This window comes from Cupressus sempervirens, chromosome 6, assembly GCF_028749045.1.
Source record: "Cupressus sempervirens isolate cs-2001-9-10 chromosome 6, ASM2874904v1, whole genome shotgun sequence".
NCBI classification, from domain to species: domain Eukaryota; kingdom Viridiplantae; phylum Streptophyta; class Pinopsida; order Cupressales; family Cupressaceae; genus Cupressus; species Cupressus sempervirens.
The window spans coordinates 260,786,280-260,858,368 of record NC_143123.1 but is presented as its reverse complement, the minus strand read 5'-3'; positions in this window follow the sequence as shown (position 1 = coordinate 260,858,368).

Here is a 72,089-nt window from a genome sequence, read left to right as displayed (position 1 = left end):
AAACCTCAAGTGGTGCAAGCATCCAACATCCATAATATACAATCCAATGTAAATCCACTTGACCTACACACAATCTACCAATAGCAATTCCAACAACAAGAAGCCATGTTTTCTAAACAACAAGAGCAACTCAAACAACAATTAGAATACCAAAGAAATCTTGAACAAAAAATTGTTTATCAACAACACTTGTTGCAACAACAACATGTGCCACAACAACCTCAACAGATACCTCTACAACTATAGTCACATACATGGTTTCACATGCAACAAACAGACGTATCCCAACAAAAACCAAAGAAAATGGCACAACAACTACTACAACAAGTGATGTAGCAATAACACATGGTACAAAAATCACAATCGATATTGCAACAAGTACCATAGAAAATACCCCAACATGTATCACAACAAGGACCCTTTTGTCTTTGGGGTACTAACATACCTCCACCACCTAGTGACACATCATCTGACTCTTCAGACATAGAAATGTCAGAATCTAGTAGACATAATTCTCATCATAGAAAATGATCTACTCATAGACACAAAAGACTTGAAGGGAAGACTATCATGCAAAACCCTAATGAAGAGTCATTACAACCATTCAAAAACTTTCCAATCAAGTTGAGGCATTCAGAGTCTAGAAGAAATAGGATCTATATATAGAAAGGGATGTACATCATAAACCATTTGATAAAAGTCAGTAAATGCCTCCATTCCCAAAACAGGCTCTAATATTTGAAAAATACCAAGGAAAAGGCAACCCTGTTGATCACATCAGGGAATTATGTGCTTCTTGTAGCAAACTCAGTGATGAGCCAACCAACCTCATGAGATTGTTCCCTCATTCTCTAGGTAGGCCCACACTTGAACAGTACTTCAAACTTTGTGGTACTATCAAATCTTGGTTAGAGATGGCAAACAAATTCATCTCCCACTTTTCCTTGAACATTACAAATGAGATGACACTTTTTGATTTGTGCTTAACTAAATAGAAGATAGGAGAACCATTTATCACATTCTTACTATGCTAGAGAAGCTTAGTCATTCAATGCTCATTAAACATTCTTGAAGAGCAATAAGTTAACCTATGCATTGAAAACCTAACCCCCAACTTATTGTATGAACTCAAGATCATAAGTGCAAGCACCATTTCCAAACTGATGAAAAAAGGGGCTAGTATTGAAGATGCTCTTATCCATAAGGGAATCCTCAAAATGAACAAGGAAAACACAAACACCAACTCATCTAATGACAAGGAAAAAATTTTCTCCAAAAACAAGAATCTGACCAATGATGGCATTATTGATGCACATACAATTAGCACAACACAACCTCAACTAACTTTGAAAGGTGCAAAGCCTACAAATTTGCAAACTTCTAATCAAACATCACCTCCATAATAGAAAACTGATACTTCCACATAGGATGGACCTTGAAGACATCCTAGAAACAAAGATAGAAAATTCACACCCTTGGGGATACCTCTTGAGACTACACTCCAACAATGATTTAGTAATAACTTCCTATAGTTACCCTTGATCAAAGACAAGCCACTAACTAAATCTTCTTGGTGGGACAATAAAAAATTATATGATTACCACTGCGCTAAAGGACATAAGACCTCATCATGATTTTAATTAAAACATGCAATACATGTCCTTATTGATGATGGTTTGATCACAGTTGATCCGTCACTGCTAGCATCCAACTCTGATCACTCTATTTTCAAAGATCCATCTTGGACCTACTGCATGCATCTACCCAACATTAGAAGATCTTAGATCAGGCCCTTAAAGAGTTAGTAGTCCCAAATAACATCGATGTTGACCAATTCTAGTCCATGGTTGGGAACCTATCTACATCATAGAATTTCACCTTTTCCACTTGGGATATTCCTAACGATAGACCCAACCATAATGATCCCCTTCATCTTAAAGTATTTATCCATAATGTTAAGGTTAGACATGTCTTAATAGATGGAGGAGTAGGACTGAACATTTGTACTCTTAAGGTTATCAAGGTTTTGGGATACTATAAGGATGATGTGGATCCCTCTCAAAGAATCACAATAAAAGCCTATGATGATGGTGAATGTTTTTCCAAGGGCGTCATCATATTACCCATTAGAGTTGGTCTAGCTACTTTGAATACATTGTTCTAGGTCCTAGATATTGAAATGAATTGCAACATGATAATAGGACGCCCTTGGGTCCATGCTATGAAAGTAGTGCCCTCTACATATCACTAGTGCTTAAATTTTTCCTATAGCAATGCAGAGGTCACCATCCCTAGTGATCCAAATCCATTCCAATTATGTGCCAATCTCAGAGGAACTACTACATACCTAATCCTGACAAACCATGTAGTAAATCCACTTGAGTCATCCAAGTATATTAATACTTCCATGCTCACATCTGCATTTAAAGGAAAGCTCAAAATTGAAGACAAATGTTGTGGTGAGTACTCCATGTCACATGCCTTTGACATTGGGAAACTTCCTCTCTCTCCCAAGTCATATGGTAAACCATAGCTCATGCAAAACAAGCCTAATTTCACATTTCAAAAGAAACCTTATGTGACTTTCATTAGTGGAGGTGGCCTACATGAGGAACATTTCTATGAAAATACATCTACATGGATTGAAAAGGCCAAAGAAGAACAAGAACCTATGCCTATATCTTCTGACAAGTATGGACCTGGATTCACCATCATGTAGAAAAAGGGATATGATGGATGTAGTGGCATTGGATGTCAAAAGCAAGGCATTATTCAGCCCATCACTACATTAGGATGACCTCGTAGCTTGGGACTTGGATTCAAACCATTTATTTTGGGTCTCCCTAATACTGAGTCCTCCTCATCTAAGAATGTGAATGCTTTGAATGATGAAAAGGCATATGAGGATACCCTACTTGAAACTAATAGTCCTAATAGTCCTTATGTACTTGACCATATCTTTTCTGACCTTAATAGCCTACCCATGGAGGATAAACATATAACTTTTCCTATCACTCCAACCAACAATCCTCTAGCTTTTGAGCATAACCCTAATGATACAACTGAATCTAATGCCCATATCTCTACCTTCAACCAAAGCCCATTCAACACTAATGATGACATCCCCTCAAGTTATCCTGAACTATTGGATTGGGACCAACATGGACCACCAATTTTTGATTGATTTGACAATGATGATGCTCTTGTAATAGACTTTGAAATCTATGAAGGTACTATGATTGAAAATCTTATAGAAGTAATATCTCCTAAAGAGAACACATTAGCATATTTTGGGGAGTCAACTCCATCTTCCAATTACAAAGCTAAAAGAAAAGGAAAAAATAAAAAAGCATAGGTCTCTTGGTGAAAACCAAAAGGCACCATTAGACCGTGAAAAATCAAAAGCTAAGTAGATCCCATGGATACAAGATGAAAAAGATGATGCCATGAATATTAGTGTTCTAGTGTTCAATATACTACAAAGTCTTTTTGAGCTCTCTTGACCAACATTCATGTGGGATAACCAAAATACAACCTCTATCTAGCAAGCCTTTTAGCACATCATCATCAGTGACATCCCACTCAACATATCTGTTGACCCATCTATCCTCAGATGCCTTGATTTATAAGAGGTAGACATTGTCTTACATATGGTACACAATGGTATATCTTGAGGTCTTCCAATGGTTTGATCTTAGCTATAGACTCAAAACAACTCCTACATAGTTATGGTTAGTTGTGGGTCCAAAGAGTATTAGCTAGCAACACCAATAACATATTTCTTCTCAACATTTTTTAGTGACATTCATGATTCTGTCTTAAATTCCTAAAAAAATAGCAAAAAATGGAAAAAGGTCCTTTAAAAAAAATTTAAAAAGGAAAAAAGTCCTTAAAAAAAGAAAAGAAAAAAGTGAAAAAAAGTCATGAAAAATAGATGCCTTGATGAAAACTTGACAAACAAGCATCTTGGCATGAAAATTTGAATCAAGAGAAAAAAATTATCCACAAGTGAAAACCTGGCAAAAAGGAACTTTGGGCAAGTACCGCGGTGAAAACATGGCAAACAAGTTCCATGTGTAATCAGTTGTTGCTCCTCCATCTATCAAGATTCCATCTAGTTTTTCCCCCTTTTGTGATTCCTTGATCATATCCTTCATACTGCAAGCCATCCCTATTCCTTGATCATGGACCATGAACTAGTTAATGTCCATTGTTATCTTACCTAAAGCATCACCAATCTATACATACTTTGTCTTTGGGCTTTGTACATAGGTTGCATCTTGTCTAGGGGCATATTACCTACATGGTGCATGAGTTTGAACTTGAATTGGGGGCATAACCCTAAAAACTTTTTAACCATCAGACTTATCACGTAGTGGATTGGAGCTAACACTTTATATACTTTTACGATCCTAAAAAAATCCTAAAAATTCAAAAATGATCTTGAATAAATCATAAAAATTTAAATACAATCTTGAAAAATCCTAAAAATTCAAATACAATCCTAAAAATTTCATAAAATCATAAAATTTCCTAAACAAATTCACTAAAAATCATAACATGTCCTTAAAAAGTTCTCTAAAAATCATATAATGTCCTGAAAAAATTCACATAAGTCATAAAATGTTGTGAAACAATCACTAAATATCATAAAATTCCTAAAGTAAATCCTAAAAATTGTAAAATGTCCTGAAGAAACTAGTCACACAAAAGCATCAAATATCCTCAAAAACACTAAAAATAAAAAAATCCACTAAATTTTTTGTAATAAACCTTGTACATAATCACCCCTTTTGCATAAACACTTGTACTTTCATAGATTGAAACTCAAAGTGCTACACTTCAATCACAATCACACCATCTGAGCAATGTCAACCAACACTCAATCCAACATGTCACTATGACCCTATCAACTAAATTCACAAATAGAACTATCACATGATCAACCTTTTAAACATCATCTTAAGACCTAAAACACTAAAAGGAAAGTAATAATGGACAAGAATAGTTGTTGGCTCATGCTTTTTAGTGAGTGATTTACTTTTTCTTTGTTTCTCTTTGATCATTTTTCTATGCCATTAGATGATATAAACTAATCTATGAGAGTGGTCAGGATGGTTCATGGTCATCTTTTTATTTTTATTCTATTAAAATGTACCTTTAAGAGTCTGGGGCATGTATGTATGCCTCAGGAAGGACAAGGTCATTTTCTATCTGCATCATGCTTGTTTACACAAAAGGTTTGCATTTGCACTTTGGCACTTTATGCCATGATGTGTTGCTTTCTATTTCCCATATCAAAATAAAGTTCCATTTGACATATAGTGAACTTTTTAAAAGCAAAAGTCTTCACCTCATTTTAATTGGTCCTCATCTCATCTCCTCATTCTTCTATCATTCATCTCTTCATCCAACACCATTATCATGTAATCTAATACACCAAATCATCTTCATCTTGCATTCCCACATTCCTGCATCATCCTACACTATCTGTCAACCTTATGTGGCCTTCCACCTAGTCTAGCCTCAATATGACATTTTATTAACCAAGTTTAACCAAATATGACCATTTTGACTAATTTAACTCATTTTATGACATCTTTACATCATTTTGGGCATGCATGCAAAGTTTCAGGTCATTTTAAGTCCAATAGGGCTAATTTTGGCGCCTAAAGCCTTCTGGGGTGTAGTCTGCACTTTCAAAGTGCATTTGGGCTTCCCAAGTTCACCAAGGGGGCACTTGGTACTGTCATAGTGCATTTAGCATCACCAAGTGTTCCCTAGGTGCACTTGGTTGCATTTTTGATGCACTTGGGGCAGTTAGATGCCTAGAACTACTCCTGGAACCCCTATGTTACACTCTGGAGCCCATAAGATTTGTGTTTCAACTCTGATTTGCAATCTATTAGTTGTGTTGGATTTTTATCTTTTTTGTGAAAAAATTGAGCTATCATTTTCATTATTTAGTCACTATCTTGAGTGGTAACCCCCAAAAATAGTCTCGAGCTCCCTAACGACCCCCATTTTGTAGTCTAGAGCCCATAACTTTTGCATTTGAACTTTGATTTGTGATTTGTCAGTTGCTATGGGTTTGTCTTCTCATTTTTGACAAATTGACCTATCATTTTCTTATCTCAATCAATTTCTTGAGGGGGCACCCATATATATCATCCCTACTAGGGCATGTTGTTGTAGCTTTCTCATCAGTTATTCCTGGACACAACACTTTAAATCACATTGTAAAGAGGGGAAAAATGTAGATGCTCAAAAATTGTTTGCATTTATGGTTTCATTATAGTTTCACACTAATTCGTCCCATTTTCTCATTCTACTAACTCTGATCTTTTGGCCAACTTGATCATATCTCAATAGTGTCTGTCATCATTTGTATACTATTTCACATCAAATGTAGATCATATCAAATGAACTCAAAAACATATCAAATCAACCATGAATCACCCAGAACCAATCATAATCAACTTAGAATATGTCAAAAATCCCAAATCTATCAACATTTTTCTAATCCTAGGCATCTTTGTGGCTTTAAGTGCCTTAGAAACCTATTGATCTATCAAATCTTATCAATTTTACCTTAGTACTGTCATGGCTCTCAATGCTAGGTCAAACTATCATTCATGTCATCCAATCTTTGACATTCTCAATTCTCTCAGTGTGAAATCATGGTATTATCAACCATTTAATGACATTGACAGTGTTTTTCAATGTTATTATGATCAACCTTATCAACCAATCTCGATCCTATGGCATTTTACAATGTCAGTTAAATGTTATGTGTCCTTAGTTCATGTCATGTGTCCTTGGCATGTTATCAATTCTAATCAATTAATCAACTTGACCATGGCTTTGGTCTACCTATTATCATCACATTTCATCAAAGGATACTGTCACATTTATTTAATCAAATTGGGGAATCATCTACTAATTTTCTCTATAGGATTAAATAACACATAATTTAATCCTATATCATTTCACTAATTATTCTTCTTAACTAAACTTCTCAATTAATTAATTTTATTAATTAATTGATTCATCATTAAAAACCATGGAAATTCTCAATTTCCTAAGTCATATTTTCCACCATTATTTCCATTTTTTACTAATTTGTATTTGTGTGGAATAAGGGATTTTTAATTGAAATATTTTATATGATATTGACATCACTGTGACACATGGGCATGACACATCATGGATTCTCCATTTACACTTGGCTAAGATATGTCATAATCCATATATTCTTATTCTATTATGCATGTCCATATTTGGCTTCCATTATCATAGATTCTTGGCTTTAAGTGGGTTTGAGATGTCACATGACGCATCATATATCTTCTTCAAATTTTAGCCATGTTTGACTTCCAAGCATCATACAATCCTACATTTGGCATCTTGTGTCATATGTGTCATGGATTCTCAAAGGAATCTCTTTCCAAGTCACATATCCAAGGTGACAAATCCAAAGCTCCCATCTTGCATGTTGATTATAAAATGAGCATTCTTCCTCTCATTTTTGGTCCTTCAAGTCCATGAGTCCCTAGATTCTAAGTCTTTGTCTTTTTCTCTCTCAAGCTTAAATCATATCTTCTACCATTCTCATATCATTATCATTATCATAGAATTTTGTTTCCTAATTATATGCACTATAGGAAATTTGAGCTACATCACATGGAGAAGAAAGAAGTACATGGGAGATACAAGTGAAAGAGGGAGTTTTAACTTTGTGTTCTTTCTTTTCTTTTATTTGGGTTTCATGGTAGACTAGAGGGTATCAATGTATGTTTATTGAGTTTGTAATTTGTTGAAATAGGCTAATATCCAACATACTATGAGAAAATCACAAACTCAATAAACATACATTGATACCCTCTAGCCTACCATGAAAGCCAAATAAACAAAAGGAAGAACACAAAGTTAAAACTCCCTCTTTTACTTGTAGTTCCCATGTCCTTCTTTCCTCTCCATGTGATGTAGCTCCAATTGTCTATAATGCACACAATTAGGAAGCAAAAGCATGATAATGATAATGCTATGAGAATACTAGAAGATGTGATTTAAGCTTGAGAGAGAAAAAGACAAAAACTTAGAACCTAGGGACTCAAGGACTTGAAGTACTTAGGGACTAGAAATGAGAGGAATAATGTTCAATTTATAATCAACATGCAAGATGGGAGCCTTGGATTTGTCATCTTGGATACATGACTTGGCAAGAGATTCCTTTGAGAATCCATGACACATATGACACAAGATGCCAAATTTAGGATTGTATGATGCTTGGAAGTCAAACATGGCTAAAAATGGAAGAGAATCTATGACGCATCGTGTGACACCTCAAACCTACTTAAAGCCAAGAATCTATGACAATGGAAGCCAAATATGGACATGCGTAAGAGAATAAGAATATATGGATTATGACATATCTTAGCCAAGTGTAAATGGAGAGTCTATGAGGTGTCATGACCATGTGTCACAGTGATGTCAATATCATGTAGAATATTTGAATTAAAAATCCCTTATTCCACACAAATAGAAATTAGTAAAAAATGGAATTAATGGTAGAAAATACAACATAGGAAATTTAGAATTTCTATGGTTTGTGAATGATGAATCAATTAATTAATAAAATTAATTAATTATGAAGGTTAGTTAAGAAGAATAATTAGTGAAATGATATAGGATTAAATTATGTGTTATTTAATCCTATAGAGAAAATTAGTAGATGATTGGCCAATTTGATTAAATAGGTGCAACAGTATCCTTTGATGAAACATGACAATAACACTAACTAACTAGGATGATGATAGTTAGACCAAAGCCATGTTCAAATTGATTGATTGATTAGAATTGATAACATGCCAAGGATACATGACATGAACTAAGGACACATAACATTTAATTGACATTATAAAATGCTGCATGATTGAGATTGGTTAATAAGGTTGACCATAATAACATCGACAGACACTATCAATGTTATTAAATGGTTGATAATGCCATGATTTGACACTAAGAGACTCAAAAATATCAAAGATCATATTAAATGAATGATAGTTTGACCTAGCACTAAGAGCCATGACAATACTAAGGTTAAATTGATAAGATTTGATAGATCGGTAGGTTTCCAAGGCACTAAAATCCACAACAATACCTAGGATTGGACAAATGATGATATATTTTTATTTTTGACACATTCCAAGTTGATTGTGGTTGATTCTAGGTGAATTTTTGTAGATTTGAGGTGATTTTAGATTGATTTGATATGATTCTAAGTTTATTTGATATGATTCTGAGTTGATTTGATATGATTTCAAAATGATCAACAATTGATGTGAAAGAGGATACAAATGATGAAAAACATTGTTGAGATATGATCAAATTAGCCAAAATATTAGAGTTAATGGAATGAGAAAATGGGATGAATTATTATAAAAAATTGATGAAACCATAGATACCAACCATTTTTGAGTGTCTACATTTTGCCCCTCTTTCATACAATGTGATTTAGAGAGTTGTGTCAAAGAATCTTGATGAAAGTCATAAGAGCATGCCCCAATAGGGGTGATATATATGGGTACCCCCTTGAGAAAGTGAATGATATAAGAATATGATAGGTCAATTTGTTGAAAATGAGAAGAAAAATCCATAGCAATTGATAGATCACAAATTAGAGCTCAAATGTGAAAGTTATGGGCTCTAGAGTGAAGAATGGGGGCCAATCGAGAGCTTGAGAGTAGTTTCAAGGGTTGCCACTCAAGAAAATGACCATATAATGAAAATTATAGCTCAATTTTTTCCCAAAGATACAAATCCAACACAACTAATGGATTGTGAATCAGAGTTGAAAGGTAATAGTTATGGCCTCCAGAGTGCAACATAGGGGCTACGGGAGTAGTTCTGGGTATCTTACTACCCCAAGTATGCCCAAAATGCACCAAAGTGTACCCAATGTGCACTTGGTAAGACCAAGTGCACTATGATAGTACCATGTGTGCCCTAGGTGCACTTGATAAGTCCAAGTGAACTCTGAAAGTGCAGATTGTGCCCCAGAAGGCTCCAAGGGCCAAAATCAGCCTGACTAGACTCAAAATGACCTAAAACTTTGTGTGCATGCCCAAAATGATGGAAATATGTCAAAAAATGAGTGAAATCGATCAAAAATGGTCAAATTTGGTCAAAATTAGTCAAATAAAGGTCAGACTAACGTTGGATTAGGTGAAAGACACAGAAGGTTGACAAATAGTGTGTGATGATGTAGGAATGTAGGAAATCAGCATGAAGGTGATTTGGTGTATTAGAATACATGATCATGGTGTTGGATGAAGAGATGAATGATACAAGACTGAGGAGATGAGATGAGGACCAATTAGAATGAGGTGAAGACTTTTTCTTTCAAAAATTGCACTATATGTCAAATGGAGCTTTATTTTGATATGGAAAATAGAATGTAATGTATCATGGCATGAAGGGCCAGAGTGAAAATGAAAACCTTTTGCATAAACAAGAATGATGTAGATAGAAAATGACCTTGTCCTTCCTTAGTAATATATACATGCCCTAGACTCTCAAAGGTACATTATTTAATAGATAGAAAAAGAAAAAGATGACCATGAACCATCCTAGCCACTCTCATAGATCAATTTACATCATCGAGTGGCATAGGAACATAATCAAGGAAAAACCAAGCAAAAATAAATCACTCACTAAATAGTGTGAGCCAATAGCTATTCTTGTCCATTATTAGTTTCTTTATAGTGTTTTCAATCTTCAGATAGTGTTTGATAGGTTGATCATGTGATAGTTCTATTTTTGGATCTAGTTGATAGGTTCATAGTGACACATTGGATTTTTTTGGGTCACATTGCTCAAATAGGTGTGATTGTCATTAAAGTGTAGTGCTTTGAGTTTTAGTCTACAAAAGTACAAGTGTTTATGCAAAAGGGGTGATAATCCACTATGACTATTTACAAGGGTTATTACAAATTTGTGGTGAGTTTTGTGATTTTAGGGTTTTTTGAGGATATTTGATGTTTTTGTGTAATTGGTTTCTTCAGGACATTTTATGATTTTCAGTGAATTTTTTAGGCCATTTTATGATTTTTAGTGATTTGTTTAAGACATTTTACAATTTTTATGAATATGTTTAGGACATTTATTATTTTTTTAGGATCATAAAGGCATATACAAGTGTTAGCTCCAATTTGTTATGCAATAAGTCTAATGGATAAGAAGTGCTTAGGGTTATGCCCCTAGTTTAGGTTCAAACTCATGCACTATGTAGGTAATATGCCCCCAGGAAAGACATAGACTATGTACAAAGGCCAAAGATAGAGTATGTACAGACTAGTGATGCGTAGGTAAGATAACAATGGACATTAACCAATTAGTCGGCCATGATCAGGGATGAGGAACATCTTGCAATATGAAGGATGTGATAAGGGGATGATAGAAGGGATAAAAAACTAGATGGAATCCTGATAGATTGAGAATCAATAACTGATTGCACATGGCACCCGATGAGACCAAAATTTGCCTTTATTTTATGATAGTTTTAAGATACTTTGTTGATACTCTATTTTATCTTTGTCAAAAAATGTGTGGACCTATGTTTACTGAACCTATGATAAACCAATGGGTAGAAACTATGCCATCTTTTGCTAATATTATATATAGTATGCAGTATTTCATATAGTTATCAAAATGTGTGTTCTTATATTTGAATTTAATTTGATAAATGTTTATTTGCAAACATGTCTTTGTATTGAAACTAACTTTTTAATGAAGACTAAAAGATGATTGGAAGAATTCAAAAGTTAAGCACCAACAACATTCAAGGAGAAGAGAATGCTAAGGAGCAGCCATGGCGGAGGAAACTTGCAATGGTTCCAGAAGACATGGCAGTGAGTAAGGAGGAGCTATGAAGACTTATTACCTTCTCTGCATTTATTCTTTGGCGAGTAGATGTTCAAACTTTATTATTCCTGCTTTAAGCCTTTATTCCCTCTTCCCACCTTCAGTTGTTATCCTCCTATTTTCTCTCTTACAGATTTAAGGCTAGGTCATTTACTTTTTTGTTATGGAATAAGTGTTGATTTCCTATATATATAGGAATTGACTCAAGTGTGTGAAGTTTTTAACCAGTTAGAAGAAATAGTTTAAGAGAATAGACTACTAACTTTTATAGTTCTGTGTTATGTAATGAATTTCTAAAATCTAATGAAATAGTTTTTGGCTTCTATTTTGTGTTAGTATTTTACTGAAGCTGACCAAGGGGGTCCACTTGGAAGGTGGATTAGATTAGGACATAATAAGTTTATTTCCAAGCATTCTTAGTTTCATAATTATAAGTTGTAAGTTCCTTCCTGTAGCATCGCACTTTGTGAATGTTCCTACAACATATGTGAGAACAATTGTAGTGGATGAATCGAGATGGAATATTTGTTATCCTTTCATTATATTTTTAGTATTCATAGAGTTAAGTGTGTTAGTTTCCTATAGCAATAGTGTAAGTTCTTTTCCTTGCATTTTACTTTCTTGCAACATAAGCCTAAGTGACTCATTAAGAGACCTAATGTACATACTATGTTGACCATTTCAAGTATACATCCTTGGGTTGACAAGATTAAATGCACCTCATAGTGGGAATAATAGTCCTTAGTTTGAATATATTATTCCTAAGCATGGCCTAGAGCATGACTATGATACACCTATTGTGAGGCAGACCAACACCTATTTGCGACATTTTCACCATGGTACTTGCCCAAAGCTCTTCTTTTCTAGGCTTTCACTTGTGGATAGAATTTTACTCTTGACTCAAATTTTTGTGCCAAGATGCCTGTTTGCCAGGTTTTCATCAAGGCATCCATTTTTTCATGACTTTTTTCACCTTTTTCTTTCTTTTCTTCATGATTTTTTTACTTTTTTCTTTTCTTTTCTTTTCATGATTTTTTTCTATTTTTTTGATATATTTTCAGGACTTTTAGATAGAATCATGCATGTTGCTGACGATCACTAAGAAGAAATTTGTTGTTGGTGCTACTATTTAATAATCTCTAGATCCATAATTGAATATAACTACGTAGGATTCATTCCAAGTTTGTAGCTAAAATCAAACCATTGGGAAGGCCTCGAGATATACCATCATGTACTGTATATAAGATAGTTTATGCCTCTTGTGAATCAAAGCATCAAAGGATAAACAGATCAAAGGATTCTTTGTATGGGATGTCACTGATCATGACATATGCAAAGGGTTGTTGGATAAAGATTTGATCTTGGGTGTTCGAAAAATAAGGTAGTTGGATTTGGGGATAAATGATTGGATATAAGGGAAGATTGGGAGGATTGAGACCAATGACCTTCCACATGAAGGCTGATCAAGAGAGTTCAAAAAGATTTAGTAGCATGTTGAACACTAAAATATTGATATTCATGGCATCATCTTTTGTATTTTTTATCCTTGGGAGTTGCTTAGCCTTTTCTTTTTCATAGTTCATGGGATGTCACTGATGATGACATATGCAAAGGGTTGTTGGATAAATATTTGATCTTGGGTGTTTGGAAAATAAGGTAGTTGGATTTGGGAATAAATGACTGGATATAAGGGAGGATTGGGAGGATTGAGACCAATGACCTTCCACATGAAGGCTGATCAAGAGAGCTCAAAAAGACTTAGTGGCATGTTGGACACTAAAACACTGATATTCATGGCATCATCTTTTGCATTTTGTATCCTTGGGAGTTGCTTAGCCTTTTCTTTTTCATGGTCTAATGGCACCTTTTGATTTTCACCAAGAGACCTATGCATGTTAATTGTTTTCTTTTCTTTCAGTTTTGTAACTAGAAGATGGAGTTGGCTCCCCACAATATGCCAATTTGTTCACTTCAAGAGAAATCGCTTCTATATGATTGTTGTTCATAATGCATCCATATATTTCAAAGTTTGTTATAAGAGTATCATCATTGTCAAATTGATCAAAGATTGGTGGTCCATGTTGGTCCCAATCCAATAGTTTAGGATAGCTAGAGGGGATGTTATCATTAGTATTGAATGTTCTTTGGTTTAAGGTATATATATGGATATCTAATTTAGTTATATTATTGGGATCAACAAAGATATGGCTAAGTGCATAAGGATTATTGATTTTAGGTTGGGTGTCCTTAGATGCCTTTTCATCATTCAAAACATTCATAGTCTTACATGTAAGTATTGTAGTACTAGGAGGACCTATTTTCAATGGTTTAAATCCAAGCCCCAAACTAGGAGGTCATCCTTTTGTATTGATAGGTTCAATTATTCCTTGTTTCTGACAACCAAGACTACGATAGCCATCATAGCCTTATTTTTGCATGATAGTAAACCCAAGTCCATACTTGCTAGGAGATATCAAATTGGGTTTTTGTTCTGCTTTAGCTTTCTCAATACATACAGATGTATTCTTAGTGATAGAGGTGGCATTTTGTGTACTGGTCTTATAGTGTTGGTCTTGCAATAGTTGTGATTTACCATAAGATTGCGGAGAAAGTGGTAACTCCCTAATGTGGAATACTTGAGACATAAAGTACTCTCCACACCCATTGTCTTCAATCTTCATCTTTTCCTTGGCCTTATTGAGGAGTATATTTGCATCTACATATTTAGAGGAATCTATGGGTTCTACCTTATTGTTTGTTAAGACTTGGTATGTAGTAGCATCTCTCATATTAGCACAAAACTAGAAAGGGTTTGAATTGGTAGGGATGGAAACCTCCACATTTTTATAAGAAATCTTCAGGCATTGATGATATGTAGAGGGCACTACTTTCTGTTAGAATTAAAGATAAAGTAACTGAGAGGGGGGTGAATTAGTTACTTACAAAAATTAATCCACAAATCCCTTAGATGTCTTAATGATCTAGTTACTACTTTAACTCGGTAAACAACTGTTGTAACTCGATAAATTAAACTATTACAATCATGCATGTAACTAAAAATAAAGTGAACACAAGAGACACCAAATTTAACATGGAAACCCAATATGGGAAAAACCACCAAGTAACTAGTCACCAATTTTCACTCTTCTGAAGTGAGCCTTGTTAGGAGCCAACCCTATTAAAGGTTACAATACACACTGTTAGGTGTGACCTTGTTAGAGGATTTAATCACCCTGTTAGGAGTGGCCTTACTAGAGGTCTTTAGAAAAATTCAATTGAACTGTCACCTTGTTAGAGGATTTAAAAAATGGCTATTAAACCAACTCTGTTAAGAGATTTGAAATCACTGGTACAATAGTTAGAAAGCAACAATGAATTGACCTGAACAAGATGCAACTGAATTTTTTGGATACAGGTCTATGTTTAGCATCATTAGATTCTCTTTGATCAGATATGACTCTACTGCTCCTCAATGATCTCTGATCATTCTTCAAATTCACTTCTCGAATAATTAGTCCTCATATCACATTAACTTCTCATATCTCCATACCATACTCCTTTAAATTTGCAACTTGACTTCTTACTTATACCATTCGGATTGTCAAGTCAGCTCATTTAGATGTTACATTTACCAATAAATCATTTCAATAGTCGACTACAAATATTATTCTTTAAACAAATAAATGTCTTTTACTGGCTGACCTTGCTCAGTAAATACTAATTCCAAGAATTTCTAGAGTTAACCTTCTTGACTCAGTTAACATTACAATATCTTAAAATCCTTTGGCTGTCAAGTTTACTCGGTAAGAACTGCTTTTACCAAATTACCTTTGATGATCGAGTGAACTCGGTAAGAACTATTTTTACCAAATTACCTTTGATGATCGAGTGAACTCAGAAATAATTGTTTTTGTCATATTTTCTTTGATTATCGAGTGAGCTCGATAAGAACAAAATTTCTTTGATTACCTTGAAGGCTCGGTAACCAATTTTCTACTTGGTAGACACTACAATCTATCTTTACTAACCTTTTGGGCTTGGTAGACATTTTCTATTGCCTTACTAACCTTCTAAGCTTGATAGACACTGTCTATTGCCTTACTGACCTTCTGAGCTTGGTAGACATTGTCTATTGCCTTGCTGACCTTTTGAGCTCAGTAGACACTGTCTGATGACTGATATGACATTTGTGTGACATCAAAGACAACACACAATTGAATAATTGTATCCAACAATATCCCTCTTTGGCATTGATGGCAACACAAACATGTCATAGAAAAATGAAATTTGAAAACAAGTCTTTTGAATGACAAAATTCCCTCTTACATATAATCTCTCACTCTTACAAAAACTCTTATTATTTGCAAATTATAGAAAGATATGACAAAATATATTCTCCCTGTTTGACAACACATGCCAAAGATAGCTCAAAACAACTGAATAGCATTGTACCTTATGTACTGATTCATATGCAATGTCTTCATTGGTTTGCTACATCAATTGATAGATCTTCAATTCTATTCGTGTTGATGCATCACTAAAACTATATTTTAGTGTGCTTTAGATAGGGGAATGACCCCTAACTTACCTCTTAGATACAAGAATGCATCCTTAGGTAAAGGCTTTGTGAATATGTTAGTAATTTGTTCCTTTGTATGCACATATTCCAATCTTATTTCCTTTTCTTGCACCAATTCTCTAACAAAGTGATACTTTATGGCAATATGTTTGGTTTTTGAATGCATCACTGGATTCTTGGAGATGTTAATTGCACTAGTCTTATCAGAAAACATAACAACTAGTTCTATGATTTCTTGCTTCATACCTTTCAATAATTGTTTAAACCACACAATGTTTGAGCAATTTACTACTGTTGCAACATATTCAGCTTTTGATGTGGATTGAGATGTACAATTCTTCTTTTTTCTTGTCCAAGAAACCAACCTTTTTTTGAGAAAGAAAGCTCCTCCACTTGTGCTCTTTCTATCATCAATATTTCCTACCAATCTACATCAGTAAGCACCTTTAAATCCAATTTTCTTCCAAGTTTATACCATAATCCATAATCTTCAATTTCTTTCAAGTATCTCATGATCCTTTTGATTGCCATCATGTGATTTTCTTTTGGTTTTGCTAAGAATCTTGCTACAATCCCTACTGCAAGGGTAATCTCTGGTCTTGTGTGCACTACATATTGCAACTTTCCAATCATAGATCTATACAGTGTCTGATCCACTTCATTTGATTCATCATCTTTGGTGAGTTTTAATCCAGTACATATAGGAGTCCCAACTGGTTTGCAATCTTCCATACCAAACTTTTTCAGTATCTCCTTGATGTATTTAGATTGAGTGATGTAGATGCCATTCTTTTTCTATTGAATTTGAAGACCAACAAAGAATTTTATTTCACCAAACATTGACATTTCAAATTCCTTGTTCATTTGTTCTAAAAATTCTTTGCAAAGATCATCATTTCCTATGAACAAAGTATCATCTACAAATATTTCTTCTAGAACAATCTTATTATTTTCTCCTTCCTTTATGTACAAATTGCTCTTGTCATTAGTTCTTTGAAAACCAATCTGAATAAGATAGTTATGCAATCTTTCATACCATGCTCTAGGGGCTTGTTTTAGACCATATAATGCTTTATGCAATTTGCAGACCATGTCCTTCTTGTCTGGATCAACAAAACCTTCAAGTTGCTCAATGTAAACCTCTTCCTCCAATATGCCATTGAAAAATGCTAACTTGACATCCATTTGATAAACTTTGTATCTTCTGTATGCAGCATATGCAAGTAAGGTTCTAATACCTTCCAATCTTGCAATAGGAGCAAAATTTTCTCCATAGTCTACACCTCCCTCTTGAGAGTATCCTTTGCATACTAGTCTAGCTTTGTTCCTTGATACCTTACCATATTCATTTAGTTTATTTCTGAATACCCACTTTGTTCCAATCACATTCTTTTCTTTGGGTCTAGGTACAAGATTCCATGTTTTTTTTTTCTCTATCTGTTCTATCTCTTCATTCATAGCTTCAATCCAACTTTCATTTTCTAGTGCATCTTTGACATTTCTAGGTTCAAAATCAACAAGTAAACAAGTGCCTTTCAACTTACTTCTTGTCATTGCTCATTCTAATTTATCACCAATGATTTGATCTGGTGCATGATGCTTTCTAGAATACTTGGCTAACACAGGATCCTTTCCTTTTGAATGACTTGCATTCTTATCCTTTTGTATCTCAACTTCTAGTTCTGATTCTGGTTGCTCGGGCTTGGTAGATGCTAACTCAATAACTTCTTTTTGCAACTCGAGTTCTTGTAGCTTGATAGATGCTAACTTGGTTTGAACTTCTTGTGACTCAGTTAGTGAAGACTCGGGAGTTGAAGATTTCTGATTGATAGGTATATTTGGTATTGTATTAGGTTCAATGTAAACAAATCTTTTGTAGTCTTCAGGTTCCTTTTTGCTTTTTTCTTCTATTCTTTCTGCAAACTCATCAACTTTCACATGTGCACTTTCTATAACTTTGTGAGTAGATAAGTTCAAACATCTATATGCTTTTCTTTTGCAAGAGTATCCCAAAAATATTCCTTCATCACTTTTTACATCAAATTTACCTTTTCTAGATTCTTTCAAAATGTAACATTTGCTTTCAAATACTTTTAGATAACTTACATTGGGTTTGTAGCCATACCACAACTCATAGGGTGTTTTGAATGAATCCTTTTTCAACTGTACTCAATTCAAGGTATGAACTATAGTGTTGATAGCTTCCTTCCATTGTTTGATAGCAATTCCTTTCTCAATCATTAAGGTTCTTGCACAATCCATTATAGATCTATTCCTTCTTTCTGCTATTCAATTTTGTTCAGGAGTTCTAGGTGCCAAAACTTGTCTTTTGATTCCTCTTTCAATGCAAAATTTATTGAACTCATGTGAAATGAATTCACCACATCTGTCAGACCTTAAGAATTTTAGTCTTTTGCATGTTTCCTTTTCTACTTTGGCCAAATACCATTTGATTTTCTTAAATGCTTCTGATTTCTCTCTAAGGTACATGACAATCATCATTCTTGAATAATCATCAAAAAATAGAATGAAGAATTTTTCACTAGTATAACTTTCAATGCCAATAGATCCACACAAATTAGTATGCACAATTTCTAGAACTTCTTCAGTCTGTCTTTCCCATTTTACCAATTTGACAATTCTTGCATAGATCAACCTCAGGTTTCTTTATGTCAAGAATACCTCTTACTTTTTTTAATTTACTGATCTTTATTAAGTTTTCAAAGTTTATATGATGCAATCTCCTATGCCATAACTAGATTTCTTCAATTTGAGCAATGAAATATGAACATTCACCAAGTTAAGTTCAAGATAAAATAAGTTACCTTTTGTTTGAGTTCTAGATCCAATCAGCTTTCCTTTGCCTTCTAGCAATCTTGCTTTTCCATGCATGAATTCTACTTTGAATCCATTATTGAGTAGTTGTGCTACACTCAACAAATTTTTTTTTAGTCCTTCTACCCAATATGCATTATCACATACAAGTTCCTTGGTTAGTGAGATTCTTCCTTTTCATTTTATACAACAAGGTTTATTGTTACCAAATCTTACATTGCCACCATCATAGTCTTCAAAGTATTCAAACTTAGTTTTATCACCATTCATGTGATGAGAAAAACCACTATCTATGATCCATGTATCATTTTTGCTCATATGAGAAATTAGTGCCATTTCCTCATCATTATCATATTCATCTTTTACAGCAATGTAGACAATTTCATCTTCTTCTTCATCATCAAAATCATTGGAATCTTTTGCCATAAAACATGTTTTCTTACCTTTATCCTTGAATGATTTGAAGTCTTTCTTACCATTGTACTTGTGACCTTTCTTTTCATCTTTGTTCTGCTTATTTGGGCACCTAGCAGGAATATGTTCAATTTCTTCCCAAGAGAAACAGATTAGAAGAACTTTACCTTTGTATTTTCCTTTGCGTCTTGAATATTTTCATGCTAGTAGAGCTTCAACCACTTCAAGATCACTATCTAAACTTTGTTCTAATTTTTCATCACTTTTTGATTGTGGTTCCTTCATCTTTTTCCCTTTTTCTTTGAGTGAAAGCTTGGCTTCAAATGCTGATTCAACATTCTTGTCTATTGGAACATAGTTGTCATAGTTGTCTAGCTCAAATGCAGTCAATCTTCCAACTATGGCCTCTAGATTTATTTTATGATTTGCCTCACATCTCCTTTCTTGAATTGCAAAAACTCTAATTTCATAAATAGGAAGTAGAGTTCTAAGAAATTTACTTATAAATGTCTCCTCACTGATATCTCCTCTAGATGCTTTGATTGCACTAACACATTCTTTAACTCTTTCAACATACTTTGCAATGTTTTCATCCTCTCTCATCCTCATTTGATCAAATTGCCCTCTCAAACTTTTTGTTTTGGCTCTTCTCACATTATCATCTCCTCCATAGATTTCTTTCAGCTTGTTCCACATTTCAAAGATAGTTTTGCAATCCTTGATGTCATCAAATTCTTCATAACTCAGAGCAGATGCTATATCTATCATCATGTTATTGTGAGTCTTCTTTTCAGCAATGAGAAGGTTCTTCATATTTTTCATCAAGGTACTATAGCCCTGTATCACCAATGGAAGCCAGATGAAGCCTCATCAATCCTTGCCATGCTAAGAAGTTGTCTCTACTAAGTCTTGGAATTTCTCTTTTGTAAGAAATCCTGATCTTTAGCTTAGATCCTTGAAATCTTTTCCTGTAAGCACCAAAAGCTCTGATACCAATTGTTGGAATTAAAGATAAAGTAACTGAGAGGGGGGTGAATCAATTACTTACAAAAATTAATCCACAAATCCCTTATATGTCTTAATGATCTAGTTACTGCTTTAACTCAGTAAACAACTGTTGTAACTCGGTAAATTAAACTATTACAATCATGCATGTAATTGAAAATAAAGTGAACACAAGAGACACCACATTTAATGTGGAAACTCAATATGGGAAAAACCACCAAGTAACTAGTCACCAATTTTCACTCTTCTGAAGTGAGCCATGTTAGGAGCCAACCTTGTTAAAGGTTACAATACACATTGTTAGGTGTGACCTTGTTAGAGGATTTAATCACCCTGTTAGGAGTGGCCTTGCTAGAGGTCTTTAGAATAATTCAACTGAACTTTCATCTTGTTAGAGGATTTACAAAATGGTTGTTAAACCAACTCTATTAAGAGATTTGAAATCACTGCTCCAATGGTTAGAAAGCAACAATGAATTGAGCTAAACAAGATGCAACTAAATTTGCTAGATACAGGCCTCTGTTTAGCATCATTAGATTCTCCTTGATCAGATATGACTCTGATGCTCCTCAATGATCTCTGATCATTCTTCAAATTTGCTTCCACAATAATCAGTCTTCATATCACATTAACTTCTCATATCTCCATACCATACTCCTTTAAATTTGCATCTTGACTTCTTACTTATACCATTCAGATTGTCAAGTCAGCTCATTTACATATTACATTTACCAATAAATCATTTGAATAGTTAGCTATAGATATTATTCTTTAAACAAATAAACGTCCTTTACTAGTCGACCCTACCCAGTAAATACTGATTCCAGGAATTTTTGGAGTTAACCTTCTTGACTCGGTTAACATTACAATATCTTAAAATCCTTTGGCTGCCAAGTTTACTTGGTAAGAACTGCTTTTACCAAATTACCTTTGATGACCAAGTGAACTCAGTAAGAACTATTTTTACCAAATTACCTTTGATGACTGAGTGAACTTAGTAAGAACTATTTCTATCATATTTTCTTTGATTATCGAGTGAGCTTGGTAAGAACTAAATTTATTTGATTACCTTGAAGGCTCGGTAACCAACTGTCTACTTGGTAGACACTACAATCTATCTTTACTAACCTTTTGGGCTTGGTAGACACTATCTATTTCCTTGTTGACCTTCTGAGCTCGGTAGATGCTGTCTATTGCCTTGCTGACCTTCTAAGCTCAGTAGACATTGTCTATTGACTTGCTGACCTTTTGATCTTGGTAGACACTATCTGATGACTGATATGACATTTGTGTGACATCAAAGACAACACACAATTGAACAATTGTATTCAACAATCTCCCTCTTTGGCATTGATGGCAACACAAACATGTCATAGCATAATGAAATTTGAAAACAAGTCTTTTGAATGATAAAACTCACTCTTACATATGATCTCTCCCTCTTACACAAACTCTTATTATTTGAAAATTTTAAAAAGATATGATGATATATATTCTCCCTCTTTGACAACACGTGCCAAAGATAGCTCAAAACAACTGAATAGCATTGTACCTGATGTACTAATTCATATGCAATGTCTTCATTGGTTTTCTGCATCAACTGATAGATCTTCAATTCTGTTCCTGTTGATGCATCACTAAAACTATATTTTAGTGTGCTTCAGATAGGGGAATGACCCTTAACTTACCTCTTAGATACAAGAATGTATCCTTAGGTAAAGGCTTTGTGAATATGTCAGTAATTTGCTCCTTTGTATGCACATATTCCAATCTTATTTCCTTTTCTTGCACCAATTCTCTAACAAAGTGATACTTTATGGCAAAATGTTTGATTTTTTAATGCATCACTGGATTCTTGGAGATGTTAATTGCACTGGTGTTATCACAAAACATAACAACTAGTTCTATGATTTTTTGCTTCATACCTTTCAATAATTGTTTAAACCACACAATGTTTGAGCAATTTACTGCTACTGCAACATATTCAGCTTCTGATGTGGATTGAGATATACAATTCTATTTTTTTCTTGTCCAAGAAACCAACCTTTTTCTGAGAAAGAAGGCTCTTCCACTTGTGCTCTTTCTGTCATCAATATTTTCTACCCAATCTGCATTAGTAAACACCTTTCAATCCAGTTTTCCTCCAAGTTTATACCATAATCCATAATCAAAATGAGGTAAAAACTCCAAAATTTTGGAAAATTTCAAAATTAAAACCCATTTGACCTTTGGGTACAACAACCCCAAAAATCCAAAAATAAATAAGTTAAGACATCGTATGCAAAAATGGCCAACATAATGGCATAAAACCCCAAACCTTCAACCTAAAAAATAGAGAAATTCTCATACCCGCCCAACTAGGTAGAGCTAGCATACAGAAATGGAGGGGAAAACTATTCTCAACCTCCAATCAAATGGCTACCAAAAATAGAAGTAGAAATGAAGCTGAAACCATAAAATAGGAAAGCCCTACCTCACAACCAAAAGGGCAAAATAAGAATCTAAACCATAAAATAAATAGCCTTCAGAAGTAGCTAAAAATCATGGCAATCCAAGGTTTCCCTAAGTTGGATCCAACAACCTATCTTGTGACAATCCCATACATGTAGCTCCCACAAAAAACAAAATAGTAAATCCTCATGAAGAGGATTTTGGGTTTTACTCTCCAAATTTCTAATTTAAAAGTGAGAAGTGAGGAATTCCATTCCTTTTGGATACTTATTCACTTTTTAAAGTGAATAATCAATTAGGCCAAATAACCAACTAACCTACTTAAACTCTGAATCAACCCAAACAAAAATATGCTATTCCTAGAAATAGGAATTCATCTATGGATAAGCTGCCAGAAATTAAAATAAATCAATTAAAAAGCCTAAAAACCCAAAAATACATAAATTTCCTTAACAACTTTCGTGACAAAGTGAACCTCTAAATGCACAAACATGCTCACTAGTCTAATCACATAATGCAAATGAATTCAGATTTAATAATCATTGAAAGGATTAATTAAATAATTAAAATAAGGATATGTTCACCATACAGGGATGATAGTGGTAAAATATGAATAGCTGAATCATTAACTCCATTTGCCACTACCAGGGATATAAATCCTGCACACTAAACAACACAATCAAGTGCAATTATATATAATAACATAGTCAAAGCAATAAATGCATTAAATCACCTAATTTAACCATTTGTTTAATTATATCAAAATAATCTATTTACATCACTCACGTTCACATAAAGCATAACAATGCAGGAATGAAGTAAATAACCATAGCATTAAATCCATCACATAACAAAATCAAAGATATGTCCAAATACTAGATAACCAAATATCATCACAAAACACATTTTCATCTCACAATGGCATCATCAAGCAAATATGATCAAATGAATAGTATAGTAGTCTAAAATCTATGATATTGAAATCAAGGTATAACATCTGACCCTCAGGTCATCTCAAAAGTAAAACATAACATAAGTAACAAATATCATTTAGATCAAAATATAACAAGGTAAATATCCACAACACATTACCAATGAATCCAACATGGACAATCCATTTCTAATTATTTAAGTATTTAATAATGATAGTTTAAATAACAAGAAAAGACACTTAAAAGATATAAGTGAACACCATCATAAACATGACTAACCACTACTATAGGAACCCATTCCAATGTAGCATAGAAAAAGAACACAATGCAATCTCTACACACATCTCAAGGTAATCACATAACAACCTCATGATACCACATTGATCCTACTAACCACTGGCACAAACCTCAGTGAACCATAAATCACATCATAATCTCATAAACTAGCCATAAGCATAATCAAGAAACTGATATGAAACATAAATCCAATCACCTCAATGATGTAGACCACTCATGGTCCCAAACATGATCCATCACAACAAAAGATAAACAAGGTTGCATCCATCAGGATGACTTATAGAAGTCAAATGGGAGAGGCACTACATGGAGCCTCAAAGTGTTTTAGGAATGGAGGAACATATAGACTTTTATCAAATGGATTAGGATGTAAGTCTCTTTCTATATATAGAGCTTGTTTCTTTTGGACTCCCAATGCCTTGACTTGTTTGGACAGTTTTTAAAATTATTATAATAACTCTTCATTAGGGTTTTATGATAGGCTTCCTTTCAAGTCTTTTATGTTTATGAGTAGATCATTTCTATGGCAAGAACTATGTCTACACAGTTTTGATATTTTTGTGTTCAAAGAGCCAAGTGATGTGTCACTAGGTGGTGGAGGCGTCTTAGTACCTCGAAGAAAAAATGGTCCTTGTTGTGATGCATGTTGGGGTATTTGTTGTGTTATTTGTTGTGGTACTTGTTTCAGTATCGACTGTGATTGTTGTACCATGTGTTATTATTGTGCCATTTATTGTGTTTGTTGTTGAGATACCTTTGTTGGTTACATGTGAGACCATGTATGTGATATTTTTTGTAGAGGTATCTATTGAGGTTGTTGTAGCACATGTTGTTGTTACAACAAGTGTTGTTGGTATTCTAGCTATTGTTTGAGTTTCTCGTGTTGGTTAGCAAACATGGCTTGTTTTTGTTGGAATTTTTGTTGGTAAATTGTGAGTAAGTCAAGTGGATTTACATTGGATTGTGTATTAGGGATCTTGGATGCTTGCACCACTTGAGGTTGTTGTTATTGTGGTTGATGTTGTTGTTGATATGTTGAATGTGTGTTAAGTGGATTTGAACTTGGTTTTTGATTGGAAGTGTTAAGTCCTTGTACCACTATAGGTTGATAGTGGTTGTCCCAATTGATGTTCCACATGGTGTACTCATAGGAGACTCCATAACATTTGATGTCATAACATTTGGTAAACATAGAAGCAAGGGTATGCTTTGTTAATTTTCCTCCAAAGGAGGCATGTTTGGCATCCCTAGAGTGCAAGCCCCTTTAGGAACATTTTGTGGTTCCATTATGTGATTGAGATCAAGCCTTAACATCCTTTTGGAATATTTAGGAAGAGCCTTGTTTCCATGTCATCAAACAAGGGATTGATGTTGATGTGTTCAAATGTACTTTGGAGGATTTCTGTGGTTGATTCTTGATGGAATCTTAAAGGTGTCATCGTTGTGTTTGAGAATTCTAAAGGTTGTTTACCCTTTTCTAAGTCTAAATTAATCATAGGTTGGATGTGTTCAAATGTAGGAACATATTGATGTTTAGACTTAGGTCCCTCCAAGTTTGGGTTGAATTTGACAATTTCTTGGGCTACCAAAAGTTTGAAGTTTTTGTGGAAACTCTTGTCTTAGAAAGCCCTAGCCATTTCCTCATCAGTGATGTTGTGATCAGTGTCAAAGTCATCACTTATGTGTATAGTACCTTATTGTGTTTTTGATGTGTTAGGGTTGAAGGTACTTGTGATGGGTTTGTTGAACTCAAAGGAGTGTGTTTGTTCATCGTCAGGTGTGGTTGGTATACTTCCACCTCCAGGTGGTATCAGCACATATATAGGTTCAAAGTTAGGACTCCATTGAACCATTCCATGTATAGGAGAAGTGTTGGAAGGAAATCTCATGGTAGGTGTGTTTCTTAAGGTTTTTTGTGCCATCCCTTGATTATTGTGGTCTTGTGGATATATTCTTAAGGGGTCCACAAGTAAGGGTTGTGCTTCATTTGGTCTTTGTCAAATGTTTTTTGGGTTTTCTCACTCTTCTTTAGTCTTGGATGAGGTTTTGGTTGAATTTGTACCTCAGAAAACAAGGGTCGATAAAGTTCTTCAGGTCTCTGAGTTGATTATGTCCTTGTAAGTGCTAGCATAGTACCTAAAGGTGCAAATGCAATGGAGGAAAACCTAAATGGACTCTCTCCCTCCTAGGTATGCACCTAAACTACCAATTATGCTTAGACAATACCAAGTCTACTCTTGGTGCATTTGGGGCCCTAAAATTAAGTAGTTGGTAAGTATAAGGTATGTAGTTGGTAAACAGAGATGTTAGGGTGACTAAAATGTAGAATGTGAATGATCTAAGTGATTTTGAGTGTTTTCTAGCATTTTGAGATGTAATAAAAGCTATGAAAGTGTAGATTAGGGTTCTACAACCTAGAATGAAATCCATAATTACCAAGTGTACTCTGATACTACCAATTATGCACTAAGACTACCAACTACACACCTGAAGTGTGTAGTTGGTAAAATAGGAATGTAGTTGGTAAAATAGGGCAAAATTTGGAAATATGGAAGTGGGTATGCAAGATATGAATGTTTTTTGGATTTTTAGGTGTTTAGGGATATTATGATACCTAAGGAGGTGCCAAATAAACTAGGGTTTCCATATGCAAGGTGAGAATGTCCAAGGGAAACTATGCAAATGCAAATGTAAGGTGACATTTTGGGATTTTGACTAAAGGGTATGCAAAATAAAGATTAAGGTATGCAAAATGAAGGTTAGGGTTGGATTTTGGACTTGGTAATGATGTTGGAAGTTGATGTATGCAAGGTGGACTATGTAAGGGATGGTGTGCTAAGGTTGATAATGACATTTGGGATATGCAAAATGAGAATAAGTGATCAAGGAGACAAGTTGGTTGATAGACAAGTTAATAGGTTTTATTAGTGAAAATGATGCTAGGGTTTTGAACAATACAAGATGAAGGGGATATACCACTAGGGTAAGTCAAAATGACATTTAGGGATACTTGGAATATGATGATGCTAATGGCAATGGTGTTTGCAAGGTTTTGAATTTAGGTGAAATCTTTGACAGGTATTAACCTAAGAGTTTAATGTTATGACAATAGACTTTGGATCTTGACCATAAAGGGACAAAGGTGAAAAGGTCAAAATCAAAAAGTCAAATCCATCTTGAAATAAATAGATTTTGACCAAAGAAAATGATGAAAGAAAGTGACAAAATGATCATTGTCAAGATCCATTATCTATTGACACAATGAAATACTCTAGGGTCCATACTTTTGATTAGATTTTTGACTAAATTCAAAGGTTTTGGGTTCAAAATGATGGTTATGATGAGTGGATATGAAATATGGAAAGATCCTATGATGCAAAATGATGTTTTGGGTGCAAGATGCTACTTTGGGTGAGATGCAAAATGAGGACCTACAGTGGCATCTAAATGCAGTTTTAGGGTCCCAAAATGTAGTTTGGAGGCCCAAAATGGTCATGCAAGTACCCAAGTGTACTTTGATAGTACAAAGTGTGTTCCAAAAGCACCAAATACACCTATGGTTCACTTTGGGCCAATTTTTTCATAGTTGGTAGTTTCATGGTGCAGTTGCGAGACTGGGTTTAATGTTTGTTGATTCTGTGTTAGGTGATTGCCAAGTTGTTATACCAAAGAGCTAGGATGTCAAGGATGATTTTATGATTTTATAGGAGATGTAAAATTAAGGTTATGACCTAAGTAATGAATCCTTAAGTGAAGACAATGATGGCTAGGAAATGTAGAATTAAAATTAGGGCATGCTAAGACTGGGGGGCTATCTAGGTGCCTAAGTACACTACTGAAGCCTCAAAATGCTATCTGGAAGTCCAAACTAGGTTTTTAGACTACCAAGTGTGCTCAAATAGTACCAAGTACACCCATGGTGTAGTTGGGGCCAGTTTGGGTGCAGTTGGTAGTTTCAGAGTGTAGTTGCAAAACTAGGCTAAAACTAAGGTGATTTTGGGGTTTTATGGTTTCTAGACTGATGCTCCAGAGAGAAAAAGGTTAGAGGATGGTGCTAAGACTAGGATGAAGGTGTAGAATTATGGTTAGGACATCTAGAATGAGGGTTAAAGTGTGCAATATGAAGGTTGAAGATGCAAAGATGCAAGATGTAGATTTTGGGGTTGAAATGCAAAGACTAGGAGATGCAAAGTGAAACCTAAGGAATGAGATATGAATGACAAGGGATGCACAATGAGGACTAAAAAGATGCAATATAAGACCTAGAGAATGAAATTTTGAGGCTCAAATTATGGTGAATTCAAGTGGATGCTATGCAAGAGTGAAATCTAAGTTATGCCAAGAACTTCTAAGGTTATAGTCTTCCATGTTTTCAAAGTCTTGAATGCTTTGGGACAAATTTTGAAATGTTTTGACAAAGGTTGTAATGTTTTGACAATGATTGAAGCTTTGAAAAGTTTTGAATAGTATCCAAGGTGTAAATTTGTAAGTTTTTTTTTATCTTGATTAATGTTTTACACATATGCAAGACACAATAAGACAAGAATAGTTTTTGTTAAAGTGAAAAGACACACCACAGCCTAGGCTTTAGGACTGCATCCATTGAATTTACACTTGAACCAAAGTTTAGTCTATGTTGCATAAAAATGTAACTAAGGAAATAACACTAAGCAACTAATGCACATTCCTACATTATCATGCAAAACCTCAAAATATGAAAGAAAACAATGTAAAATAAAGATAACATAAACATCAAAGTAGCACTATGCAAACCTCACAAATCACTAAGTGGTTGATGATTTTCTTGCTTATGGGATGTGGTTGCTCACAATTCTTGCAGCATAACAATGAGGTAGAAGGTGCTTGTAAAAATGAGGAGAGGGCTCTCCTTTTATAGGAAAATGGATGCAATGGACGGTTGAGATTGAATGTAAGATGGAGGGCTAGGATCTCTCAGGATTGATGAGGTGTCAATGAGGTGGAGGACAAGTAGACTCCACATGGATTAGGTTTTTGACCATTCAAAGGGGGAAATATGCTCACACATGTGTGAGCAACCTTTTATGGTGACATGATCAATTAGGTGTGAGAAGCATGGCTTCTCACATGTGTGAGACAACTTGACTCTCATGCAAGAGGACAAGTGTGCAAGAGGTGTGAGAAGGATGGCTTCTCACACATGTGTGAGACAACTTGATTCTCATGCAAGAGGACAAGTGTGCAAGAGGTGTGAGAAGGCATGGCTTCTCACACATGTGTGAGACACCTTGACTCTCATGCAAGAGGAAAAGTGTGCAAGAGACATGCAAGACATGAGGGATGAGGAAAGTGTGAACATCTCTCACACATGTATGAGGATTCCTCACACATGTGTGAGAACACACTTAGGATTAAGAGGTGATTAGCTAGGTAATTATGCAAAGCAAGCATGATTAGGAAGTGGGTAGGTTTAGCATGATGGGTTAGGTAGGCTAGTGAGGTTAGGTGAGGGTTAAAGGTAGGAGCCATGTGTTCAAATAGGATTAAATGTAATATTTAATTTTAAGGGGGTTTAGTCAAGGAATTAATTAAGTAAATGAAGTACTTAATTAAGTGAATGGGTTAGGATTTAAATAAACCTTAGTTTATTTAAATCAAGGTAAGGCGAACATAATTAAATAAATGTAAAATTTATTTAATAAGGTAGGGGAATTAAATAAATATTAAATATTTATTTAATTGGTCATGAAATGGGTTTTGGACAAATTTAGGTGTCTAAATTTTGCCCCTCTTTGATATAGCATTAGTAATGTTATATCAAAGAAGAATAAAATATAGTGGCTGAAAGGATAAGACTAGTAGCATGATGCCCTAGTCATGAAAGGATGAGGAAGGATGACGAGGATGGAAGGGTATGCCCCCTCAAGAGGACATGTGGGTTAGAAGAACACAGATGTTCTCTCGAAATGGAAAGGAAGAGAATGGAAGGGAGTTATGCTACAATGGTGTGAACAACCTAAGTTTGATATTGTACTCAACACTATGCACCAAGGTATGAGGAACCAAGATGACAATGTGTCCAATACATGATAAAAAGGGTCTAATACAACCATATACCTTATGAAACCATGATATGGAAGACCATGGTTCCTAGGATAGTAGGATGCAAAGACCATGATACATGAAAAAAATACTAATGCAGACAAGTAACAAGCAATCATGCACAAAAGACCAAAAGCAAACCACCATTTTGCCCCTAGTCAAGCTGAAAACCCATGAATGGATTGATTAATGATGATTGATTAAGGATGGCAAAGCTAATGCTAAGCGTAGTGCACATCCAAGGATTGGGAAGGGTTCATCCCATGATAATGATTGAATATGGTTAATGGATGATCAGTTGATTGCGTCAAAGTGATGAATTGATTAAAGATTGATGTACAAGATTGCAAGATTAGATTGATTGAATTAGTATTGATTGCATAGTAATTGAGATTTTTTTTTGATTTTTTGATTTTATGGTGGAGTTGGAGGAATAGATGAAATTGAAATGAACGTAGATGAGATTGGAAGAATGATGTTGATAGGATGAAGAATGATGAGAGTAGAATTGATTTGATGTGAAAGGATTAGAAGAAGGGAAATTTGATTGAAGTATGAATTTGATTGAATTGAGTGGAAGAACTAGATTGAATGCGATATGAATGAATAGAATGGATAGAAATGAATTGATTAGACGAATGTGTGAGAGAATGGATAAAATGAATGGATTGAATGAATGTGAGATAGAATGAATAGAATGGAACCAATGACAAGGGAGGGTCGAGGTATGGTAAATGGAGGAAAAGAAACGTGATGTTGGTGGATGCAAGGAATAGTGAAAGGAAATGAGGGGCCAAATGATATGGTGGAAAAAAAATGTGGGGCCAAGGATCATGTTTCGAAGGAGTCCAAATGCCCCATAGAAAGGATACAAAAATGGAAGAAAATGTGCATGAAAATGGAAAGATGGAACAAAGGCTAGCATATGGAGGAAGAGGAGGCATGTGCTCTTCCAAAGCATGTATAAACATTTTGTTATTGTTCCTCTAGTAGTGATCACGAGCATGGGAATGCAAGTAGAATGAATATGGGATATGGGAGGGAGGGATGGAAAAGGGATAATGATATGGATAAAAAGTGTGATATGAAGTGGATGAAAAGAAAGGGATAACCAAGACCAAGGACATATGAAAAAAAGATGGAAGCATGTAGGATTATGGATGGAAGAGGGATGCACATGACAAGGACTATGGAATGCAAGATATGATGAATATGTCAAGATCAAAGATGTGAAAGTGGATGGAAATATGTAGGATAATGGATGGACATGGAAAGTGCACATGGATGGAGGAAAGGAAAGTCAAAGTCAAGATCAAAGATGGAAAATGATAATGAACCGTAAATGGAAGTATGGAAGATATGTATGTAAGTGTGGTATGGATGGAACTTGCCCCCAGTATAGAGTGCAAGTGGAAGAGGAAAAGTGAATGCATGGACAAGCAGAATTGGAAGGAAATGGATACATGATAGGAGAGTGAATGGAGGACTCAAGCATCTATTTTCATGGATGGTATCCCTTGATATATATATATATATATATTTATTTATTTTTTTTTATTTTTTTTTTTTTTTTTTTTCTTTTTTTTTTCTTTTTTTTTTCTTTTTTTTTTTCAAAGAATTTTTACGATTTGCTCATAGATGTTGATAGGATAGTGAACGGAGGAAAATGGCTTATAAAAAAGGTTGGATTAAGGGGGTGGAGTGGGTGGGAGGAAGACATGGTTGATGGATGCTAGGTTGGGAGGCTTGTGAATGAGTGGATGAAGGAGGCAGAAAGATCAGCATTGGCACGCACTTTGAAGGGTGATGGAAAGGAGGGAATTGTGGAGGATATGTGGGAGAGAGTTTGAATTTTGGGATATAGGGACCCAAAATAGATGAAGGAAACGATGGGTTTGGGATGGTGGATTTAGATATATAAGGACCCAAAATGGATGTGGAAGCCTTTGGATTAGTAGAATTGGATGTCATTTGGAATCTTTCTTTGAGATTCATTGCTACATTAAGTAGCTTTGGTATCCACAAAATTTTTGCATTTTTTATTTTTAGCCTTTGTGGCTTTTGGATTTTTCTTTGGATCAATTTTTTCTTTTCTTGAACATGTTGTTTAGAGGGGACATGTTGATCCTTGGATTTTTGTGGATTTTTAACTTTATTCACTTTTTCTTTAGTATCCAATTTGCTTCCATTGGTCATAGTATGGGTGCATGAAGATGAATGGGATGGAGAGTGTATGGATGGTGAACAGGGTAAGGAATTCAAGGATGTGTGCCTTTGTTGATCTATAATAGGGGATGAAGTGGAAAACATGGATATGGTAGATGGATGTATGTAGGGACCCAAAATGGATGGAAGGGATGAAGGGTTTGGCTTTGGAACATAGGGACCTAGAATGGATGGAAGATAAGGACCTAGAATGGACTTGGAAGATGAATGATGGGAAGCTTTAGGTTGGGATGGAGGAATTGTGGGGTTGGAAGGGGTGGACGGGATACCAACATCTTGAGACATTATTTCTCCAAGGGGATACTTATCATTTTCAACACAAGATGTGAGTCCATGTATATGGGGTTCATGAGTGGAATGGATAGGTGGCATTGGATCATGTGGAGGATTAGGATCATGAAGGGGATTATGAGGGCTAATAGGATCATGAGATGGGGTGGGATCATGAAAGGAAAATGGAGGGGTGCTTTGATCTTGACTTGAAAGAGGATTGTGTAGTGGAATGAGTGGATCATGAGATGGAATAGGATCATTGAATGGAGTGGAGGGAATGGAGCCATGAGATAGGGTGATTTGATCTTGACATGGAGGAATATTAATGGATGGAGTGGAAGGAACTTTTGCATGAAGGGGAGGATCTATGGATGCTAACTTGTGAGATGGAGTGGAAGCAGTAATGTGCATGGTACATGGAATGTCTTGATCTTGGTTAGGAACAGAATCACGAGATGGACTAGGGGGGATAAATGGATCTTAAGGGATAGGGGAATGAGGGGATGAAGAAATGCTCGGATCTAGAGGAGAAGAGAAATCTATAGTGACATGCTTTGGAGGAAGGTCTATGGGTGATTGGCTCACTTTATCTTGTTCTTTACACTTAGCCAAGAGTGATGAGAAAAACCCCTTATGAGGTGGGGATGATTTTTTTGGAGGAATAGGATGAGGATTGTGGGAAGGTGTAACTATGGGTGGGGGATTGCATGGAGGGTTGGGGTTGGATGGGACATGAGGACTATGATCTTCAAAACATGGGGGAAGAGGACACATGGCATGGAAGGCGGCCTCTTTCTGTTGACTTGCTAAAAGATCATTCTTTAATTGTTCCATTTCCATGGCGAGGTCATTTGTGTTTGAGGAAGTGTGTGGGCTATGAATGGAATTGTATGTAGCGTAAGGATAATGAGGTGGATTTCTCTTGTCAAAGGTAGAAGAATAATGAACATGAGATGGATGAGAGTTGGATATGAAATGTTGAGGATGAATTTGATATGCTAGTTGAATGGGAGGTATAACTCCATATTGTCTTTGAAGATTTTCAACCATTTGATTAAGCAAATTCAAATCCATAGATGTTAGAAGAAGAGTGATGAAAGATTTGATATGAACTTAGGACTAGGAGCTTTGGACTTTGTGTTGATTTGATTTGAATTGTATTGCACTTGATATTGACTTGATTTGATTTTGATTTGATTGGATATTGATATGATTTTATTTGATGTTGATTGGATAAGGGTTTGATTCAATTTGATAAAAACCCTATGATATTGCAAATAAATGAATGCGAGATCTGAATTAAAGTCCAAAGTTTATGAAAATGCTCCTATGACCAAAGTAGAATATTTGATGAAAATTTGAATTAGAGGAAGACGAATGAAATTAGGAAGATGGATTATGGAGGAATATGTAAATGGATTAAATTAGAAATTGATTAGAAAAGAATGAATTTGACAAGGGATTGGATTAGAAGGATGATGATGTGGAGGATTGAATTATGAATGCATTATGAGATTGGCAGAGGAAATTGAAGCTGGATGATGATGAATGTGATGGAAAGAAGAAGTGATGTGGAAGTGATGTGGACAACTTGACTAAGAGGTCTTAAACCAAGACTTGTTTTTGTTGTTTTTGAAATTTTTTGAATTTTTTTGATTTTTGAACTTTTATGATTTTTTTTATTTTTCAAATTTGAGATGAAAAATATATAATAAAAAATGTACAAGGCAAGTGTGTTTCAAACACTCAAGAATGTCAAACACACCAACAATCCTATAAGGTTTTGACTAGGATGTAGAAGGATCAACTAAAGAGCATCCTCGATATATGCAAGGTACATGACGCCCAAATCTATAGATGAAAGAAAATACTGCCACACAGCCGAGGGGAGACAGTAACCCAAATCTCCTCCTTCACTTCCCAAAGGTATAAAGTTCTTTGGGGCTTAGCCCAGAGTGACAATATTTTACTTCCAAGAGAGGTGTCTTTCGATTCACCTCCTGATTTTTATACTCCACTAGAACACGGGAGTTGAGGTCATCCCAAGGGGTGATGAAATCCCCAAGTAGGCCTCCTAAAAAAGAAAAACAAGACCACTTATTTCTTGTGCACCCAATATCACCCGAAGGCACAAGGGGAGAGAATATATAAGTGGCCTCAAGGTTCAAAAAGACACACATTCGTTCCCAATGAAACTTTAGGTTATGTAATCTACTTGAAGACACACATGTTTAAAGCATACAATGTTCTTTCCAATTTGAAATAGTGCCAACATAAATGAAAATGTGGATTCATCAATAAGAAAGTAAATCGAGCATGTGCATAAGAAAAATTGCTGAAAATGAAATCAATTTCTCTTAAGGCATTCAAGATTGTGTGAGTTCATTTTAAACACCAATCCCAAATGTTTGCTACCCTAAACATGCATGTCAATTCATTGAATTTGATTGTTTTAGCATTTAACCATACATTCAAAGATGAGTGTTTAACCATACAAGTTCATCCCAAAACAAACTTAAAGCAAAAATCTAAAAGAAATATGGATAGTGACACAATATCCCTACAAAAAAAACACAAGTTAATGCAGCACAAATGTAGGACAAATGCGAAACAACCCTGCAATGAAAATGTTAGCACAAAGTTTTTTCTTTGACAAGAAAAATAGAGATATAAAAAGCATAAAAATCTCATGAAACTAGCACCATGATGATGGGCTTGGAATCAACTTTTCAGCAATATTTTGTTTTACAAAAATGGAGCTCGTATACTCAAGTTATGAACAAAAAACCAAACACAGCTCCTTATGGCTTAGAGGGCATGTGGACTACTGATGCAATGCTGACATTAGCAAGCTGCAAGAAAAAATTTGACAGTTAGGAGAAAGTCAAGCAAAAAAAAAATTATTTTTTTAACGTTTTTAGAAAAAAGATATCTGATTAATGCATTAAAAAGATTGAAATTTTATTTTTATTTTTTTTAAAAAGAAAATTTAAAAATAAAAAATGAAAAATGAAAAGACAATAACTTTTTTTTTTTTTTGCTTTACGTTTTTAAAATGACAAAGACTATTAAAAAAAAAAAACATAATATAATGAATGGTGCAGAGGGGAGGGTTTTGGGGTGTTGGTCGCAGGTGGTGTGGCTTGGCCGAGGGGTTGCAGAGGTTGCAGTGGGGAGAAGGATTGGTGGCAGTGCGAGAGAGGGTAGTGGGGGAGAATGGCGATTGTAGCGGCCGAGCCGCATGCAAGAGGAAAGTGGAGTGGTTTCGTTAGGGTTGTGGTGGGTGTTTGCAAGGTTTCGAGGAGAGAGCGGCAGCGGCATTGGCAGAGGAGGGGGTTGCGTAGAGAGCGGGATGAAGTAGTGGTAGTGCGTTTGTAGAGCTAGCATTGTGGGGTTTCACGTGGAGTGGCGTGGATGTTAGAGTCAGGTTGGTGGTGTGGCTGAGCGAGGCATTGAGACTACGACGGAGGGGGAGCCACAGACTGCGAGCGATGGCAGCAAAATCTGCGAGTGGTAGCAACACGTTGTTGTTGAGCAAAGAGGAGTGGGAGTTTAGCAGGGGAGGAGCGAAAGTGAGTTAGGGAGCTCTGCAGTGGCTGAGCGTGGAGCAATGTGAGCCGAGCGGAGGCAGGGCTTGCAACAAAGGAGGGCAAGGTTTGCAAACAGCGGTGGTGGTGGCAGCGGCAGCAAGGGTTACAGCTGCCGTGGTGGAGCAAATGAAGGAGACAATAGTGTCGAAGTGTCGTGGGTGGCAAGAAGGGGAGCGAGGGCTGCTGCAGCGATTGTGCCGCTCGCGGGCACTGCCTGCGGGTGGCATCGCGGCCGACCTACGCCCAAACAAAAAAAAACAATGTGTTTTTTTTTTTTTTTGTTAAAAATTTTATTTAAAAGTATATATATTTTTTAAGTTAAATTTACACAAACTAATATAAACTAAAAAAATGTACCCCCACTTCTTCTTCTTTTTTATTTTTGATTTTTAAATTTTGATTTTTTTTTTTGGTTCTTTTTTTTTTTAAACTAAAACTAACCCCATATTTTTTTTATTAAAAAAAAATCTATATAAAACCAAAGTATCAACAAAGTAAAGCAACCCTCCCCTTTTTTTTTTTTTGCTTTTAACCTATTTATCTATGAACAAAGGAGTAATTTTTTTTTAAAAAATTTTCTTAATAACGAATATTTAATGCATATGTACCTTAAAACTTGAAAATAAAGCCATAAGCAAAATATAAAGTGTTTTATGTCCAAAAAACTTCCCTTAGGTCCTCCAAATGCAATGATAGGCTTTATGGCTTGATTAGACGCTCCTCATGAAACTTGACCTCCAAATGCAAGTCTTCAACCTACAAGCTTGAACACTCACAAAACACTCAAAACCACATTAGATGGTTAGTTTGAACTCGTGAAGTGGGTCCCATCGGGCGTGCCAAAATGTGTTGCATAAAAATGTAACTAAGAAAATAACACTAAGCAACTAATGCACATTCCTAGATTATCATGCAAAACCTCAAAATATGAAAGAAAACAATGTAAAATAAAGATAACATGAACATCAAAGTAGCACTATGCAAACCTCACAAATCACCAAGTGGTTGATGATTTTCTTGCTCATGGGATGTGGTTGCTCACAATTCCTACAGCATAACAATGAGGTAAAAGGTGCTTGTGAAAATGAGGAGAGGGCTCTCCTTTTATAGGAAAATGGATGCAACGGATGGTTGAGATTGAATGCAAGATGGAGGGCTAGGATCTCTTAGGATTGATGAGGTTTCAATGAGGTGGAGGACAAGTAGAATCCACATGGATTAGGGTTTTGACCATTCAAAGGGGGAAATATGCTCACACATTTGTGAGCAACCTTTGATGGTGACATGATCAATGAGGTGTGAGAAGCATGGCTTCTCACACATGTGAGATAACTTGACTCTCATGCAAGAGGACAAGTGTGCAAGAGGTGTGAGAAGGATGGCTTCTCACACATGTGTGAGACAACTTGATTCTCATGCAAGAGGACAAGTGTACAAGAGGTGTGAGAAGGCATGGCTTCTCACACATGTGTGAGACACCTTGACTCTCATGCAAGAGGACAAGTGTGCAAGAGACATGCAAGACATGAGGGATGAGGAAAGTGTAAACATCTCTCACACATGTGTGAGAACACACTTAGGATTAAGAGGTGATTAGCTAGGTGATTATGCAAAGAAAGCATGATTAGGAAGTGGGTAGGTTTAGCATGATGGGTTAGGTAGGCTAGTGAGGTTAGGTGAGGGTTAAAGGTAGGAGCCATATGCTCAAATAGGATTAAATGTAATATTCAATCCCAAGGGGGTTTAGGCAAGGAATTAATTAAGTAAATGAAGTACTTAATTAAGTGAATGGGTTAGAATTTAAATAAACCTTAGTTTATTTAAATCAAAGAAAGGCTAGGATTTAGATAAACCTTAGTTTATTTAAATCAAGGTAAGGAAAACATAATTAAATAAATGTAAAATTTATTCAATTAAGGTAGGGGAATTAAATAAATAATAAATATTTATTTAATTGGTCACAAAATGGGTTTTGGACAAATTTAGGTGTCTACATAGTCATGCTTATCTAGAGTGGACAACTTAGAATCTTGGCACCATAGGCTCCCCCTTATAGTGCACTCACTTCTTGGGGCTATCAAGATCAACTTCCCAAGGGGCATGACTTCCCAAAGGACTTTTGTCTCTACTAGGGACCATGAGAATGTGGAACATCTTCATGGGCATGAGTGATCCCATGAGCTAGTGGATAGAAAGGTTTTTGGCCACTAAAACAAGGTTTTTAATAAGGGCATTCCATTTGGAAAGTGAATGTTAAACTTCCTTAGAATGTCTCCTATCCCCGAGAACTAGGGTTTGATGCACCACAAGGCTATTGGAGGAGAGCTATCACACAGTAATACCATTGAAACAATGTTAACCATATCAAGTTTTATATAGTGTCTAGAATGTTGACCTAGATGTTGCTCTGAAGTCATCCCTTGGCATACCCAATATTGAGTATCTTGGTCCAAGGTAAGCTTCTCTATAAAAGTCACATAGATTTCTCTCACACCCAAGATCCATGAATGGTGAGGGGAGAGAATACATCCATGTAACTCCTAGGGTTTTAAACACCACAAACACACCAAGTAGAATAGAAAAAATTCATTTTAAAGCTCCAAACAAAGTGTTATTTAATCTAGAAAATCCACACACATAGTTTAGACAAGCACATAGGGTCTTTGAAAACTTCCTGCAAATAAGAATTAGTAGTTTTTAATGATTAGGTCTTGATCCAATGATTTTTGCATGTTGTAAATAGACCATCAGTGACACAAAAACATCTAATCTAGGTCCTAGAAGTTTTAAAAAAAACCCTAGATGCAGATTCTGAGTGAAATATGTGCTTTCTATGAACCAACTATGCTTTGATAGAGCAGACTACACCCTAGAAGACTAGAATGGCTCAGGATGCCCCCAAGTGCACTCAAACAATGCCAATTGTGCCCATGGTGTACTTGTTGACATATTAGTCAAGTTTTTTATTAGTGACACACAATTATTCAGATTGTACAATTAACAGTGTTTGCCAAGCATTTCAGTTGTTGCTGAGTTCTACAGTTACTATTGAGTCCTTTGGACAGATTGCAATGGTTACCGAGTAGTCATAGTTACAGTAAAAATCAATAGTGTTAACCATGCATCTTAGTGTATGTCAAGTTTACTAGTGCAAGCCAAGTTGTGCATTGTTCACTGAATTTGCAGTGTATGTGATGCGAGTCTAGTGTTAACCAAGCTACTTAGTGTTAACCAAATGACTCATTTTATACCGAGCTCAAGGTGATAGTGTTTATCGAGTCTTGCCATGGTAAACAAGTGATTTATTTTATATGACAATTTTTACAATATCTTCTAAGTCACTAGTACAAACCAAGTTCAAGACTACTTGGAAGTGATTGGTATGGACTGAGCTTCTACATCTACCAAGTGCATGATGATGTCGAGCATTGACAGTGGATGTCAAGTATTAGAACCTCACCAAGTAAGTCTTTAGAACTTGAGTGCCTTCATGTGGGCTAACTTTGTAATATTTGTGTTAAATTATATTGTGGCCAACTTTGTTATTTTTATAATTAGATTGGTATATATATGTAATGTATTATATCATATCAAAAGTGTGTAAGAATGATGAAGATGTGAATGTGAATGCAATGTAAGTGAATATAACTAGAGAAGAGTAGAAAGAGAAAATTATAAAGGCTACAATAATATAAGGAGCAGCAAAGTCATATCTACCATAGCAAGGTGATTTGTACCTAAAAAAATCTCATTCAGCAAACCCAATTATAGATTAGAGATCATCTACTATTTCATCCTAAATGGTGGATTAGTCAAATCTTTTAAAAAGTTAGACCTAATAGTCTTTTGTAAATCTCTTTACTGATTGCATACTTAATTGTATGTTTGTAAATCCTTTCACAAGGTGAAACTAGCAGTCCTTATTTCTCCTAATAGGGAAGATCATTAGAAGTGATCAATGTAAGCTTTAACAGGCTAACTTTATATTGTAGTACTAAATTTTGTGGGTATCATTCACACCCCAGTTTTACTTTCTATTTGGAAGGTTTCTAGGTCACCAAATCTTTGTGTCACAATGTTATGAATGCTTTCATGTTTTTAGTTTCTTATTCATGCAATTAGATTAGATCGCATGTGATGGATTAAATGACAATTGGATTAAGAGTTGAAATTGTTTAAGTTCTGGAAGTTACTAATTCACCCCTCCCCTCTTAGTAACTTAGCATAGTCTTGAATATTTCCAATAGCACTTGGGGCTTAGAAGGGTGCAATTGGTAGTTTTTAGGTGTAGTTGGGAGACTAGATGCAGACTGTGGGGAAATGGGCCCTAAACAATACCCAAAAACTAAAATTTTGAACTCTACCTTTCCAAGTGTGCCTAGACAATGCAAATTGCACCCATGGTGCAATTGGGGCCCAAAAGGGTGGAATTATTTTTTTCTAAGCATAGTTGGTGGATTGGGAATAGTAGATGAGGGTTATGGTGGCTCCTAGGCTCCTAAAACTGCTTCCTAAAGGTCCCAAGTGCACCCTGATAGAGTAGAGTGTATCCTAGGATAGAAAACTAACAAAATTCATAAAATGATAGCATATAACCATGTTACTATACCTCTTAATTAATATCAATGTGATAAGGAAGTGTAGATAGTCATTAAACCCTTCCAAGTGAGCTCCTTCCTTGCACCCACAAGCACAAAAAATAAGAATCCCAAGTTAGTTAATTATGTTCATGTTGGGTTCACCAATTGTAGGACGAAAAAATTTGCTAATATCCAAAATACTATGAGAAAATCATAAACTCAATAAACATACATTGATACCCTCTAGCCTACCATGAAATCTAAATAAACAAAAGGAAGAACACAAAGTTAGAATTCCCTCTTTCACTTGTAGCTCCCATGTCCTTCTTTCTTCTCCATGTGATGTATATCCAATTGCCTATAATGTACACAATTAGGAAGCAAAAGCCTATGATAATGGTAATTCTATGAGAATACTATAATATGTGATTTAAGCATGAGATAGAAAAAGAAAAATACTTAGAAACTAGGGACTCAAGGACTTGAAGGACTTAGGGACAGGAAATGAGAGGAATAATGCTCAATTTATAATTAACATGCAAGATGAGAGCCTTGGATTTGTCACCTTGGATATGTGACTTGGCAAGAGATTCCTTTGAGAATCCATGGCATATATGACACAAGATGCCAAATGTAGGATTGTATGACACTTGGAAGTCAAACATGGCTCAAAATGGAAGAGGATCTATGACACATCATGTGACACCTCAAACCTACTTAAAGCCAAGAATCTATGACAATGGAAGCCAAATATGGACATGAAAAAGAGAATAAGAACATATGGATTATGACATTAGCCAAGTGTAAATGGAGAATCCATGATGTGTCATGCCCATGTGTCATGGTGATGTCAATATCATGTAGAATATTTGAATTATAATTCCCTTATTCCACACAAATAGAAATTAGTAAAAAATGGAATTAATGGTGGAAAATATGACTTAGGAAATTGATAATTTCCATGGTTTGTAAATGATGAATCAATTAATTAATTGAGAATGTTAGTTAAGAAGAATAATTAGTCAAATAATATAGGATTAAATTAAAGGGCTATTTAATCCTATAGAGAAAATTAGTAGATGATTGGCCAATTTGATTAAATAAGTGTGACAATATCCTTTGATGAAATGTGACAATAATGTAGATTAACTAGGATGATGATAGGTAGACCAAAGGCATGGTCAAATTGATTGATTAGAATTGATAACATGCCAAGGACACATGACATGAACTAAGGACATGTAACATTTAACTGACATTGTAAAATACTACAGGATCGATATTGGTTGATAAGGTTGATCATAATAACATTGATGGACACTATCAATGTTATTAAATGGTTGATAAGGCCATGATCCAACACTAAGAGACTTGATAATGTCAAATATTAGATGTTGTGAATGATAGTTTGACCGAGCACTAAGAGCCATGATAGTACTAAGGTTAGATTGCTAAGATTTGATAGATCGTTAGGTTTCTAGGGCACTGAAAGCTACAAAAATGCCTAGGATTGGACAAATGATGATAGATTTGGGATTTTTGACACATTGTGAGTTGACTATGGTTTATTCTGGGTGATTTGATTTGATATGATTCTAAGTTGATCTGCTATGATTTCAAGTTAATTTGATATGATTTCAAAATGATCAATAATTGATGTGAAAGAGGATACGAATGATGATAGACACTATTAAGATATGATCAAGTTGTCCAAAAGATTAGAGTTAATGGAATGAGAAAATGGGATGAATTAGTATGAAAATGTGATGAAACCATAGATGCAAACCATTTTTACATGTCTATACTCACTAACCAATGAACTAAAATGTGATAATGCTTATTGGGTTGAAGGACTTGTTGGCCTAGTTTTTCACCCTTTGAAATTTTTTTACATCCTATAATGAAAAATCTCTAGTCTCATGTGTAAGTTTGTGAAGTGTTCTAAACCTTATGTGAAATTATTAAATTTTCATCAAAGCCTTGTTAGTGTACCCTAGCTTTTCAAATTTTTGGGAATTAAGTTCTTATAAATTTTTGCAGGAAGTTTGTAACCTTAAGGTTTTATTTTTACCCTTCTTCCCAAAGTTTATTTTAAGTTACTTTTCCAAAATTCGAAAACCTTTCACTTTAAACCTAGCCTTAATTGTGGTTTCACCTTTGATATTGCCTTAATACTTTACAAAATGTTTTGATCATTGCAGTTAACCTTTGTCAATTGTTGATCTTTGGAAGATCAACAATGAGTGCATGCCCGCATTCGAATTTTTTTTGACTTTTAGCAAATGTGGGCAAGTGCCTTTGTGCCATGTAGCATTTCATGATGTGGAGCATTTTAATGCACTAGAAAGGACCAAATTTTCATAACTTTTCATGGCTATCAATGATTGTTAGAGTACATTTAAACTAAAAGCTATCCCATTGGTCGAGATAAGTAGTGGGGTCTCTTTTGGTGTTATATTTGCGAACCGTTGATCTTTCAAAGATTAATTGTGGGCATATTACTATTTCATGAAGATGTGTAGAGTTTAAGAAAAGTGGTAAAGTACCCTGATGACACATGTCTTTTTAATGATGTCAAAAAGGATGTTAATATAGTTTAAAAGACATAAGATATGTAAACCATTAATCTTGAGAAGATCAACAGGTAGTGCTTACCCGCAATGTGAACATGCTCGAAGTTTAGTTGAGCCAGGGAAGTGCCTACATGCCATGTGTACTATGATAATGGTAATTCTATGAGAATACTATAATATGTGATTTAAGCATGAGATAGAAAAAGAAAAATACTTAGAAACTAGGGACTCAAGGACTTGAAGGACTTAGGGATAGGAAATGAGAGGAATAATGCTCAATTTATAATTAACATGCAAGATGAGAGCCTTGGATTTGTCACCTTGGATATGTGACTTGGCAAGAGATTCCTTTGAGAATCCATGGCATTTATGACACAAGATGCCAAATGTAGGATTGTATGACACTTGGAAGTCAAACATGGCTCAAAATGGAAGAGGATCTATGACGCATCATGTGACACCTCAAACCTGCTTAAAGCCAAGAATCTATGACAATGGAAGCCAAATATGGACATGCATAAGAGAATAAGAACATATGGATTATGACATTAGCCAAGTGTAAATGGAGAATCCATGATGTGTCATGCCCATGTGTCATGGTGATGTCAATATCATGTAGAATATTTGAATTATAATTCCCTTATTCCACACAAATAGAAATTAGTAAAAAATGGAATTAATGGTGGAAAATATGACTTAGGAAATTGATAATTTCCATGGTTTGTAAATGATGAATCAATTAATTAATTGAGAATGTTAGTTAAGAAGAATAATTAGTCAAATAATATAGGATTAAATTAAAGGGTTATTTAATCCTATAGAGAAAATTAGTAGATGATTGGCCAATTTGATTAAATAAGTGTGACAATATCCTTTGATGAAATGTGACAATAATGTAGATTAACTAGGATGATGATAGGTAGACCAAAGACATGGTCAAATTGATTGATTAGAATTGATAACATGCCAAGGACACATGACATGAACTAAGGACATGTAACATTTAACTGACATTGTAAAATACTACAGGATCAATATTGGTTGATAAGGTTGATCATAATAACATTGATGGACACTATCAATGTTATTAAATGGTTGATAAGGCCATGATCCAACACTAAGAGACTTGATAATGTCAAATATCAGATGTTTTGAATGATAGTTTGACCGAGCACTAAGAGCCGTGATAGTACTAAGGTTAGATTGCTAAGATTTGATAGATCGTTAGGTTTCCAGGGCACTGAAAGCTACAAAAATGCCTAGGATTGGACAAATGATGATAGATTTGGGATTTTTGACACATTGTGAGTTGACTATGGTTTATTCTGGGTGATTTGATTTGATATGATTCTAAGTTGATCTGCTATGATTTCAAGTTAATTTGATATGATTTCAAAATGATCAATAATTGATGTGAAAGAGGATACGAATGATGATAGACACTATTAAGATATGATCAAGTTGGCCAAAAGATTAGAGTTAATGGAATGAGAAAATGGGATGAATTAGTATGAAAATGTGATGAAACCATAGATGCAAACCATTTTTACATGTCTACACTCACTAACCAATGAACTAAAATGTGATAATGCTTATTGGGTTGAAGGACTTGTTGGCCTAGTTTTTCACCCTTTGAAATTTTTTTACATCCTATAATGAAAAATCTCTAGTCTCATGTGTAAGTTTTTGAAGTGTTCTAAACCTTATGTGAAATTATTAAATTTTCATCAAAGCCTTGTTAGTGTACCCTAGCTTTTCAAATTTTTGGGAATTAAGTTCTTATAAATTTTTGCAGGAAGTTTGTAACCTTAAGGTTTTATTTTTACCCTTCTTCCCAAAGTTTATTTTAAGTTACTTTTCCAAAATTCGGAAACCTTTCACTTTAAACCTAGCCTTAATTGTGGTTTCACCTTTGATATTGCCTTAATACTTTACAAAATGTTTTGATCATTGTAGTTAACCTTTGTCAATTGTTGATCTTTGGAAGATCAACAATGAGTGCATGCCCGCATTCAAATTTTTTTTGACTTTTAGCAAATGTGGGCAAGTGCCTTTGTGCCATGTAGCATTTCATGATGTGGAGCATTTTAATGCACCGGAAAGGACCAAATTTTCATAACTTTTCATGGCTATCAATGATTGTTAGAGTACATTTAAACTACAAGCTATCCCATTGGTCGAGATAAGTAGTGGGGTCTCTTTTGGTGTTATATTTGCGAACCGTTGATCTTTCAAAGATTAATTGTGGGCATATTACTATTTCATGAAGATGTGTAGAGTTTAAGAAAAGTGGTAAAGTACCCTAATGACGCATGTCTTTTTAGTGATGTCAAAAAGGATGTTAATATAGTTTAAAAGACATAAGATATGTAAACCATTAATCTTGAGAAGATCAACAGGTAGTGCTTACCCACAATGTGAACATGCTCGAAGTTTAGTTGAGCCAGGGAAGTGCCTACATGCCATGTGTACAAGTGGGGCTAGCCACTCAGAAGGTTGTCAAGTCACACCAGGGTGGAAAATCATGCTGATATGGAGAAAAATAATTGGTAAGATATACCATGTGTTGCTAAGTTAGAAAGTGATGATACCAGTGGGCCCGTATTTTTAAAGCTAGAGTTATGAAGATCTAAGGTTTTCTCTTGGTCTTCAATCTTTGGAAGATCAATGATCACCACTTCACCACTTTGTGAAAGTGCTTGAACTTTATGAAATGTGGGAATGCACTTGCTTGATGCATGGTAAACCTTTGAAAGTTTTAATGTAGCTTTTCTAATTTCAAATCAAGCTATCTAATGCTTTGCGATTGACAGTAGAAATTTAAAATTCATGAGGCAATATGAAATTTTACTATTAAAGCATTAAACCTTATCAATGCTATCTCATGTGAGACTTAATGCTATAATAAGCTACTAAATTCTCCATTATTGAGTGAAAAACCTTAGAACTCCTATAGCGTGAAGAGTTCTAGAGATAGGACAAGAATTTTTAAGGTTATCAACAATCTACAAAGTGATTCACAAAGGTAGAAAAGCAAGAAAAGATGGGTAAGTCATCTAAATTTTTGAGAATTAAGAAATTGTGATCCTATTAGGGTAAATTGAAAAATGCCTTCATGTGAGGAATTTTCTAGCAAAGTAGATTACTCGAAAAGGGTAGATTACGATGGCTTTCTAGAAAAAATGTCACTATCAATGAATGAATTGGCCAGGGGTAGAGAATTGATTATGAAAAGCCCTAGGTTACTAGTTAGTGAGAGTTTTTATGAAAAATAAAATTGGTTGAGGGATGCAGAAGTGTCTATGGGAGGTTTAGAACTTTTTAAGAAGTGGTTTTCAGAATGGAAATTGGATACTCCAATAAGCAATGTTTGGGATTTGACATAGGTATACTGATTGTTCTTAGAGTCTTCTTTGATGATGGCTTACTAGTAGATATGGCCAGGAAATATGATCCATTTGCTAGGGTTGTAAAGAACCATGTAGAGGATAACCTTTTTAGGGTTTCACCCAAATTGATTAAAGTGGTATACAAGCTGATCCCCAATCATGCTATTCATGAAAAGATTGACATGGAAGACCTCCAAGCCAAATATGATGCACAAAGGTTATATCTAAGGGGAGGGCCATTACAACAACACTTAGTTAAGATTGGATCATTTCCTTTAGTTACACAAAATACCCCTGAGCCCTTGTTGAAAAAATATTTTAATCCTAGGGCACAAGCCTTATATTTCTCTCTTTTCAAAATCTTTGGTATGGATGAGTGAGATAACATCCCAAGCTCTATTGTCCTTATTATTTCTCAAACTCTTTAGTATGGAATGAGCTCAATTCTTGAATTTTCTACCTTCTTGGCTAAAGAAATTCATAATGGTCTGATTGGAATAGTGCAGGCTAAAGCTAATAAGCCTTTCTACTAGTATTCAATGTTAACGTATATCTATTTATACAAAGGAGTTACCTTCTTATCCAAAGAGATGAAATTGGAATTGGAAATAGATGGAGAAAGACTCCCAATTTAGTTATGGGGTGCAAATATGACATGGGAGGTCACTAATGCCAGCTTTGTCAGATTTGACAGTTATTTTGCTTCAAGGCTCAGATTATTGTTGAGAGGGGATAGCCCTAGAATACCACAACCAATATTAGAATTAATAAGACATAAATATCATGCCAAAGGTCTATTGGTGAGTCATAATTGGGGAGATATCATTCCATATGCTATCTCTACTATCTGTAGAGTTTATGATTTTTTTGGGAAGCCCCATGTGTTGCCATACCAGGTGCCTTTGAAGGTAGGAATTACTAAATTATTATGGAAAATCAAATTAGTTGAAGAGAGGGATTGGCTAGGAAAATATAAAGGTACTTTCTTTCTAATGATTACTATCATTCATAATTTTGTGTTTGTTAAAAAGAGATGGAGAAACCTGGGGAAGTTTTTAGACAAATATCGGATGGCCCAATCTAATGCCTTTTTTGTTGATTCAGAGGGATTCTATGACCTCCTCAGGGAAAGGAGTAAGGCTAAGATTTAGATATAAACCTTATATTTTCCTAAGGACATAATTAGAAATAAGTTCTCATTGCAAGAACAAGAGGTTAGAAAAGAAAATTGGATAGTTTAGAGTAAAATCTTAGATTTTATAAATGCTTTTGAGCCAAAATATGATCCCTTGGTAGATAAAAAATATTAAGGTGAAAATAAATATGTTAATGAATAATTTTTCTAGGATCATGCAAACCTTGAATGAGAAAAAGGAGATCATAACAAAATCACACCAGACAAGGCTACTTAGGTGGAAAGGGGGTTAACCAGCAGGATGATTGTGACCCTAGGCCAATATAAATTAAAAAGAAAGGCCAGGCATGTAGTGGCTCAGAACATACAATATGTTCCTCCATATAAGAGGCCAAGATTTGAAAACCCTCTTGACACACATGCCCCTAAGAAGCAGAGAACAGAGTAGGGTTCATCTTCTCATGCTGAAAAATATTCACCATCCTAGACTCCACTCAAAATAGATGATGAAGCATCTCTTAGATAACAATTGAGGAAAATTGGAGGGGAAAGGGACATTGTGATTACAACAACTGATATTGAAGGAGGAGTACCTAAAGATCCTCTTGTGCCATCTTTTGATCTTACTATATCAAACTATAGAGGTAAGGAAATAGACCCTGTGATTGCAAAGGCTTCGAAAAAATTCATTGATGTTGAAAACTCTATAAAGTCTAGAGCCCTTGCACAAGTTTTGTGGAGAAGAAACATTGGTAATTTTAAGAATAAGTGTAAATCAATAAAAGTAGAGAAGCCAAATATGTTGGACTCTAAAATTGAAGATGAAGTTAAAGTTAAATTCATGGAAGAGTTTGCACAACTAACCACTAAAGGGGGAAGAAAACTTTTGAGACACTTAGGAGTTTTAATTTTACTTGAGTGTAAGATAGCCAATGCTATGATTTTTTATTATGTCAAGAAGGAAAAGGATATTCATTTTAAAACTGAGGAGGAAATCATGCAGGCACATAGAGGTTTAAAGTACAGCAATAATCACCAAGCATTGGTGGTATGGTCTATTGAGAAGAGAGACAAAACCATTCTACAAGAAGTTTCAAGTGTTGAGCATACTGGTAGTCTCGTTATTTATAGAGTAGATGATGTAGACAATGAAAAGGTATCTAAAATGACTAGGGAGATGATGGATTTTGGGGTGATAGTTGCTAAAAAGGACAAAGGTAAATTCTTGGAATTAAATGCCAAGTTTGAAGAAATATTAAAGGCATATGTGGAGAGAGGGAATAGGATACATCAATTAGAAATTAGGTATCCCAAATGGATAAAAAATTAGTAAAGAGAAAAGTGGGAGAATGTAGCAGGCCCCAAATTACTTATCCTTATCCACCTATGGAACCTGATACTCATAAAAGGCTCAAATTTTATATTGCAGAAGACTTTGAAGAAGAAAATAGTAAACTATGGGCATTACATATGGAGCTAAATGTGCAATATGAGGATAAGCTAAGGAAAGATCTGATGTATTTAGTTAATAAAATTGATTGGCCATCATTTTATGAGCAACTAACAAAAATAATAAATATATGGCATGAGATAAAGGCGAATGATGAAGCCTTGAAGCCAATTGTCAGCAAATGGAGTAAAAGGAGAAAATGTGTTACTCTTTTATAGAAAATACTTATGATATGACCAATGATCTCTTAGAATTTGATGATAAAAATGTTGAGTTACAAAAGAGGATCATTAATTATCTTGAAAAACATAAGAGTATTAATTTTGAACTCTTTCCACATGCCATTGATAAAAGGGATAAGTTGAAAAATAAAGAGGAATGGGCTCAGGAATTGAATGACTTATTTTTCCTTCAAATAAATAAGATCATAAATGAGAAAGGAAATGCATGGTGGGAAATTACAACTAAAGAAATTGTAAAGGTGCAGTTATTGTATGATTCTTTGAGGAGAGATTTTGTTGAAATTGATAGAATTGGGGAATATGTAATTAAAAAGAATTAGGATATTCTAAGCTTTAACTGGCTAGGTGACATACATTTTAACAAGTGGATGGAAGAATTTTTCCATGCTAGATAGTTAGAACTTGATGAAACTGATGATGATCAAGATGAAATTCAAATAATTGATACATCAGTACAAGAAAAAGAGGACAATACTAGACAACTAGCTTCAGCTGTCAAAATTGAGGTTCAAACTGATAATATAACAACAAAAAAATTAGATGTAACTATAATTTTGGTAGTATGTGATGATGTGGATGGAAATTCTTGAGTTGCAATAACTATGTAGACATTTGAGCTAGATTCATCATGCGTAGTTCCATTTGCTACATCTTTCTAGGAGTTGTAACAACATCGAAGCCAATTATGAAATCCTTAATAGTAAAAGATGTAGCAGAAGGTGGTCCCACCAAAGAATATTCATGATGAAAACATTTTGTTGCACCAAAAAAAATTTTTTGTGATAGTAATAATGTAAATATTTTTCTGTCTTAAGGACAGCTATCAGTATCTTCTATGCCTAAAGCTTGTTACATCTCACACTATTTAAGTGAGATTCTAGGGAAAGAAGAGGGGTCTGAGTCATTGTAAAATTTTAGTTTTGCTAAACTTTTCTTAGTCTTGTTTTCTTGATATCAACTCTTTGATGTACTTCTCTGCAAATTCTAAGAATACATTGATGTTATAGGATCATAGTGTCTTATCTTGAAGTGTTTTGAGTTCTATTACAATGTCATATTACTTTCAAATGAAATTAATATAAAGATGAACTATCCCCAAATTTTCTCTCTAAATCTTGTCTCCATTTTTATCATATGGTTATCTAGAGATTGTATGAGAAAAGATTGTCTAAATTGAATGTAGCTAGGATAGGTTGTATACCAGTTCATTATTGCTTTTAATTAAATGAATTGAGTAGAATGCTTCAGTGAATATGATAGGATCTCTAGGTAGTAAAATGATGTGTGTTAGAATAAGTTTTAGTGAGAATTGATGATAAAGTTGATAGTAATGTAGTCAATTAGGTAAAAGAATTTGATAGACTCTAAATCCCAATGGATGAGGCACTGATCAACTATTTCAATTAGCATATGGGAAGATCACAGACAAATGTCAAGAAAACATCTAAAAATCAATACTAATTTTACTTTTAATGTTTGGAGAATGTCAAATCTAGTCAGCACTTGTTTACATGTAACCTCTAAGTCTTAGTTAGAGGCTATTGCCTAGAATTATCTATAGATCTAAGAAGAATTCTAACCAATCTACTATTAGGATTGAATATTGCATAAAAAATGTCATGGAATGAATGAAATATGAATGTATTATTAGATTGTGAATCTTTTATGCCTCAGGTGCACCCACCTTGGTTTTGCAAAGCCAAAATAGTAAAAAAAAATTCATGATTTTGTTAAAGTTGGGTCCAAATCTGAAGAACATATAGTTGTTTAGAAGAAGTAGCTAATCCTTAGGTTATTATGATTTTCGTCATCTTGGTATTAAGTATTTTGTTGCTTAGTAGTGTAAAAACACCAACAAGACTAAAGTATAATCTACTGAGTGTGGTATAGTTGAATAACAATGGACTCAAGGTAGAATTCATGAATGAGAATGTCGAGCTACTATAAGGAAAAGGAAATCTAGTTAGGTTTGGTAAAAAAACAAATGTAATCTATTCTACCAAGATCTCAGTGAAAGTTCATGTTTCATTTCTCAATAGAAGAAAGTTGGTCATGGCATAAAAGGTTATGTCATGTGAAATTTGATAATCTGATCAAGATAAGAAAGAACAAAAGAATGAGAGGTATTCCTAGTTTGAGGAAACCTGATATGGGCCTATGCAAAAATTTTCAAATTGGTAAGATGGGAAAGACAAGTTTCAAAAACAAGAACTATCATTCTTAAGAAGTCTTGGAGCTGGTTCGTACATACTTATGTAGACCAATTGGAAAAGAGAGCTATAGTGGAGATAAATACTCTATTCTTTTTGTTGATGATTATTCTAGAATGATGACTATAATGTATCTGAAAGAGAGGTCTATGGTATCTGGAAAGGGTGGATAAGGAAACTAGAAAGAAGCTGAAATGTTTGAGGTCAAATAGAGATGGTGACTTCATCTCTAATGAGTTCAATGAACTCTACACTAAAAGAGGAATTAAAAGTCAAGTATCAACCCCTAGTACACTTTAGTAGAATGATATAGTTGAAAGAAAGAATAGCTCCATCATGGATTGTGCAAGAACCTTGATGATAGAAAAGAATGTTGCAATCAAATACTAGAAGGAAGTAATCAATACTACAATGCATACCCTAAATAGAGTACAACTAAAGAAAAACTCAAATAAAACTCCTTATGAACTATGATATGGCTACAAACCTAACGTAAGGCACTTTAAAGTATTTGGTAGAAAATGTTATATTTTGAAAGAGACTAGGAAAGGTAAATTTGATGTCAAAAGTGATGAAGGTATATTCCTAGGATACTCCAGCAAAAGTAAACCATACATCTGTCTGAATTTATCCACTTATAAGATCATAGAAAGTGCAGATGTGAGAACTGATGAGTTTGCAAAAAAGAGTGAAGAAGAGATTAGGAGAGAACCTAAGGAATATAGAAGGTTTATTTAATTTGAACCTGATACATTGCAAAATCTAATTGGAAGTTAAGAGACTTCACCTTCCAAGTCCTCAAAATCTCTAAAAGCGCCTGAGTTGCAACTAGTGCAATCTGAGTCATAGTCTAAAGGACTTGAGTCACAATCAGAGGCTACCAAGTTGCAACCAAAACAAACTAAGTCTAAAGGAACTAAGTCATAGATAGTGGGACCCAATCTTGATATACAAGATTATGGCAAGGCTAGTGTAATAAGTTCTAAATCCAAAGTACTTCTATTAGCAAAATATATTAGAAAGCACTATGCACCTGATCAGATCATTAGAGACAAGTAAAATTATATAATGACAAGAAATAAAGTGAAAGGTACATGTTTTCTTACTAATTTTGAACCTAGATTAGTTAAAGATGCTTTGGATAATGAAAGTTGGATTGAAGCTAGGAATGAAGAGATAGAATAGATAGAGAAGAATAATACCTAAACTCTTATTCGTAGACCCAAGGATAAGAATGTAATTGGCATAAAGTAGGTTTTTACAAATAAGTTGAATGAATATGGAGAAGTTTCCATAAACAAAGAAAGGTTAGTATGCAAAGGTTATTCTCAAGAAGAAGGTATTGATTATAGTGAAAAAATTTCTCCTGTTACAAGATTAGAAGGTGTTAGAACTCTACTTTCTTATGTTGTACATAAAGGATTTAAATTTTATCAAATGGATGTGAAATCTACATTCTTAAATGAAATTCTTGAAGAGGAAGTTTACATAGAACAACCTAAAGGTTTTGTAGATCCTAGCAAAAAGGATATGGTTTGTAAATTTCAAAAAGCATTGTGTGGTCTCAAACAAGCTCTTTGAGCTTGGTATGAAAGACTTCACAACTACTTGATAAAGATTGGTTTTCAAAGAACAAATGCTAACAACAACTTGTATATCAAAGAAGGACCAAACGAGAAGATTGTGTTGGCTAAAATCTTTGTAGATGACACACTATTTACTGGAAATGATGACTTTTTAAAAGATTTTTTAGAAGAGATGAGTAAAGAATTTGAGATGTCCATGTTTGGAGAGATAAATTTCTTTGTTGGATTACAAATTCAATTGAAGAAAAATGGTATCTACATTACTCAATCCAAATATATCAAAGAGATACTAAACAAGTTTGGAATGGAAAATTCAAGATCAATTGGCACACCTACATCTATTCGACATAAGCTTTCCAAAAATGATGATTCCAAGGAAGTAGATCAAAACACATGCTAGTCAATGATTGGAAAATTGTAATATTAAGTGCATACAAGACCTAATATTGCATTAGCAATTAGTATGGTGGTAAGATTCTTAGCAAATCCTAAAGAAAATAACATGATAGAAATCAAGAGAATCATGTGATATCTAAAAGGTACTGAAGACTATGGATTATGGTACAAGAAAGGATGCAATTTGGATTTAAAGGCTTTCATAGATGTTGATTGGGTAGGAAGAATTTATGATAGGAAGATCACTAGTGGTGGATAATTACTTCTTGGTAAAATAATAGTGTCTTCAACAAGTAAGAAATAGAATTGCATTTCTCAGTCTACAACAAAGGCAGAGTATGTGGTAGCAATAGTTAATTGCTCCAATGTTGTTTGGTTCAAGCAACTATTGGTAGGCATGAAGATAGAAGTCAAGGATCCAATGCTTATTTTCTATGATAAGACTAGTGCAATTAATATATTAAAGAATCTTGTGATTCATACCAAGACCAAGCACATTTCAATAAAATATCATCTTCTAAGAGAATTGGTGCAAGATAAAGAGGTAAGATTGGAATATGTGAATACTAAACAAAAAATTGTACACATATTCACTAAGTCATTGCCTAAGGATGTATTTTTGTAACTAAGAGGTAAGTTAGGGGTTATTCCCCTATCTAAAGCTCACTAAAATGAAGTTTAGTGATGCATCAACTAGAGCATGTTGAAGATCAATCAGTTGATGTAGTATTGAAGAGGGTAGAATGCATATGAATCAGTACATGAGGTACATTAATATTCACTAAATATTGTCTATGGCATAAGATGTCAAAGTGGGAGAGTGTGAAAGTGTGTATCATATCACAAGAATTTTGTTTGAAGATGTCAAAGAGGAAGAACTTGGTCTGATATCAAAGAGGGAGAGTTTTCTATTAGAAGAAGATCTTGAAGACAAAATTTGCTAATAGAAGGAGAAACTAAAGGTAGAGGGAGTTCACACTAATAGAAGGAGTTCTCTTGGATGAGAATTAGAATAAAACTATGGATATTTTCCTTACTATTATTTTTCTCTAAAATTTCTTTGAATTATGACATGTTGTGTTGCCATTAATACCAAAGAGGGAGATTGGTTAATACAATTAGATTAATTGTGTATCATCTTTGATGTTATAGAAAATGGCATATATTTACTAGAAAGTGTATGCCAAGCTCACTTAGGCATTGAAGATAGTTTCCTATGTTTGTCAAGCACTCCAAAGTTTTCCAATTTTAGAAGACAATGTCTACCGAGTTCACTCTGCTGACAAAGAGAAGTTCATGAAAGTTGAGCATTAAATGAGCTCACTTACTTAATGAAGGAAAAGTTAGATGGAACCAATGTTAACCAAGCTCCCTCAGCTATAAAATAAATTTTTTGAAGATGTAGTGTTAACCAAGTTCACTTTGTTGACACAGGAAAATCATTTCTAAGTTAGTGTCTACCAAGCAGGGTTGACTATTGAATGATTTTCTTATTTTGGCATAGTCATTTTAATACATTTATTTATTGGTTCTAGATGACTAAGGACATGAATATTAATTATTCTAAGTTGAATTCAAGCCAACTTAACAATGCATAAGGTATAAATATAAAGTTAAGTTGAGGGTTGAATGTGTGCAAGTGAATGGAAGAATAGAAGATTCTTAGAGGAAGTGAATTAGAAGGATGAGAATAATATCCTTGCAGAGCTACAAAGATACACTCAATCAAGAAGGATCAAGTATACAAACTAGAATTGAGATCTATAATCAGCAATTCAGTTGCATCAAAAATTGTGTCATCTCATTGTTACTCTCTAATCATTTTATTAGTGATCTAGATCTCTTAATAGAGTTTTCTTAATAACTATTTGTAAATCCTCTCAAAAGGTGGAATTTCTAAATTGAAGTTTCTAAGAACATCTAACAAGGCCACTCCTAATAGGGTGATTAGATCCTCTAATAGGACCACACCTAACAGTGTGTTTTGTAACCTTCAATAGGGTTGGCTCCTAACATGGCTCACTTTAGAAGAGTGAAATCGGTAACTACTTGTAATTGGTGGTTTTTCCAAATTGGGTTTCCATGTTAAATCTTGGTGTCACTTATGTTCATTCTATTTCTTTTCTATGTATGCAACTAGGTTAAGGTTAATCACAGATAATATCTTAAGATTTACATGTTAATAATTTGTTGAGTTACAATTGTTTTTTATTACATAAACAGGTTTTACAGGGACCCTAAAACCCATGAGTTAAAATAATAACAAGGTGATAATAAGTGAGAAAAGCCCAGCCAAAAGTTCAAAGGTTGATAATAAGCCCAAGGCCCAACCTAAAAACAAAGATCATAGAAAAGACCAAGAACAAAAACTACTTAGAAATGATAAAGGCAATAGCCTTGACAAAAAGCCAAAAAATAGATTGAGACAAAAGAACAAGCAATGGATTAGTCCTCATTCTTTCTCTCCAGGTATTGCATGGCCTGAGTAGCCTCATAGGCCATCTAGTTCTCCTCAGCCTCTTGCTAGTGTACCCTTTGATCCTCCTGGTCCAGACCATTTTTGATGTTGTCCTTTGCAGTGTCGACCTCTAGTCTAGCTTTTTCCCTGTCTTTTCCTTCCTCTTCTTCCTTCATAACTATGTCTTTGATCCAACCAATTAAAGAAATAATGTTGTTGTTAATGGAGCTTAGAAAAACATCATCATATTTGAGATATTATGATTATAGATTTTGATATTGTTAATCCTTCTCTCTGCTAGGCTGAGCCTCTCACCGTTGTTGTCTCTATTATCATAATCTGCTCCATTCTTGTTATCCTCCATATGACCCACCTACTCTTTGACCTCCTCTAGCTCATTGAAAATCTACTTGATTGATCTGAAGTTATCTATCATACTATTCCAAGCATTTTTCAAGAGGTTCATTCCAGATTCCCTTGCATTATCTGAAATAGCCACAATCGCTGGGTCTATAAGTTCTTCAAGCTACTCCTCTTCTTGGTTTTCCACAATGACCTGCGGGTTCATGGCCTCTCTAAAAATGCCCATTTTCAAGGTCCTAACATTAAAGTTTTTCCAAGCTTTCCTCCTATTTTTAACCTGTACCTCCCCACCCTCAGTCTCAAAATCTATTTTTTGTTCCTTAGGTTGGGCTTGAGTATGGATAGGAGAAAGAGGTAGCGAAGACATATTCTGTTCTTGTTGCAATCTCTCATCCTCCAGACCTTCCCTCTTGCATTTCTTCCCTCCTTGATCTTCCTTATTTTCCTCCTACATCTCCTTTACCTCTTCTTTCATCTCTACATCCTCCTCATCATTGTTGTCCACCTTTACATCCTTCACTGATTGCTTCTACCCATGAGCCCTAGGGCTTTTCCTACTTGGGGTAATGAAAGAAGGAAAATTCTTGACCTGAAGGGTGACAAATTTTTTAGTGGAAGAAATATCACCATCCTCAGAGCTAAAGCTTTGAATATCATTCGAGTCTGAAGAGAAGTTGGAGCTTCCAGAGGTCACATTCTCAGTCTAAGGGGGGGCATTTCTTATATTTTGAGCCTTAAAGTGCTCATAAATGAGCAGCAAGAGCCCCTCATGCAGAGCAGGGTCATTAGTGGGCTTCTTTTTGAAGCTAACCACCACCTTGCTCATGGAAGTTAATAAGTAAAAAGGAAAAGAAGTTTTATAGCTGTGTTGAAAATGATTCAAAAGAACAAAGTGGTGGGTACGAGCCCGATCAAACCTAGGGTCTAGAGTAATGTACTCAATTACAGCTCTTAGAAAAAACCTCCACAATTTCTTCATGGTGTCAGGAACATAATACGTGTCAATCTTCTTCAAAGCTTCCAGTTCCTCCATATCCTTCACAAAATCTCGTACAGCGTTAGCTGAGAGCTTCTTGTCCCTGAAAAACTTAAAACCCTCAATCAAGATTTCAAAAATGGTCGATATCACCTCCTTAGTGATTATGAAAGAAACCCCATTCACCTTAACTCTGTCATCCTTCCATGAACCAACCATACTATTGGTCACCTCCTGATCAAAACCATGCAATTTTGCAATGTATCTGGTAATCCCACCCTGATCCAGCTGCTCCCAAACCTTTTTCCTACTCCTCCATTTCTCCATTTCACCAACTAGCTCCTTTCTGCACCTTTTTCCTACCATATTTACACTCTACCCACCTTGAATTCTCATATGCACCTTGCATTGTGACTGATAGGAACCTCTTTGTTTGAGCAGAATACAAAAAGAAATAACCTTTCTGTTGCTCCTATTGCAAATGTAAAAAAAAACCCAAAAAGCATGTCAAAAAGTCTGTAATAAATTACACAAATTACAATTTCCCATGCTACCTTTTTGGGAAGTACCCTTTCCCCTTGATCCATTCATACTCATAATTGCACATTGATCTTCTCCGTACTTCCTTGGATCTTGTCCAGTTCGATCATGCTTTTGACATCCGTTGGCAAAATATTTCTGGGATGCCATGTCATAATTTGGTTTGCACCAACCCCTATATTAGAAAACCTATCAGCAACTGGGTTAGCTTCCTAGAAAATATGAGTGATGTGGACTCTACTGAATTTGGCAAGATGTTGAGTTACAATTGTTATTTTAGTACTTATCGAGTTACAAAATTTACTAATGTAAACTAAGTGCTTGTGTGTTTGCCAAGAATTAATATTTTGTGTTTTGTGGTGATATCTAAGGGATCTAGGATTTATTTTAGTGATAATTGATTCACCCCTCCCCTCTTCGTTACTCCTCTTATATTCCCAACAATTGGTATTAGAGCTTCTTGGTACTTGTAGAGAAGGTTCCAAGGACCTAAGCTAAAGATCAGGATGTCTTGCAGAAGAGAGATTCCCAAGATGAATAGAGATAACTTTGAGGAATGGTAGGAACTTATGAAGTTTTACCTAAAAATCATCAATGATTCAAGTTTGAAATATTTGGAAAATTCTTACAAGGATCCTACTTGAACATTGATTGTGGAACAAAATGTTGAAAATAAAAATCATAACATCGTAATGATTGACATTGCATGAGCTCTTAAATATGTTGAATTTGATAAGGTCAAAGGATGTGCTACTACTCATAACATGTGGACCAAAATGGAGGATATCTCTAGAGGTGATGATAATGTGAAAAGAGTCAAGGCAAAAATCTTGAGAGGTTAGTTTGATTAGATGAAGATGAGAGAGGATAAAAACATTACAAAATATGTTGAGAGAATCAAATCTAGTGTCAGTGCTATCAAAGCCTCTGGAAAAACAATTAAAGATGTGGTAATGGTAAGAAATGTACTCAAAACCCTTCTTCATATCTATGCAATTAGAGTGTTTGCTATACAAGAGAGAGATGCGATCCAAATAACAAGATAACTTTGGATGCTATAGTTGAAAGATTGACTGCATTTGAACTAGATAACAATGATAATTATACTCCTAGTTCTAGCAATCTTGAGTCTTCATTTGAAGCCAAGTTATCACTAAAGAAGAAGAAATCTAAAAAGTCTAAAGGAAAAAAATCTGAGAGTGAAGGGGAAGACAATTCTGATAGTGATCTTGAATCCATTCAAGCATTACTTGCAAGAAGGTATCCCAAAGGAAAAGGAAAGTACAAAAGTAAAATTCCCTTGATCTATTTCTCTTGTGAAGAAGTTGGAAAGATAGCTACAAGATGTCCAAACAGAGAAGATAGAGATGAAAAGAAGCACAAGAAGTAAAAAAGTAAGAAGGATTTCAAGAACTTCAAGGACTATAGGGAAAAAGGTAAAAAATATTTTTTGGCTAAAGATTCAGATAGTTGACGATTATGAAATGGTATATATTGTTGTAAAGGATGAATTTGACGATGAAGGAGATATAATGGCACTTATCTCTCATGTTAGAAAAAATGATACATGGATTATTGATAGTGGTTGCTCACACCATATGACTAGTGAAAAAAAAAATTTGAACATATGAAACATTATGATGGTGGAAGTGTGAGATTTGGAAATAATGAACCATGTTTCATAAAGGGAAAAGGTTGTATCTCACTAACCGATGAATTTAAATGTGATAATGCTTATTGGGCTAAAAGACTAAAGAATAATCTATTGAGTGTGGCATAGTTGAATAACATTGGATTCAAGGTAGAATTTATGAATGGAAAAGCTATTAGCCAAGCTACTGGATGGAAAAGGAAATCTAGTTGGGTCTAGTAAAAAACCAAAGTTAATCTATTCTACCTAGATCTCAGTGAAAGTTCATGTTTCATTGCTCAAGTAGAAGAAAGATGGTTATTGCATAAAAGGTTATGTCATATGAAATTTTATAATCTGATCAAGATAAGTAAGAACAAAAGAGTGAGAGGTACTCCTAGCTTAAGGAAATCTAATATGGGCCTATGCAAAAATTGTCAAATTGGTAAGATGGGCAAGACAAGTTTCAAAAGCAAGAACTATCATTCTGAAGAAGTCTTGGCACTAGTTCGTACAAACTTATTTGGACCTATTGGAATAGAGAGATATAGTGGAGATAAGTAATTTTTTTTTGTTGATGATTATTATAGAATGATGACTATAATGTATTTGAAAGAGAAGTTTGAAGCATTTCAAAAGTTTAAATGGTATCTGGCAAGAGTGGAGAAGGAAACTAGAAAGCAACTAAGATGTTTGAGGTCAAATAGAAGTGTTGAGTTCACCTCTAACAAGTTCAATGAATTATGCACTGAAAGAGGAATTAAAAGACAAGTATCAACCCTTGGTACACTTTAGTAGAATGGTATAGCTAAAAGAAGGAATAGATCCATCATGGATTGTGTATGAACTTTGATGATAGAAAAGAATGTTGCAATCAAATACTAGAAGGAAGCAATTAGTACTACAATGCATACCCTAAATAGAGTATAGTTGTAGAAAGACTCAAATCAAACTCCTTATGAACTATAATATGGCTACAAACCTAAAGCAAGTTACTTGAAAGTATTTGGTAGAAAATGTTATATTTTTAAAGAGACTAGGAAATGTAAATTTGATGTCAAAGGTGATGAAGGTATATTACAAGGATACTCCAACAAAAGTAAAGCATAAAAATGTTTGAGTTTATCCACTAATAATATCATAGAAATTACACATGTGAGTATTGATGAGTTTGCAAAAAAGAGTGAAGAAGAGAGCATAAAAAAACCTGAGGATTACAAAAGATTTATTTACTTTGAACCTGATACATTGCAAAATCTAATTGGAAGTCAGGAGACTTCACCTCCTAAATCCCCAAAGTCTCAAAAAACACCCAAGTTACAACTAGTGTAAACCAATTCATAGTCTGAAGGACTCGAGTCACAATGAGAATCTCCCAAGTTGTAGCCAGAACAAACCAAGTCTAAAGGACCTATGTCATAGATAGTGGGACCTGAAGTTGATATAGAAAATCATGGAAAGACTAGTGGAACAAGTTCTAAATCCAAACTACCTATGTTAGAAAGACATGTTAGAAGACACCATGCACCTAACCAGATCATTGGAGACAACTCATATTGTACAATAACAAGAAAAAAATTGAAAGGTACGTGTTTTCTTACTAATTTTGAACCTAGATCAGTTAGAGATGCTTTAGATAATGAAAGTTGGATTGAAGCTATAAATGAAGAGATAGAATAGATAGAGAGGAATAAGACCTAGACTACTGGAAATATGACCAATCAATCAAATAAGGTGAGATATGTGGTTGTCATTTATGGAAACATTTGTTTTGCAGTTTAGTCATGATTATTTGTGAAGGAAAATTGTCTAAGTACTAGACAATGTTAAAGCAACATGACAAGATTTGTTGATGGCAAAATATTCCCTTGGAATATTCTCTTGCATAGTTAACCCTAGATGTATCATATCATCTTGATGATGCATACTAGTGTGCATGTCCATACGAGAAACCTAGTCCAAGTTATGGAGAAAATACTAATGTAGTTATCTCACAATGCAGAATAGAGCATGTTAGCAAATTGACTTATACGACTTGCAGAATTGTTTTGATTACTAAATATTAATGAGATGACTCTAAGGATGATATGTGAGCTGACTTAGGAAGAATTTATTAATATTTTTGATATAAGTAAAGAACTTCAATTGCAAAGTTAAAGTGTGAATGTGATGAGATACTATGTAATGCAAAATTATGTCATGTGATGCAAAGCAATGTTACGTGAGATGTGATAGAAATTGATATGTATGCAGTCACTTTTGTATGAAGAAAAAACAATTAGAAGAATTGTGAAGTACAACAAGTGATCCAGTATTGTATGTATATCTATTCTCTTGAAGAACTTATTGTATAGTTGCATGTTAGGGCAGTGGACTCTTCTTGCACACATTTGTATGTGATCCACCAACTCCTAATAGGGTTGAAGCAAATCCTAATAGAGTTGAGGCTTCTAACAAAGCCTAATCTCCTAATATGAACTTGAGACACTATAAATTCTTCATAGACTCCTAACAGGGTCAATATTCTTAACCGAATTATTTTATATAGTGAATCATCTAGTGGGTTTCATCCCCACGAGGGTTTTCCCTTGGCTGGGGTTTCCCTAGTTAACAAAATATGGTGTTATGAGCTCTTTCTATATATGGTTGTTTTTACTATTTGAAATTTTTGGTTTACTTCCTTATGCATGTATTAAAGTAATTAATAATATTCAATTGTGGGCAAAAAGATTGATAATATTTATTCACCACTCCCTCTCAGTATTATCTATTTATAACAATTGGTATCAGAGCCAAGTTATTCAGAAGAGGCTTAACAACTTGAATAAGATCCCTATGGATATGGAATAGTTGAAGAAAAATATTGAAGAAGCTCTTGAACAAATTAATCTCCTTACTAGTGAAAGAGATTGTCTAAAAGATAGATACAAAGATGCAAAAGCGTATATTGGTGAACTAAAGGACAAGATAGATAACCTAAAGCAAAAAGGACCTAGTGATGATGATATTGAGGATCTAAAGAAAGAAAATGAGATCTTGAAACATGAGTTTAAAAAATTTGAACTCAAGCTAAGTCTTAAGAAAAATGGAGGAAAGAATGACTCTAAAATAAAAGCTGGAAATACAGATCTAAGATCTCTGTTAAGCAAAGTAACATCTAAATTGGAATCTATCAAGTTAGAGCACGCAAAATTAGAGAAATAAAACACTATTGTGAAAGGTAAGTTGGTGCAAACTAAACAACAACTTGAGAAATTACATACTAGCAGTAAAAATATTAAAGAACAAATATTGGTATAGATACCTAGTTATGACAAGACTGGACTTGGATTCTTCCTTAGACAATCCACCAAGAAATCTATTGAGAGAAAAGAACTTGATACCCCTAAAGTAAAAAGGATCTAGACATAATAAAAATAGATGATACATCTAAAGACAAGGAGAATGTTACTCACTCTAAGAGATCTAAAGAATCTGATCAAGATGAGGATATTAGAAGAAAAAAATCTTATGCCAGGTGTAATGAACTTGAACACACTGGAGACAATTGCAAAGGTAAGTCTTTTAAACCTATTTCAAATTTTTATCATCATAATTGTCATGGATATGGACATTATGTAGTAGATTGTAAGAAACCTAAATTTGATAATGATAATGTAAATAGTAGAATGTTTAGGAACACTAACTGTGCAGGAAATAGAAGAAGATCTCACAGTAGTGAAAGTGGAGAAAGAAGACAAATTGTTTGTTACAGATGCAACAATCTTGGACACATAGCAAGGAATTGCAGAGCACTTGACAACCAGAATGATGAACAAAGAAGGAATATACCTATATGCCAATTATGTAATAACTTTGGACACACAACAAAATTTTATAGAATGGATAGAAGAAACCTTAATAGGAAACAAAATTACAGAAGGAAAAATAGAAGAAATGGTGATAGTCTGAAGGAAGAAATGAAGGAGCTGATAGAAGAATTTAAGAAAATATTTGTAAAAGCAAGGGAAGGTGGAAGTTCTCATATGGTTTAGGAAGAAGCTCATCCTAATGTACCTGACAAGATAGTAAAGTCACTTATTGTCTATGACCCATCTTACCCACATTAAGCATTCTCAATAAAATAGTGCATTGATTAACCATAATTAATGCTAGAAAGAATATCACAAGTTGCGCAGTTAATATTACATACTAGACATTCAAGGGAGTCAACAGTTAAGTGTGCATTGCTTGATATGATTAGTGATGAGAACAAAATTTGCCTTTATTTTATGATATTTTTAAGATACTTTGTTGATACTCTATTTAATCTTTGTCAAAATATTTTTGGACCTATGTTTATTGAACCTATGATAAACCTATGGGTAAAAACTATGCCATCTTTTGCTAATATTATATATAGTATGCAGTATTTCATATAGTTATCAAAATGTGTGTTCTTATATTTCAATTTAATTTGATAAATATTTATTTGCAAACATGTCTTTGTATTGGAACTAACCTGTTAATGAAGACTGAAAGATAATTGGAGGAATTCAAAAGTTGAGCACCAACAGCATTCAAGGAGAAGAGAATGCTAAGGAGCAGCCATGGCAAATGAAAGTTGCAATGGTTCCAGAAGACACAGTAGTGAGTAAGGATGAGCTATGAAGACTTATTACCTTCTCTGCATTTATTCTTTGGCAAGCAGATGGTTAGACTTTATTATTCCTACCTTAAGCAGTTATTCCCTCTTCCCACCTTCAATTGTTATCCTCCTATTTTCTCTCTTGCAGATTTAAAGCTAGGTCATTTACTTTTCTATTATGGAATAAGTGTTGATTTCCTATATATATAGGAATCAACCCAAGTGTGTTAAGTTTTAACCAGTTAGAAGAAATAGTTTAAGAGAATAGACTATTAACTTTTACAATTCTGTGTTATGTAATGAATTTATGAAATCTAATGAAATAGTTTTTGGCTTCTATCTTATGTTAGTAGTTTAGTGAAGCTGACCAAGGGGGCCCACTTGGAAGGTGGATTAGATTAGGATAGAATAGATTTATTTCCAAGCATTCTTAGTTTTGTAATTAGAAGTTGTAAGTTCCTTCCTGTAGCATTGCACTTTGTGAATGTTCCTACAGCATATGTGAGAACAGTTATAGTGGATGAACCAAGTTGGAATATTTGTTATCCTTTCATTATATTTCCAATATTCATAGAGTTAAGTGTATTAGTTTCCTACAGTAATAGTGTAAGTTATTTTCCTTGCATTTTAGTTTCCTACAGCATAAGATTAGGGACTCATTAAGAGACCTAGTGCACATACTGTACTGACCATTTCAAGTATACGTCCCTGGGTTGACAAGATTAAATGCACCTCATAGTGGGAAAAATAGTCCTTAGTTTGAATATAATATTCCTAAGCATGGCCTAGAGCATGACTATGATACACCTATTGTGAGGCAAATCATTTTTGGTGTCGTTGTTGGGGATGGTGTCAAGCTAGGAGAATTTTTTGAGTCATAGCTCTTAGATAAAGTCTTTTTAGAAATCTCCAGTTTGAAGTTTCTTTCACCAATGTGAAAAGTTTGATTGCATGTATCGAAGAGAAAGACGGTGAGATGAATATGGCAAATTTCTTCCACGAGAATCTATTAATTTGAATGAAGAAATTGAAGAAGAAGAAGTTGAGTTACATTTTGAAGATGCAAGCCCTATTTTTTCCATAGCATCATCAGCAAGAGCTGAACCAATAGATATAAGTGATCTTCAACCCTTCATTGAAGTATTGGCCAATTTTCTTGATAACACTGCTCTGAATCCACCAATTGTTAATCATCCATTTTCTTTTTGAGAAAATCTAGATGGGCATTTGTTTCCTATTGCTGTTCAAACTCCATGGTATGAAAATATTGCTAACTACATTGCAACCAATAAAATACTAGCACATTTTTCTTACAAGGAAAAGAAGTTGCCTATAGAGAAAAAATTTCATTTCTCTTGGATAGATAATCTCTTGTTTTACACTGGACCTAATCAAGTTATGAGAAGATGTGCGAGAGAAGATGAGACATATGACATTCTACATGCATGTCATAATGAACCATGAAGAGGACACTTTGTAGCAAAAAGAACAGCTTTCAAAATCTTGATAACTGGTTATTATTGGCCTACACTTCACAAGGATGCAGTCAACTATACAAGGAAATGTGACAAGTGTCAAAGGATGGGTTGGCCAACAAGAATAGATGAAATGCCTCTTAATCCTTAGATGGCATTAGCACCATTTGACAAATGGGGCATGGACTTCATTGGGCCAATTGATCCTCCATCTAATGGGAAATCCTATGTTCTTGTGTGCACTGATTACCCAACAAAATGGGTTGAAGTTAAGGCTATGAAGCATGCTTGTGATGAAAAAGTTGTTGAATTTCTATATGAAGAGATCTTTACTCGCTATGGTGTACCCAAGGAGCTAGTCACTGACCAAGGTGCACAATTCACCTCTAATTTGATCTTAGAGTTGATAAAATAGTATAATAATAGGCACTAAAAATCCAGTCCTTATCACCCTCAAGCTAATGGACAAGCAGAGGTCACAAACCATGATCTAGAGAACATCTTAACAAAAATAGTCCATTTGCACCAAAGGGATTGGACCAACAAATTACAAGAAGTTGTTTGGGCTTACAGAACAACCTGGAAGACTACTACATGATTCACACCATTTAAGCTCTTATATGGTAAGGTAGCAATGCTTCCAATTGAATTTGAACATAAAACTCTAAGAACAACATTAGCACTGGATATTGAACTTCTCGTAGCACAAAGGGAATGTCTCCTACATCTTAACTCTTTGGATGAGATGCACAAAGCTAATTTGGAACATACTTAACTAATACAGAAATAAAGGAATAAATGACATGATTCTCATATTATTAGTAAACAATTTCAAGTTGGTGACTAGGCACTATTGTATGATTCTAGATTCAAAGATATGCCAGGAAAGCTGCAGACAAGATGGCTAGGATCATATGAAATTAGTCATGTCTTTGATAATGGAGTAATTGTTCAACTCACTACCATTGATCTGGTACCCTTCAAACTATTAGTCAATGGTAAGAGATTGAAATTATAGAAGTAGCCCCACACAAAAGTAGACTTTTTGTAGTAGTTTCAACATCTGGATTCAAATACAAATCAAGCAACTCTTTCTGCAACCCAAGGTGTCAACCTTCTAACTGCCACTCTTCAACATTAGTTTCTTTGTTCATGCTCATAATAAACACTTTATGTTCACATAAAGTTCACTTGTCTATTCACTTTTTCTTTCCATCTCATCTCTCTACCTTCCACCCATCCACCTCATCTCATTTCTTTATCTTCCATCCATCCACTTTCCATGTCATCAATTTTTCATGCTTTCAATAAACCCTGCGAGATGCTGATGGACATTTTCGATGATAATATCACTTCCACCATCTTTTTGGTATGTGCAATAATTAGTTCAACATGTATAACATTTTCAAATTAGTATTCACTTATAGTCCATAGATTTCGTTAATTATATTTAATACTACATAATTTATATGATGGTGGTGTTATGCCAGTGCCTTACCTATACTAGGTCTGACAAGTGAGGACACTTGTCCAAATTTAGTAGGGGGCAGGGAAGGTCACTAACATCCAATGAAATTTCTATTTATCCATAAAGATTTTTCCAAATCTTTGCATTCCCTTCATTAATTGAAATTAATTTCCATAAGTACACAACTGAGGTGTCGTACTCCCTTTTTTTTAAATGATATTTTGTGTCAAGCTATGATGTGACTTATGTTTAAATTTTATGTGATTCAAACCCTATTTTTGAATGATTCTCACACAAATTCATGATTTTCCTTCATTAAAAGCCTTATTATTGCGCATAATAATTTGTTATGACATTAATTGCATATTAAAACAAAAGAAGTGTGAGTTGAGATTGTAAAATAACAAAGCAGTTTGAAGCTTGAATTCAAAAGGGGGAAAATAGAGTAAACAGAGGAAGTGTTAAGAGAATGGGTGGACAGTTGCAAAGGAGAGAACTAGTGGAACACACTATGTTACTCTCGGATGTAGAACCCATGAGAAGGTTTAATGCATGTGGATGGCTAGGGTATTTTATGTGTTTGATTGCATTTGATGAGGAGGTAGCTATAGAATTTACAAGGACATTCGATGAGGGTGAAGCTTCCATTTGGGGTTTAAAGGTGATTGCAATAGAGGAACACATTTTTGAAGTGACTAGGTTGCCTACAGCCTAGCACACATGATGCAAGGTCAGCAAGAGCTCAATTTACCAGACTACATGATCCTCAAATGGACATTACAAAGCAAGGTTGCAAGAGAATGTCACTGACACCACCATATAATGAATTAGCCATGCACATAATTAGGTATTTTACATGCAAAGGCAGTTTTTTATATTTGTATGCACACCATTTCAAATTGCTTGGTTGTGTAAGGCATAATCTTGCAGTAAATATTCCAAATTTCTTGTATAATATGCTTTGTATTAGTGTAGAAGAGACTCATAAAGGAAAAGATAATTATGTTACTCATCATGCCTTAATCAAGTTATTGATAGAGAGGTTGCTTAGGGATGTATCTCCCATGACATGGGAGGAATATGTGCAAGCCAAAACTCTACAACCCCAAGTTGCCCCTAGTGAACAACCTAGTGAGGAAAATGTAGCTCCCACTAGTGAGCCTACTGAACAAAATACCCAAGAGGTTGAAGCTGAAAAGACCCAAAAAAATGTGCAAGAAACTATCCCTATTCAAGAAAATGTGCCTTCACCTATGCAAGAGACTATGAAACCTACTACTAGCAGAGCTAAGAGGAAATGAAAATCGTAGGAAGAGATCTCTGTTCAAGAAAAGGAAGAGTTTAACCCTACAATTGTAAGACAAAAGACAATAAAGAAAAGTCCTGCAGCAACCACTACTATAGTAGAGACACCCAAAGGGAAAAGTAGGCAAAAGGTCATGATACAAGAGGAAACCCCCATAAGGAGAAGCCCTAGGATGAGAGGGCAAGTTTCTAAAAATTCTACGTTGTCTAAAACATCCACTAGGGAATCCCTTACGCAAATTGTTTCTATCACTCTCCTCCTTATCCTGCGATTGCAAGTATTCCCAAAAATCCTACTAAGGAATGTAGGGATGAAATCAAAGAAAATCTAGATGATACCCCAATAGACCTACCAGGTACTTCCAGCTATAGGAATGAAATAGTTCTTGAATATGTTGATCCAAACACTGCCCTTGTTACCCATAGATCAACATGGATTACTAGTTTTGTAGAACATTTATGGTAGGAACAAAGAAAAAGAAAAAGAGATCATGAAGAGATAGTGGTTCTATCACACTGTAGAAACTCCTTTTTTAGTTGTATGGACAGCATTTGTTTGTTGAGGCCTTGTGGAAAGAAGAGAAGAAAAAGATGAATAAGATTATAGTATCTCAAGGTGATGAAATTGAAAATTTGAAGGAATAGTTTGCAAGACAACAACAATGAATGGACCATGCCCTCAAGTTAGTTGACCAGGCCCTTGCTTATAGACCACCACCAAGAGTTTATGCTCTCTATTTGAAAGAATAATTTCTTTTGTTTCAATTAATCTTAACTCTTAAGAATATTAATGTAGATTTCAAATCAACATAAGAATTTTATGGACTATATCAGACTCTGCCACCTTGGTAGCAGAATTTACTTTGTGAATTATATGTTCATAATTTTGTTATCCTTTCAAAGACTCAATGGAATCCCTTGCTTTACATAAGGGATATACACTTAAGAGCCCTCCTGTCCTGGATGTCCAATGACTTAAATAATGATAGGAAGCTAAATAATTATAGGGATGAGGAAAGGACAGAACCCTTGCCTTTAATAGTAGAGAGTAGCAAGCTAGATGAAGTGCTTATGGATTGGTTCACATTAACTTATGGAAAGAAGAATCCAAAAGTAAGGGATAGGATCTCTGCTCCCAAAGTTAAAGTTTATGCTGATTAAGAAAATCTACCCTACTTTTCTTTTCAGAGAGTTGTGACTGGTGTTAGGAGTAGATGGGCCAAACTGCCTGAATCTCTTAAAAAGTCAGAACCACACAGTCCTATTAACTTGGAGGTACCACTTCATAGGGTTCCAAAATACTTAAAGTTAGGGAAGTAGGCCAGACCAGAGTTGTGGTATCCCCTAACCATGCAACCTCCAATGCTCCTATGGCCTTTGTAGGACATCAATGTTGATAGACTCAACAAGCTTTAGGAAGATCACAGAAGGGAAGTGTGGGAGAGAACCAAAAGATTTACTACACTTTTAAGAGCAACAAAAAAGGAAGGATGGAGATTGGAGAGTTTAGATCATTAACAAGGAAGTGCAATGCTTGAGGACAAGCATTAGTTTAGCAGGGGGTAGATGATGAGACCAAAATTTTCCTTTAATTTATGATAGTTTTAAGATACTTTGTTGATACTATGTTTTATCTTTGTCAAAACATTTGTGGACCTATGTTTACCAAACCTATGATAAACCTATGGGTAGAAACTATGCCATCTTTTGCTAATATTATATATATAGTATGCAGTATTTCATATAGTTATCAAAATGTGTGTTCTTATATTTCAATTTAATTTGATAAATGTTTATTTTCAAACATGTATTTGTATTGGAACTAACCTATTAATGAAGACTAAAAGATAATTGGAGGAATTCAAAAGTTGAGTGCCAACAACATTCAAGGAGAAGAGAACACTAAGGAGCAGCCATGACAGATGAAAGTTGCAACAGTTCCAGAAGACACGGTAGTGAGTAAGGAGGAGCTATGAAGACTTATTACCTTCTCTACATTTATTCTTTGGCAAGTGAATGTTTAGACTTTATTATTCCTGACTTAAGCCATTATTCCCTCTTCCCGCCTTCAGTTGTTATCCTCCTATTTTCTCTCTTGCGGATTTAAAGCTAGGTCATTTACTTGTCTATTATGGAATAAGTGTTGATTTCCTATATATATAGGAATCAACCCAAGTGTGTTGAGTTTTAACCAATTTGAAGAAATAGTTTAAGAGAACGGATTGTTAACTTTTACAGTTGTGTTTTTACAGTTCTGTGTTATGTAATAGATTTCTGAAATCTAATCAAATAGTTTTTATCTTCTATCTTTTGTTAGTAGTTTTGTGAAGTTGATCAAGGGGGTCCACTTGGAAGGTGGATTAGATTAGAAGTGAGATAATTCATATAAGTCAAGATTAGATTAGATCAAAATAAGTCAGATAATCAAGGACTCCAAGAAGAAGGTAGAAGTGATTGATTCTATCTTGAAGGAATCAAGAATGTCAAAAAAGGAATTTGCAGAGGTGAAAGGGATAGCATTGGAAATGAAGACCAATGCTTAATCTAAACTATTGACCCCTACACCTATTGCAATGGCTAGACCTACTAAAGAGATCACAGTTGCACAGACAAGTGTGCAAGCACCTATAGTGCCATATGCAGTAGTTGTGCAATAGAAAACTCTAAGGAATCCAAAGAAAAGTGAGGAAACACTAATATCAAGGAAGTCTACAAGGCTTGAGAAGGCCAAAACCCCTCCTAAGAAGAGAGTCAAGAAAACTACAAGTGGACCAAGCAAGAGTTGAAGAACCTTGCAAGTTAGTTTTTTTGAATCTGAAGAAGAGACTAGTGATAGACCAATAGAGCCAGCAGATCAGGAAGTGAATACTTTAGCAAGAATAAAAGCATGTAAACCAAAGGTATAAAATCTTAACATGCAAATTATTAATGACATTAATTTTGTGCAATTGAATAAGTACTATGACTTGTATAATAATATGGATAGAAGACAGCTAGAGAATGTTGTAGTTAGAAATATGATCCTAAAAGATAAAAGGTTTGATAGTATAAGAGGTCAAATACCTGAAGACTTGTACA